Here is a 72,089-nt window from a genome sequence, read left to right on the forward strand (position 1 = left end):
AGGGACCTAGACATAAGCCAGTAGAGAAAAGGACTATGGGTTTATAAGAGGCATGATTTTATCCCCATGAAAGATGAAGAAGACCTTCTGCAGAACTTCCCAGTATTGAGCAATCATAAATGGCAACACTGACCTGCATGGGCATAGGGAATCCTGGATGTACAATACAGGAGAAGAAACCTGGAGTGTTTAGATGGTGTGACAAATGGTATGTATACACGTATGTGTGTATAGCTAATGGCCATGTGATTCATAGCCAAGGGATAGTATAACTTGTCAGGACCAGGAAGAACAAATGGCAGAGCGTAGAGAAAAACAACGAAGGAATGTGCTACTGCAGACTAGATTCTGAGCACAAGAAAACAGTGGTTTGAAATGGGGAAGTGAGCATGATCTTGAGAATATCTCTTTGGCAACGACGTAAAGAACAAAGATTAAAGCTAATGTACAGGAACCCATGTGGCTGCACAGAGAACAATTCTGAGATTGCTAGTGGAGGTGAGAGTAGTAGGAGATGAGGTCAGAGAAGTAAGGAAAAGTCCTGATAGGTCCTACAAATGACTTCGGTTTTATATTAAGAGTGATAAAAAGCTGTTGAGGAATTTTAAACAGAGGAATGCAATGATGTGACTTTTAATAAGATCCCTTTGGCTGCTCTACTGAAATTAAGCTGATGAGGACAAGGCTGGGAGCAGAGACTAGTTAGGAGATGCTGCAGCAGTCCAGCCAAGAAGTGATGGTAGTTTGAACCAGGCTATCGCTGGTGGAGGTGGTGAACAGGGATCCAATCTGGGATGTATTTTGAAAGTAGAGCTACTGTGATTTGCTGATGGGTTGGATCTAGGGATGAGAGAAAGAGAGTCATCAACAGTGACTCCAAAGTGGTTGACCAGAGCAAGTAGAAAGACAGAGTTACCATATACTGAGAGTTTGAGATGCTTATTACACATCTAAGAAATGGTATCAGTAGGCAGTGGGATTTTAATTCTGAAGTTTAGTGTCCAGGTGGGGCTGAAAGTTTACTTTTAAGAGCCACCATCACTGAGAAGGTACTTAAAACCATGAGTCTAGAGAGACTATGTAGATACAATCTACAGGTGGGACACTTCCAAGTTTAAAGTTAGAGAGATTGAAAAGAGCCTGACAAGGAGTGATTAGAGAGTTACAACAATAGCCAGGTAACACTTATTTAAGCATGATTGTTTCCTATTGGGAAATTTCAATACAAAACAAGCTTAAAGAATGGTTAAAAGAATACAGCCAGTAAAAGTTGGATACAGAGTGTTTTCAAAATGCTTTATAGCACGTCTGCAGTGGAAATACTGTTCTCCTTACAGTGGAACATCCCAGAAATGCAGTGGGAGTGGAGAAGAACCCAGAAACGGGAAGAAGACAAGTGCTGAGGCAGTTAAATCAGTTAGTGATTTTCACTTGTTACATAGCAGCAAGAAGCCAATAGAGGGGAAGGAATCCAATCAAAGTAAGAATAAATATGTACAATGCAAGTGTTTCTTATGTAAATAACTTTGGGTCAAAAATCTCTCTATGGATCTTATTAAAGCTATGAACACTTCACCCTAAAGCAGCAAAGATAGACACACATTCACAAACAATTTCATTTACAAATTACAGACCAACTGCAGAACTTTTAAACTAAGGACCCAAGTTGAGAACACCTAGACTATGAGTGGCTTATCAACTCCTCCGCTTCAAGTAAGGAGATTCATCAGAGAATTAGGGGAGGTTCTTGTCTTGGGTTCTAAGCAATTTGGACCTAGCTGTCTGGTTGTAGCATGGGATTCTTACTGGTAGAGCTTAGTACCCATCTGCTAATAAACAGACAAACAATGACAGTCCGGGATGCCTGTGCCAAGTGAACATTTCACTAAAAACAATTAAATCAAATTTTCGTTGCGAGTTGTTAACGTAGCTTAAGGCAGTGTCACTTACATGGCCTCAAATAATGTCTCCAGTGTTGCAGAAACTATTTCCTCTCTGCACTAGATGAAGAAGGGTTGGGTTTATTTTTTCCCCTTCTCTTCCCTGAGCAAATCCCCATAACAAATAAAGTTACACTTCAAGACCGGATTACTCAGACTATTGGCTTTGCATGCCAATGTTTAAGTAAAAATGATACTTCTGAGAATTCAAATAATGTTTAAGTATTTCCAGGCTATAGTTTTGCTTTCATTTGTCTTGGCACCAGTTCCCCAGGAATGTGTCAGGTTTTAAAAAAGATGACTCTTCAGTCATAGTTGGATGTCTTCATCCAGTGTCGCACGTGCTAAACATGCTTCCATGGGCTCCTTGACTATTGTCGTTTGATGAAAAGTTTACTATCCCAATGGCAGTGCAGTCTTCTAATGAGAAATTGTAATCTCTTGTAGAAATGTCATCATTTTGTTTAAGAGAGAAATTTAAAAAGAGAATAAACAAGAAAAGGGGGAAGGAAGGTAGAGAGGGAGAAAGAGAAAGAATTTGAAAATCCAATAAAGTAAATAAAGTGCTACAAAATTTATAATAATGGAAATAATTATTAATCAACTAACCCTCTCAAAAGACTTTAGTCCTGACCTTGTCTTCATCTTAAGTAAGTTCATTTTACAAGTGTTAGAAAACGATATTTTGTAAATGACAGTAAATAACATTATCTTAAACATTACACTAAGTTTATATTTAAGATTTCTGCACTTTTTCCTCTCTTCTCTCTCTAATTCTATGTCTTTTAAAACATATTATCAGATGACAAGAACAGTTCACATTTCTTGTGGATATTTGTACTTTGTGATGATTTTCCACCCAAAGAAATATATTATAGTCCACATATCTATAATCTAAGAAAATATAACTTTTATGAAGAGGCAGTACTAATGGATAATCTACGTTTACCTGGAGCTCCATTATTTCTTTATTATAAAGGCAATTATTTCAGTCATTGTGGTAAAAAAACTGCAGGGAGATAGTTTAGAGTAGTTACAGGTATATTTAATTTCATTCATTCATTTCATGATTTGGTAAATAATAGTGTTAAGATTCTAAGTGACAGCAGGTATGGCTTCAATGATGCATGGTTGCTGTTCTCTTACCTGGCAAAATTTCCAACTAGAAAACTTGTGTGTAAATGACCTTGGGTTTTACACAATGGATGAAAAAACATGAAGAGAACTCTGATTTCAGATATGATTATTTTACAGCCTTTTTTGAAATATGACTGATGTTCTTCATAAAAGTTTCATAATCATCTTCCATAATGCTCTAAAGTATTTCACTAGGAGTTATGAAGTTCTTTTTATGTATAACAAAATTCACTAAGATAAATCTATTTTTCTTATTTTGTCCTCAGTTGACATCAAGGACAACTATTTACTGTTGTTTTGAAATATATGTTTATAAATTTTAGGGATATGTTATTTTATTGTTATGTATACAGGAGATGACTAAGTATTTAACGTTCCTGGAAAAAAGCAATATTATAGATACAGAAAGCAGATTAGTGACTGCCCAGGTAGGAGTAGGAGCAGAGAATTACTGCAAAAGCCCTGTCAAACTTCCTAAGATTATACAACTGCTCTAAAACTGGAGTGTGTGGATGGTTAAACAACTGTATAAATTTACTAAAAAATTTAGTAAACAGAGTCATACCTGTCACTTTTCTGCTGGAGGATTTAATCTCTGTTGTGAGATTTAGTAAAATTCCTCTTTCCTTTTTCCATAGAAACCAGTAATTTAGGAGATTGTGGCTACTCCAGAACAGTGAATTTCAGAGTAAGGAGACATGGAAGGGAATCCCCAGCTGCCTGGTGATGGTATGTAGGATAGTAGATAGATACATACATAATAGATAGATAGATAGATAGATATACACATATATGAGATAAAGTTGACAAGATTTATTGGTAAGTTGGATACACCATATGAGAGAAGGCAGAAATCAGGGGTGAAGATACTTGTCATAGCAAATGGAAGATTGGAGTTGCCATGTACTGAGATGGAGAAGACTGGTAAAAGAACAAGTTCAGAGTGGAATACCGGGAGTTAGGTTTCGGACCTTGTTAACGCTGAGATGCCCAGTGGATGTCCAAGCACTCATGTCCGTTGGCAGCTAATTACCTAAGTTCAGAGTTAAAGGGCGAAGCCAGACATGAATATATGAATTTACAGTCTAAAATTTCTATTTCTCTGGAATTCAACTTTTAAAAATAATAAATGTGATTATGTTCCATTTAAAAAGTAGAAAGATTGTGAATGTAGTAAATACTTTCACAGAATATAAAACTATCACATACATGTATATGTACAAACTATGTACATAATAAAATACATGAATTAAACTCTTCATGTGGATCTTATTCTGTCTCAAATAATGAATGAAAGGAAAAGCTGGTCAAGTTAATTAATATGTAGTTAAAGAACAAAAATGCCCAACAACAGTTTTAGGAACAACAAGATACTAAGATGAAGCAAAAAGTTATCTTGTGGAAACTCTGGAAGAGGGTGCTCACAAGGTTACCATGCCTTTGGCAATGACCATAGTTACATAAGGAAAGAAAAAACATATAAAGGAAGAAAGAGATAAGAAAATTGGATCGGTAATTATGCAAAGGTCCTAAGTGAGGGTCAGGTGGTTTCCAGAAGGTCAAAAAGCAAAGTGTGTAATCAAAATGGCTAAAATAATAGTTAACCCTAAATGTATTGTCACTTTTCAAACTGACATCAAAGAAAATTTAAAAGGCTGATAATGGTTGTAAGAAGATAATTAGAAGGATAGCCATAGACCATATTAAAGGTAGCTAGATAGCAATGCTAATGAAAAATGTATACAACCTAGGAATACAAATGCCACAAAGTAAGAAATATGCTACAACAAATGCAAAAAAATATTAAGAAAATCTAAAATGTCATAATGAAAATAATTTGAGTTTTTTTTGTGCTACAAGTCAATATGAATATCACAATTTGAAATCTTTGGGAGTACATTTCTTAAATTGGCATCTTTTATTTTTTCAAGAAAAATTTCTTTACTTCCTAACATACGACCGTTCTTTTGGTATTGGTTGACTTTTATGATTGTTTGATATGTCCCAGGTCCTGCTGCCACTACACACAACATTGGGAAATATTTTTTGATTTATGAAATACTAGCCTAAACTTGGACCTGAAAACTGTATTTTACTATCTGAAGTTCTAAAACGATGAACTGAAAGAACTATCATCATGTTTATTAAACCACGGTACTACTTATTCGCCAAACCAATAATGTAAAAGCAAATAGGCTTGGGGCACTTTAGTAATTAAATCCCTTGGGAAAAAGTCCAGAGCGGTATACCCTGCAATCTGCTTCATGGTGAATCCAGTTAGCCTTCTGAGTACTTTTTTAATCTACAGGAAGTGCAAGTTTTGGGAAATAGGTACAACTCTCTGATAGTTTAGATATGGGCCTAGCTAAAAGTGGAGTAATTGACTAGTCCTTTTCCGTATTTATAAAACGTATCACAGAAAAATGGATTTGAAAGGTTTTATATTCTAGGGACAATTATTAATACTCTAAGGTTGCTGGAAATCTTAAAATGCAATTCTCTGTGCATTTAAGGTAATAAACATGTTTCTCTGGGGAGTTTTTCCATAACTTTCTTACATTTATGCAGTCCTTTATATTGAAATTTTCACATCCAACTATATGAATCAGCTGATACAATTTTACTTTTTTCTATTACTATATTTCTATTAATATGAGCTAGGAGTTAAATTTTATCCCATGCTAGAATAAACTGCACATTGATTTCATGTCATCATGAAATAATTATATATGTTTTCTAAATGTTATTATAATAAATTAAAATTCAGAGAAAGGATAGTTGGACAAGAGTCTTCCTTGAAAACCACTACTTTCACATTTTGGATGATGGTTTTGATTCCTAAAATAAACTTTTGGAAAACATTTACATGTACTCACAAATCCCCTTAATTTAAAAAATTGACTAGATTATGATAAATCTGTTGTGGCTTTTTCTGTTGATAGAGCAGACACATAAGAAATTATTTTTCAAAAATAAATATTTTTAGAATAAAATGCATGGAAAGTATTCTTTCTGGGTAATACTGAAATATTTTGTCAGGCATCAGTTTCCACAGGAGACTCACATATCATAAAAATGTTAAAAGATACTGATCAGAATTAGGTTAGAAAAAATGTAGGTTAGAAAGAAAATATTAGTCTTCTTATTACTTTAAAGGCTCAATGTAAACAAGAATGAATAAAGTTAGGGTTAAAATATTTTTTCCCCATAATTCTTGAATTACAATTAGAATCGGGCAATTGAGAAAGCACAGACATGAAGAAACAAAGACAAGAATAATAATATTGTCTTTCCTAACTACCTATTGTCATCTCTTCTCATTCCTGCCCAAAGATTCAAGCCCCTTCTATTTAAAGTAATACTTTCTGTATATTCCAGTACCATCATTTCTACTTCAGGGCATCAGGAAGACGAGAGAATGTATCTACCTGTATTCTGTGAGGAGAAATTGTTCCTTGGTTTTAGATACTGTGAAGTTAAATTAGGAGAGAGTTCCTTAAGTCTGCCCGGTAAAGATGTCGAGATTCCTTCAGCTACATGGGATTAAAAGGAGAAACTTCTGAAGGGGAAAAAGCAAGTGCAGGAAATGGTGTTTCATACTGAGGACGTGCTGTGCGGCGAACTTTTTCTTCACTCTGTAACATTCACAAATGACTCTTCACTGCCCTCTTGGAGGAAATAAAGCTGGTTCCCATGGAAACGGACTGTCTCTGATTTCACAGGCTACAGCACACAAATAACTCCACTTTCTGGAAGCAAGGGTGATGGCTCGCGAGAGCTCAAGGACAAGCAGGAGGCTGCTGGCGCACACCTGGGCTGGGAAAAATTACTGACCTCGAATACTGAATAAGCAGTGCTTGAGAAGACTCTCTCTGAATCAGAAAAATAATGGGAGTGCCTATCAAACCACTTTACGTACCCAATTGAGTTGTCATACACAAGGATGAAAAAATGTAATTTACAGAACCTTGTAAGAGCTACAACTCCTCAAGCAACATCTTATTGATGGAGGCAGGACTGCACTATGCAGGGTTTGGGAGCACTCTGGGACCCAAACCCTGGACCTGCTACTCAGTCACTGTGCCACCTTCTGCGAGTTGCTAACCCCTTTTAGGCTTTTGTTTTGTAATTTCTCTAATGGAGTGAGGGGGATATACTCTTTGTAAATTTGTTAAGAGGCTTAAATGAATTAGTTCAGTTCAGATGATTTAGAAAACTGTCTGCCATATATTAAAGACTCAACACACAACTACTTATTATTAAGAGTGTGTCCCAAATCTATTCACATATTACTTATTATTGAGAATGTGCCCCCAAACTCTTTAAGTTATAAAGTAGTACATGTTATTAGGCTCAACATGGAAAGTAGAAGAAAAAGAATTGCCCAGTAGCTAATAATATTAAAGACTCTTTATATATTTGAAATACTTTCTTCCTATCTTTTCATATGCATATGTTTTTATATGTACATAAATATACATTTGTGATATAATTTGGTATCCTGCATTTTTTCAATATAAAAAGTACTTCCCTATGTTGTAAATATTTAAAATTCCATCATGTTTAATACCATTTATTAAATGAAAAGTCCCCTCCTCGGTAATGTCATCCTATTTAAACATTAAATTTTATGTATGTCTGTGTGTATGTGGATGTGTCTATGTGGCTTCCTATTTGGTTCCACTGATCTACCTCTGTAATCTTGCAAGAAAATCTTACTATTTTAGTAACTATAGCTTTGGGGAATTTACTAACATTTTATATTGTTATACTTTATCACTTTGATATTTATAAACATGAATTAGCTATTCTCTTTTACTTCCTCTTCTAGATGATTTATAAACAAGTTTTTATAAGTTCTACAAACAAAACAAAAATTCAAGCAAAAAAGATAATACCACTATTGGAATTTTATTCCAGATTTGTATTAACATGTATTCATTTGTGAAGAAAAATATATATATTATGTTGAGTGTTACCATCCAGAAACAACATACATAAACAATTATTTATCAAAATCTGTTTTCATGCCTCCCCATAAATATTTTGGTAGTCTTTTCTCTTTATTTATATCCCTCTTATTTTTCATAAATTAAAATAATTTAATAAAGGTAGCATGGGGAGGGATTCATATCTGTTTATCTTAGAACTGGTTATTTATTCGTATCTGTTTATCTTAGAACTGCTGATGTTTTTGAATGTTCATCTCATTCTCAGTTTGTTCTCTGAACTTGACAGTTAATTTTGAGAATAGTTGTTAGTTTTAAAATAATATTTTAACAGACTATTTTTTAGAGTGGTGTTAGGTTTACAGCACCATTGAGTGGAAGGTACAAGGTTCCCTAAATACTCCCTCCTCCCTTGACACACAGACTCCCCTAAAATATTTTTCAAGAATATCTCAGTCACTTTTCTCAGCTCTGTTCAACAGTGAGGAGTCTTTTTTCTTAGCTCCTTCTGTGGCAGGACTAGGCTTGTTTGCCCTCCAATCCATGACTCACCTTTCCTGTGCTCTGCAGTGTATCACAGGTGGGCCGATCCCCCTCAGGGCATGTTCCCATCTGTCAACTGGCTTCCAACTGGGAATGTCTAGTGGGAAATGGAGGGTGGGGCTTGGAGGTGTTGGTGTCGGGGCAAAGAACACCGGCTATTCCTTCTGCTTCTGCTCACAGCGTGGCAGTGTCTGTGCCACACCTGTGACTCCAGCTCTTGCCTGGGAGACCCTGGACCTCCCGGCACCACCAACACTACATTCCTCTCTGTCCTTCCAGCTTAGAGGTGATGGTCTCGACTGCTTTGATAAGCTCTGGGTTGCCTCACTATTTCTGTTTGCTTTTCAGCTTTCCCATCACCCTGTCTCCAATTCCCCAGCCTGAAATCCCTCTGTTTTAAATTCTCTAGTGGATTCTGTTTCCTGATTAGTCCTTGACTGATGTGCCACCCTTACTCCCATCTTAAGTGGTTGCACACAAAAATGTTTCCAAACCAACCGCCACTTAAAAATAGGGGATTTATTATAATGCACCATGTGCAACAGTGAAGACAGTTGTGGGGACCTTGGTAGAAGGGGTCACCAATGTGACTTTCTATGGTACCACACCCTCTTTCTTCATGAGTGCTGCCATAAGGAGATGACACAGAAATGGATAGGGCCTGATCTCAGAAAATTTAATAAAAGAGAATATGAGCTGGAAGGCATCATTCTCTGGGGCATTTCCCTAATGTTGCTTGAACTGAAGACCTGATCTACTCCCTTCGTTATAAAAGTCAGTTTGTTAAAATTATGTATATAATTGAGATATGAGATATTCAGAACGAGAGTCTGAATACATCTCATTTGCTTTTCCCTTCTTCTAAAAGAACTTCAGAGCCGGCTCAAGAGTTAATAAACAGAATGACTAATTTTCAACACGTGTGTACCACCTTTCAGATGGTTAAAAGTAAAATTTGAGTTTTACAACAGTGTAACTATTCCTTATTGACTTAAACACATTAAGGCTTGGGAACATCTAAAACACCTCAGTTATTGACATCTTGGTTTTCTGTTTTCATTTTTTTTTTTTTTTTAAAAACACAGTCTTTGTGTTTTCCTATGCAAAAGTTCCAATTTTTGCATTGAAAAATTGCACTGGAAATTCAGTAACAGATATGCTGGTCCCACACTACTCAGTTTCTGTGATGACTTTCTTTGTCCTTTCTTCATGTCCCCTTTTCAGTTATCTCCTTGGTGACCAGTTGAGACCCACTGTTGCCTTTCCTAGGCCTTATTAAATGCAGAAAAGAATATTGAATCCAGGACATTGCAAAACTTGCCTGTCGACAGAGGACATTGTGAGTTTCCTCATCCATAAAACAGAGTTAATTAAACCTGTGCCTTTCCTAATCACAGGGATGCATTTTGAATTAACAGAATCATTCTTTAAAAATACATTGGGCTTCCTAAAGAAAGGACCTTCATAAACATAAGCTATTATCATTATTAGTGGGTTGATTTATTACGGACACCACACCTGCATCACTATAAACAACTCACCTGCTTGTGTTGTATTTTGTATTTTTTTGCACAATCCCCAATCCCAGCTTTCACCCTGTGCTTTGTACTTAGCTTTGGTGCTGCTGGGTTGTGTAACATTCTGAGAGATGCCGCACATTGCCACAGGCAACTTTATAGAAAAACAAGAATGAGTGATTTTGTACTGGATGCATTTCAGCTGTTCAATTCAAAATAAATCATGCCCTGGTGCATTCTTTCTTAACTTGTGACCCAAACTGCTTTCACTTACTATTAATACATTAATGAACTATTTTCTTAAAGAAATTAGCTCCATGGTTAAGAAAATGTTGCCCAAGCCTTTGTATTCTATTTTTCTCCTTCAAAAAGCAGTTGGTACCATTTTCTTTAGATGTTAGGTTTAACAGTACATATCTGAATGGAGCTGAAAAGGAACCACCTTTGTGAATCAGTAAAAGCAGGGCACTTAATAACAATGCTTCCATGAAAATATATAATGTGCATAGGGGTAGGCTTTTTGGCATCACCAAATTTACTAAGAAATTCCTCCTACAAATTAAATTCATTATCAAAAATACTTAGTGAGCCAGTCTTTAAAATTCCCATTAATTTTTTTTGAACAACTTTAATTAAAATCTTCTGAATTCCTAGTGTGTTTCTCTTTCAATTTATGAAGAAAATACTTTAGACTAAACCCACAGGATTACAAGCCTATAACACCATTTATAATCACAGGGCTTGAGATATCTGTCACAGTTTTAAAGTCATCTCATCTTTAATACAATGTTTTAAGCTGACAAAAAATGGAAATGCCTCCAATCAGGAAAATAATATTTCATAGAAACTATGACTTATTCTTCCCTCCAATAGTGCTAATCAGATTTCATTTATTTTTATAGCATACCAGGCATTAGCATTACCCTCTAGACACAGCCCCCTTTCTACTTGTCCTTGGATAAGTTATCTGCTGTATTAGGATAACTTTCCTCCTCAAGATAAATGTCTCCTGATAAAACAATATTATTAACCTGTAGCAACTGCAATGTGAAATAAATGCAGTTGTCAAGTCAACTTTGAAGTGGGGGAAGAACAGTGACAGATTAAAAAACTGTAGTATTGTTCTCTGCTTTTCCTGAGTTCGTTTATCTTCCTAACTATCATGTATGATTGAATGGCAGAGCAGGCACCTGCAAGAAGGAGCCAGTGACAGAAGATGGATAAGCATCCTCCCTGGACTGTGGTGCTTCAGGGGTACCAACAACACTGCACTCCAAGTAATCCCGGTCACTTAAACTCACTAACCAAGAGAGGGCTTGATTCAGGAGACTCCTGATTTCTTTCTCAATAAAACAAGGTGAGAGTGTTTTTGCAGTTCTAACTATTCTTGACAAATTAAGTAGCAATATATCTCCAGACCTTCCTGAGCAACCACCAGAGGTAATCTCTTAAAGTCTTTAAGTGAGGGAATACGCCTCTTTTCCCCTTGTCATTACGCATGCTAGGTAGTGTGTATGTTGCCCATCACATCAAAGCATCTCATGAATGCTGAGAGCTAATTATGTGATAATTGCTTAGGCTCTTCGAATTCTCACAACAAACACAAGAGATAGGTATTGCTATCACCTCTGTTTTGTACAAAAGAGGACACTTAGAGTAGAGAGAGATAAAGCAGCTTGCCCAGGGCCACACTGCTGGTAAGCAAGGTTCAACTCTTTACCCAGTAGACTTGGTTCTACTAGTTTGTGGAAGTGTCTGCCTTCACCAGTTTGTGATCCTTGCAAGAGAGGGATTTTGCTGTATTGGTTTTGGCTTTAGTTTTCTTCATCCTTAGCTCTTTGCACAGTGACCAGTACATACAGGTCTAACAGTAAGAGTTACTTGAATGAATGAAAAGATGGGCTGTCAGAATGGCAGCCCATTTTCACTTTTTCTAAAGCTGTTCAGCTCCCAGGCAGCTCTTACGTAAAACAAGCACAGCTGCCTGAGTGTGGGGGAGAAGGACCTAGACCACAATGGAGCCATGCTGTCTCTGGATTAGGTAGCTCCTTTAGTCATTTAGAGCATGCTGAAAAAAATGGCAGCTAGTTAGCACGTCTGCAGTGCCCTACTTATATAAGTATTCTAACTTGCCTTGATTAAGAAGGCAATGACTTCAAAGAAGCAAAAGGGTGGGGCTGTAAAAAACAAAAGCCAAGCGAAAAAGCCAAGTTTGTGCATGCATAAGCAAACTAGCATAGTGATCTGTTAACACATTGCACAACCTGAAAATCTGTCAGTAAATTAAAGTCCTTTGTTATTAATTGGATGCAACATAGATTATGCAAAGTCCCAGTGTTACTGGGACTATTATATTTACTAGTACAGTGCATTTTGTCTATTTTAATATAAACAAATGGCATATCAATAACTTCAGAGTGATCAGAAATGACTCCATGTACTCAATAAATATATTTGTTAAATAAAATTGGTCCAGAAATAGAAAGATCACTCTAAGACTGAAACACATAACCAACTAAAATATTTGTATGACCTAGGATAAAGATTGTCAGATTGATGTAAAAGATTTTTAAAAACCATTCTGACCTTACCTACCAGTGCTCATAAACTAGACGCTTTAATGTTCTGACTCATCAAAATTCCACTCTATGATCTACCTAAAGAAAATGGTCCCAGGAAGAAATTAGATTAATGTCACAGGCCTCACTTTTTAGAACTTTATTGTCACATGTATCTCTCTTCTTCATGACTATTTTCTTCTTATGAAGTTAAAAGGCTGGGCTGGACAGATCATTTTAACATTGACAATAATTTTAAATAAATGTGGAGGACTGTCTCAGTTCTAAAATTTTACATATATTTCGCATATTGTGTTGTATTTTATTTATCGTGTGTTGACATCTGACATTATGAAAGATATAGATATATAGATATATATAGATATAATCTCCATGTAAAAGAAAAAGACAAAAAAAGGCTTCAGTAGATGTTTTGAACTCTTACAATGCAGTTATATGTATATTTTTCTTTCCTTTTTTATAGTATCTGTAGTATAAATACTTTCACATGACAGACTGGTAATTCAGTATAAAATTAATGAAATGCTTAAGCTCTGTTCAGCCATAGATGTTTACACCAGTGATCTGGTATTGCATATCATAATTTTGCCTTATTTAATGCAAAATGACTTTCTTGTCTCCTGTTCTTTCACTTAATCCCTTTGCTAAACTTAGTTCATTTACCTATTCCTGGTATCAAGAGAAACATTTACCTGACAAACAAGGGAAGTCTCTCCTAAGTCTGCTATTGAAAAGCCCACTTCCATATGGTATTATTTCTTTGAATATTCAAAGGCTGGTTGGGGGATCCCTTTCCCAAAATAGTTTGTCTGTCTCAGGGACTTTAGGAACACCTACATAAGCAACTTGTTCTCATAGATGCCTAGAAGGACCCTGACTCTGAACATCAACCTACAGGCGGAATCACTTAAGGAATCGAGTTAGCACTGAGGGATCTCATTGCCTTACATACGGAGTAGGTGCACAGGAGCGCCAACACTTTTCTCAGGACAAAATGACTTGAGAGAAGCCATGTCTGTGAATCTGGCCTGTTACTTTCTACTTCGGATGAGGGGCAGCGATTACGCAGGTCCAGCATAACTTGGGGGAAAGGCCACCATTTCCATCAGAGCAGAAGTTGCTCAGTTGAAGACAACAACAGCTGTTGGGGCCAAGGTTTGGACCTAAGAAATTGGCAATAAGAAACAGCTGAAGAAACTCCAGCAAGCATCTCCCTTGGCTGCTGATGGGTGGAGTGACATCATAATTGCTCTCTACTTCTATCTCTTCCTCTCAACATCTCCTTTTGCTTCCTGTGCCTTTTTACACTATCATTAACAGGTGTACTCTGCTGTATCTGTCAACTCCATCCATCCTTACCCTGATCATATTAGCCTCATATGAGTTCCACAGGTGTACATTATTCAGTTCAGACTTCTCTGTTTTAAAATATTATGAATATTGATTGGGCCATTTCCTATCTTGATACGTCTTTCCAAGTGAGAAACCTTGGTGAGAATCTTGTTTTCTTCTGTGTAGTGTTTTCCAAGCTAAGAAGTGGGTGGTGCCCGATATTAATGAAGGCACCTACACTAAAAAATTGTTAAACTTTTCAAACTCTTGAGCAGGTACTAAGTTTTCCTAGTATTTTCATGCCTCCCAAAACGGTGTCTAACCTTACGAACAGACATTTGTGTGGGCTTGTTTTCTATGTTCATCTCATGTTTGCGGGTTGTGTTGTGCACACGTTTTTACAGTGAACTAAGCATAGGAGGAAGAGGTTCTGCTGTTACTTTCTTAATTTGTACCTACTGTTAAGTGATTTTCATAACATAGTATTCAAACTTTTTATGATTTTATACACTTTACCAAATGGTATGATTTTAACCCAATTTTTTTGGTACTGTGGTCTACAGTAAGTGCCTAGTAATTGTTTAGTAATTATCCCTAGGAGGTGCCTCTGAAAATATTTATGAAATACAAGATTTCTAAATTGTCTGACTAGCAGATGCCACAAAATATAAGAGAATATATTTCTAATGTATTTTTTGTGAATATGTGTGTGTTCAGTCTAGAGCCATTTCAGACAAGAAAAGAATGTCATGGCTGACACCCGCTACTGACAATTCACTTCATTCAGTCTCCCTTTGCTTTCTTTGTGTGTGGCAAAATTTGTTTTCATCCATTTATTGCAGAATTCAACATGTACAGCTTTAAGGCAGCTCACATGTTTTTAATGTATTTGGAATTGAATTGAAAATTATTAGAATGTTTTTCACACCTTATGTTCAAAACCTAAGAACTACATTAAGAAATTAAATTGGATTAAACATTGTGATATTACTCCCAAATGATGTGATTTTATATTATGTTGAACTGAGTGATAGTTTTAAGATATATAAAACATATATTGAGATATACAGGGACATATATTTCAATGAAAATCCCAATTTAAGGAGTTATATTTTAGGCCTGATAATTATAATAATAAAAAATAAAAGATATACCAAAAGATGAAAATAAATTGGTTGAAAATTATAGTTTTTGGTTCAGAGCAATTGTGTCATGGAAATAAAGAGGTTATAAGAAACTGAAAATGAACTAGGAGAAGCATCTACTAGAGCTTTTGTTTTGGTTTGGTTTGTTTTAATTTATGACTATTTGGCACAGATTCTTCTTCAGGTGAATTTGTTTTGATTGGCCTCTGAAACACCTTTGAATACTAGTGTAATGTTCTGCTAAATTAACCAAAATAAGAAAGAGCATGTAAGGATATTAGTGCTCAAACAGATTTTGCCCCCTTGAAAGCAAGAAGTCAATATATTTACCTAGAATACACTGGATTTCCCTAGGAATGGTTTAAGTTAATCTTCAGAATTGGATGGTTCAGCTAAAATTAGATTTTTTTATTTCCAAATTAATAGGAGGCCGACTGGGTCCTTACTCTCCTTTTTTGGGCTTACCATTAATATAAGCATTTGCTCATCAATGCAGAGTAGACCACAGATCCACTTATATCTTCATTCATTTTATTCATACACACTCCACTGTACCACCCCCTCAATACATCCTCTATGCTATAGCAGGAGAAAAGTTGGCCTGTTAGTGTCATAGAAGAACATACTGTGGAACAATTATCTCTTTCACATATTGCAGTAAAAGGACACTGAGGCTGACTTTCTTCTAAATAAAGGCATCTTTCTGAGGTGCGCCAAGGAAGTGTGTTCCTCAAGATTCCCCCTTCCTGCTGCCCTTCACAGCTTTGTTATCCTGGCACTGTGGAAGCAGGTACAGTTTTCTTCCAGGAGCTAGTCAACTGTTGGCTCCTTTTAGTCAAACAACAAAAGACAACAGAGACCAGCAAAGAAGCTAAAGTTCCTCTATGTGTGCTGGGGAAATTTGTAGATTGTTTTTCTCTCTTTTCAAATATTTTTATTATATAGTTTTTCGAAAATGATGAGAAGTCTTTCCAACCACAGGTTGTCAGTAGAAGCTAGAAACCCTATCACTTCAGTGAATACTCTTTAGGACTTTCAGTGTGTCCTATTTGATAAGTTGTCTCTCCCACTTTTGCTCTGGGCCAAGGGAAAAGGTCGCTGTCTGGTGGCTTTTAGGTTTTGCTTCTTTCCATGTCAGCTGCGTGTGAATTGGGCTCCTAGGTTTAACTGGGCAGACATTGCTCAGTATTATATGTTGGTTTTCAAACTAATGAAATTCAGGACTCATAACAAGAATCTTGATCACTGAACTAAATAAATGAACTTCTAAAACCAGGGTAGCTCATGTCTGTTATTTTCTCTTGTTATTTTCTCTTTCTCTCTCATTCTATTTTCTATTTGAATAATAGAATGTAGATAGGATGTCATTACTGTGGGATATTTTTCACATTATTTGGGTAAGAATTTAAACGTACACTTGCAAGATAGTATCCAAATCATCCAATCTGTTATACAAAATGCAGAAAGTCTTCCGAGACTAGTTTTTCACACAACTACTATTGGTAGTCTTACGAAGCATGGATTTTTATGAGGATTTCAAAATCTAAATGCTTTTCCTTTAGATCAAATCACCACGAAAACAAAAACAATAACAAAAAAGACTCTATTGCGGTATCTGTCTTTTGTAGTTCTCATTATAACCTTGATTTCCTCTTATAAACTTTATAGGATAACAAAATGGGCAATTGTCAGAAACAAATGAAATAAGCTGTTTTGAACCTCAGATAAGATTTGAATTGTGTCACTAGCCCTGAATCAAACGAGATTTAGTTTTGCTGCCTGTAAAAAGAAGCCCATTCAAGTTAGTCCCTTCCAAATTCCCAGTCGGGTACCCATCGCTTCTCACATTTGTCTACTCAACGTGACGATGTGAACTTACTTCTGACAGTCTTAGCTACATTGTGAAGATATAGTTTAGTATCATTACTTTTAAGTGTATGTGTTTTGCAAGCAGTGAATTGGCAACAGAAGAAATCTGGCCACAATTAAGCTAAAATAGATAAATGGGTTGTTCCGGGGTTTTCTTGGGTGATGAAGGCGAATATCTATTTTAAATGATTAAAGGTTCCTCTCGAGAATAAAAACAAAGTACTGATACAGCAGAACTCCCAAGTACCACTTTCCAAGATACCTTTGTCTGTACTGAAACGCGAAGGGACTCGATTTAACGAGGTATATGGCTTGGCATATCATATGAAAGCAAGGCCAGCACAACAATTTCCCCCAGAAAAAGTGTTCTTTATTAATGCCACCAGGCAGTAGACAAGCTGTCACCAACAGAGTCATTATAATGCCCCAGACAGAGTATCCTGATAACTCTGTTTTATTCTATTGGAGTCACTCTGAGCCGCTTCATGATTGAGTGTCTCCCTCGAGTTTAGAAAAGAACTAAGTTCATGTTACCACTGTAAACTCAATACCTGGACATATCACCTCACCCAACAGTAGAAAATGCAAATGAGAACACTTTGCACTTTATAAAGAATGTTCCAGGAAAGGCTGTCAAAGTGGTTTATAAACTAGGACTGTCTTTTTGGAGGGTAAACAAAGGCACAGAGTGGTTAGTGAATGGTGTCAACAGGCCACTTCAGTGGAAGAAGTGGGCAAAAAAATAAATAAATAATAAAAGCTTTGAAGCGTATTATCTTTACAAAAATATTCTGAGAAAAATCATGAAAAACATGTGAAAACCTGACTTCTAATTCAGCAGAGAAGGTATCGCTTTTCCCAAAATGACAGAGTGATTCACTTACAAAAAGCGTTCAAACCCTAAACATCAAAGTCTTTGGTGGTACATGAGTCCAATATTTAATTTCTGTCAATGTATACTCACGTTGGGAATCTGATTTAATATTAATATTAACCTGTTATTGAGGGATAGTACTCTCAACTGGTGTGTGCCTTCTGTCAGTCAGACCTCCTTTGCTCAGGAGTTCACCCTGTCAGTAAATGGTGGTTATATAAACTGTCACGTCCTCTAATCAGTGGTGTAAAAATGTTCTCCAAGAAATTATTCTTCATTTAGTAAGCCCAGAACTGATGCAACATAAAGCAAAATAGGCTAATGGCAATATCTGAAGATGAATAACAAGATAAAAAAGTTGTTTAGGGATAGTATTCCCATGTTTCTGTTTTCCTAGGGCATAGGGATTAGTCTATTTACATGAGTGTATTAAAAGGTTTTTTTAAAAAAAAAAAAAAAGAAAAGAAAAGAACACTCAGCTTGGTAAATACTTTAGAAGAAGCAGCCTCTTCTGGCTTTTAAGAGCCTGAGAAAGATAGTTAAGAAACCACAATGGAATGGTCAAGAATTCTGTTCTCAAAGGCTAGCAATCTATTTTCTACATTTCATCATTTGTGACCCTTGGTAGGTGACAGACTCTTTTGTTCTTGCCTTTCCCTGTTAAACTGTCATCAACATAATTTCTCATCAACAGGAATTCTTTTCCTTTGGCCCCAAATGTTAATTCTGAGAAATTATTTCTCACTCTCTTTTTGTTGTTGTTCTTATGCTTTTCAAGTTGCATGGGTTTATTGTAAAATAAAATGTCTTTTGGCTTTCTTGGGAAAAGTATCATCTGGAGAATCAGAATCATGAATCAAAAATGTGGGAAACACACAATGTATCTGACCCACAGTCTTTTCACACTTGCCTTTGCTGTGGTTGGACAGGGCAGGTGATGCTGTGCGTCTTAGGAGGAAGAACAAGAAAGAAGCAAATGCTTTAAGTGAATGATAATCTTAACTTCTCAAACTGCAGACGCCAGGTTAACAGTTTTATGAGGAGTGTAGCAGAGAAACTGTTCTTTAGTATTGCTGGAGTTACACAAACCCTACTCTGAAGAGAAAAAGAGAAAGACAGAGAGAGAGAGAGCACGCGCACGCCACTGAGTTGAACAATTTGAAGTAGAGTGTATACCTTACAGTCACTAGAACAGGTTTATCTGACAAAATTCACTCTTAAAATCATTAGGAAGAAAGTATCTTTTACAATAACAATGGATAATAGTTCTTTATTTATACTATAGATTAAATGGAGAAGAACTCAGGTTAGATATTTTTAAATAAAAGAGTTTTAATCTCCTCAGGGTAGAAACTTTGAGGGTAAGCCCAGCATCTATATAATAAATACAGTATTTTTGCATTTTCATAGTAATTTTTCCAAAGACTTAAGAGAAAAAAATTATTGAAAGGATTTTTTTCTTGTACGATATTAAATAAAAAGAATAAAAACAGGGGTTTTCACCTCCAGCTCCTGGGTAATAAATTAATTAGACAGTGTCACGAAATCATGATCACTGCATGCACAGTTTGTGAAATATGTTGACTATGTTGACCATCTAGAAGGACAAGAGAAATGACGAAAAAGTAAAAAAGATCACCTTCCGTGAACGCTGTGGCCAAAGGAGTGTCCAGATTTGATTGACCATTTTCTGCCAAAAAGACTCTTCTTTCAGTTGAAGATACAGATGACATTATTTGAGTAAACTCTTAATGCTGCTTTGCTTTTCTAAAATTTTAACCTATAATTTGTGAAGACCTAATCTGTTATTTTCATCAGAATCAGAGTGGTGTCTTTAACTAAAAACAGTGATGACATATTTGTAGGAACATTTAATAACACTGTTATTTGTAGCATTCACCAAACTCTTTACATCTAATGCCATTTAATTCCCATAATTAACATGGTAAGTAAGAATCATTTTCCATATTTTATAGATGAACAGAAACAAAGGCTTAGGGAGTTAAAGTAATATTTGCAATTTAAAATCTAGGTTTTTCTCATTATGCTAAATTATCATATTATCTATTTTTCATTTATTTTTAATGTTCCTTTTATCCAGAAGTGTTTAGGACTATCTGTTAATTTATGATTATTCAACTGAAACCTGCTTAAAATGAACCCAAACTGTAGCAGAGTAAGGCTGTGACCTAAAGCTGATTAGTGGGTGGGAAGATGAGAGAGGTAAGGGTATGAGAACAAAGTCAGGAATGCACCAATGCCAAGCTACAGGCACAGCCCTGGTATAGAATTTCTTGAGTTGCATTGTGATATTTGAGGGCAATAATTTACTTGAGTCAACTCCAGAATCTCATCTGTGAAAAGTGGATGGTTGAGAGTTGTTGGAATATTTGTAAACTATGAAGACTCAAAACAACATAATTCTACCTCCATTATACCTGCTCGACTGCCATTCAGAGCTCAGCCCCTCCCAAAATTTAAAACACATACTTCCCTTAGGAATTTATATTATTTTTATATTGAATACTTTTTGACAGTAAAATTGTGAAATCGTGTTTCTGTCTACCTAACAATATACTCTATCTTCCATGTATATTTGAAAGACATTTTTGGATTAAAATGGAAAATTATTTCTTTCGCGTACCCATATTTTGGTAGTATGGTAACATATAACAGTGTGCTTTTATACCGAAAGGTGCCGCATTTGGATTTACATGGCTTTAGGCTTCATGTTAATCACCACATCCTCTTTACATCTAAAAATAGCTCATGTCTTTCCAAATGGGTACCAAACCCTCTGAATTCTTAGAATCTGTTTTTCCCCCTACTTACATTTGAAGCCACCCACCCGTTTTTACTCTTTTCATGGCTAAAAATGTAGTATTCTGCAGAAATGTTCATTCATCCTCTAGGTAACAAAGTTCCATTACTCCTATTACAGAATGGCTTTGATGTGCACATGGGTGAGAGAGAGCAAAAGAACCCAAGTCAGAAAGGTTTGAATGTGTGGGGTATGACATTAATTTGCACTTTGAATAATCATCTCAGGATATGTATACAGGATGTCAGCATATCTGCTTCAAAAGTGGGGAAAAAACCCTGAAGTCAATCAACTCATTGGTCTACCCAGTATCAAACAACTGATTCAGATTTTTTAAAAGTTTATTGTTTCTCTGTTTAATATAGAGATAAGTCTCCTTGAGTATAGGAATATAACTTTTCCATAAATCTTAATAGGTACACATTTAAACAATGCTCTAATAATGAAAAGCAGTGACCTTTAAAAAAACATTTTGATATTTATTTTTATTTCTTAGTATATATTTGGCTTTCTCAAAATAAATAGTTTGGGGGTAATTATTCCTATTTCAATAACATTTGGAATGAATGGCAATGCTTGTTTAAAACTTATTTCAGATTGAACAATCTAATAATTTTGGTCACCCAACTCTACCTACTCTTAGAATTGAAAAAATTTACATTGGCACTTTTAAAACATTTAGAAAAGAAATAACACACTTCAATAAAATGTTGCTTTTTTTCCTGTTATTAATGCAAAATAATGTCAGGGGGTTAATTGTGAGTATTTTACAAATATAGTTCATTCTGAGTTTTACTATTTTTTTTTGATTTGGATGAAATAATGCCAATATATATCTATTAAAAAACTGCTTACCCTTGTCCAGGACAACTTTCTACCATTGCATCTTAGACACAGCTCATCTGACACCTATTGAGAGATTTGTCTGTCACGTCTACTGAGTAAGAATGGGAGAAAATATCTGCAATGAGTTGCATTGTGTCCCTCAAAATTCTTATGCTGAACCCCTAACCTCCAGTACCTTGGTATGTGATATTATTTGGAAACAGAGTCATTGAAGATGTAATCAGTTAAGATGAGGTCATACTTCATGGACAAGGTGGGCTCGAATCCATCACGACTGGTGTCCTTATAAAAGGGGGAAATGTGGAAGCAGAGGCAGGGAAAATGCCATGTGAAGATGAGGCAGATATCAAGGCAATGCTTCCACAAGCCAAGGGACAATAAAGATTGTCAGCAAACAGTCAAAAGCTAGTGGACCGGCATGGAATAGATGCTCCCTTATAATCTCAGAAGGAACCAACTCTGCTGACACCTTGATCTTGGACTTCCAGCCCCCAGAACTGTGAGACAATAAATTTCTCTTGTTTAGTCCCCTAGTCTGTGATATGGCAGCCCTAGCAAACTAATACAAAATCTAAATTGAGGAGGCCCATTCCCCTCCCTTTTGGAAAGAAAATCATATTATATGTATCCTACATGATTATTGTCATCCCCTTCTTTATATATCTTAATATATAGAAAAAGCATATAGAGAGCATAGAAGACAGACTAGTGCACTCTATTAAGACTTTGTTCATGCCCTAGAGATTCTGATTTACACAGAAACCAGATCATCAATAATAACAAATTATGTTTTTGTACACCTGCTCTTGGCTCTGTTATGGTCCCAAGAGTGCAATCAATTCAGTCCAAAATCAATCCTGAACTATTTGCATTATCACTCATTCTTCTATATGAGAATGGAGCCTCAGTTTCCTCATCCAAAAAAAGAACAAATTGCATCTAAATTATCCACTTTATTATAGTAGGTCATTTGAAATTAGATCATTAAGTATTTGATTTAGTATAGTAACTAGACATATGACAGATCTTCAATATTTTTACTATCAAAGTTTTATTGTATCACATTGCATGTGTTGTGTATGTTTTTAATAAGTAATTTTTTAAATGTCATATTATATGAACTTACACATAATTAAGCCCTCTGTTCACCTTTTTAAAGGATAAGAGCTTGTGAAATGACTGAGGGAACAAGAAACAGTTCAGAGAAACTTGGAAAAAGTAAAACCGTGTGTGTGTGTGTGTGTGTGTGTGTATGTAGTATATTTGGTTGGTTGGTTTGAGGAAGTCTTTGTTTTACCTTCATTTATTTTTAAATAAGCTTTTTATTTTGAGATCGCCATAGATTAACGTGTAGCTGTCAGAACTAATAGGGAGGGTGTCTTATGTACTGTATACCTCATTTCCCCTAATGCTAACATCTTGCAAAACTATAGTACAATGGCATAATCAGCATATTGACATTGATACAGGCAAGACACAGAACATTTCCATCCCTCATGTTGTCCTTTTACAGCCACACCCACATCCTTCATGCCCCATCCCAACTTAACCCCCTGGCAACCACTCATCTATTCTTCATTTCTATAATATTCTTATTTCAAGTATGTCAAAGGAAGGGAATCATACTGTATGTAACCTTTTGAAATTGACTTTTTCCACTCAGCATAATTCTTTAGAGATTCATCCAGGTTTTTTGATGTAATCAACAATTTGTTCCTTTTTAGTGCCAGAAGGCAGGTGGTAGTACGTTTTGTTTAACCATTTACCCACGGAGGAACTTGGGCATCTGGGTTATTTCTAGGTTTTGACTATTACCAATTGAAGTGCCATGAACATTTATGTCCAAGATTTTTGTGAACCTGAATTTTCCTTTCCCTGGAATAAATGCTCAAGGGTATAGTTGCACAGTCATATGGTAGCTGTATGTTTAAATATTTAAGAAATTGCCAACCGTTAGCTAGTAGTGAGATGCAAATTAAAACCAGAGACAGATATCACTACACCCCTATCACAATGACTAAAATAGTGACAACCCCCAAATATGGTGACGATATGGAGGCCTTGCATCACCCATATATTTGAAAAGTCATCTTTTATCTTTTTTTGCTGAGGTCCTTTGTTCTCCACTTCAGCTCTACCTCTTGACAACCACTCAGAATCTGCTTGGCAAACCTAACCTTAAATAAATGTACATATTAAGAGTTAAGGACAATCACCTGCCGTCACTCCTCATTATTCATGGATTCCATGTTTATGAATTTGCCTAATGGCTAAAATATACTTGCAACTCCAAAAACCAATAGTCACAGTGATTTCATGTTCATTTGCAGACAAGTGAAGAGCAGCAAAAATTTTGTCACTCTAAATGCAGGTTTCCAGATAAGATTAAACAAAGCAACATTCACTTTCTACTTCATCCTTGCTTTATTGTATCTCATATTGTAAACAAGTGTCCTTTTTGGGTGTGATCTATATAGTCATGTTTTCCTCATTTTGTGCTTTTTGTTGATGATTTTCACTATTTAAAATGGCCCCCAAGTATAGTAAGAGAATGTTGTCTAGTATTCCTAAGCGAAAGAAGGATGTGATGTGCTTTATGAAGGAAATACGTGTGTTTGATAAGCTTTGTTCAAGCATTAGTTATATAATGCTATTGGCCATAAATTCATTGTTAATGAATCATGACATATATTAGATACATATTAAATAAGGTGTCCTTTAACAGAAACACACATGAAACAAGGTCGTGTATTGGATGGTTGATGAAAATCTTATGAACAGAGGCTCACAGGAACCTACCCTGTATTTCCCTGGGAGCAGTGGTTCGGTATTTGCTAATTCCGGGTTCACGACAACTTTGTAGAATGTAACTACCATCAATAGTGAGAATGAACTGCATTTTAATGTATGAAAGAACCACAGTTAAATAATAGAAACAAAAAAAACTTCCATGCAAACTAAAACATGCCCTCCTCCCTCAAATACTCTTTTCACTCTCAAGTCACTTCTCTTTTTCCCATCAGGTAGAGTTAAGGTGATCATACCTTCCAGCTTTCCAGTCCTGGTTTATGGTCATTTTCCCATGTAAGTATTATTAGTCCCTCATTTCATTCTCAGAATACCATGATTTGAATGATAAATTACATTGTCACTTTTGTTAAAGTTGAGATGGCCATCTGAAATGTATTTTTTTTAAAGGTCTATAATGACATTGCATTTAGGGGAATTGTAATTTACGTATTTTCACGCATGCTTAAATTAATGAATTCTTTCAGACTAACTTCTTTACTTGTAAGGCACAGGCTAATTTCCTTTCTTCACAAGTCAGTGAGGGATATGAAATGGAGAGCGAAAGTCCCTTAGCCACCGGCCCACCTCAACTCTCTTTCCTTTTATCTTCCAGGGGGAACATGGTTAGGGGTCTTCCTCCTCTATGTGTTGTTCTCCAGAACTTTAGGTGAATCCAGGTGTGGGAGAGAAGTCCCCGGTGCAGGGGATTTCAAACAGCAAAGCTTGAAATGCTTTAGAATCTCCTTGATTCTGGGAGGGCAGTACTTGAAGGGAAGTGCTGACTCAGTAAGACTCAAGGTTTGAGCACCAGAATAATGAATCGTCCTTTATACCCCTCTTGCGGGGAGTCCCTGGGGATATTCCCATGTGAGTCAAGGAGCTACTGGTAAAGATGCCATCAGGGGCTCCCCGAGAGGGACTGGTCCCGGGGATCTCCCGGGCAGCAGATGTAAATTGGGGACAGTAATTCTAGTGACCAGAGTCAGCTTCTGAGTCTATGGTTCCTGAAGAACAGGACTATGATTCCCAACTCTTCCAGCCATGAGACAGAAAAAGAGCATCTGATAGCCTTGCTGTGGCTTCTGGAACCTCAATCCTCAGCCCAAAGTCAGTTGCTCCAAATAGCTGTATGTAATTAAAGTATTTTATGCCACTGAAAAAATGAAAATAAAAAAATTCTCTTGTCCCGTAATTCAAGTCCTAGTCTATGACATTGACAGTACACTTTTCTTTCCATTGATCTTGTGGAGGTAAAAAATGATACTTTCCTAGATATTACTGAAAAGTCTCTTATATTAAAAAAAGACTTGCTAACGGGGGTGAGAGGCAAATATATCTGTAATGAAAATGACAATAATGTAAGGAATTAATGCTTCAAACTTCTGTTACTTTTTAAATATAAGCACAGTTTTTCATGTGTTTACTCTGAAAAAGAATTCTTTCAAAGTAGATATAATGAAATTTGACTTTATTTTTTGCTTCACTGAAATCTTCAAACTAAAACTTTGTTTTGTGATGCTTAAAGTAAGGGAGCTGGCCACAGCGTCTGAAAACATATGAGTTAATACATCAGTTTTTGGCTTTCCATTGCTATAGAGGCCAGAAGTTAGTGAAAAATAATTTCTTGTTTTATGGGAAAGTTCATTAATTTATCTACATACCAGAAAAGACAACATGTTCATAAACTCCTTAAGTGCATATTTTTCCAAAACTCCAGTTAATATCTTCATGAATATTTAGGGAAGACTGATTCTGCATTGAGACATTTTCTGTAATAAACTCTGACATTGCCCCCATATTTCTCATCTTTAAATTTAGAGTTTGGCTCATTAACCCAGGCATTGAAATATCTGTATCTGCACATTTTATAAGGTGTAATCACCCATTTTCACAAATGGACCCAAGTAGAGTTGTGAATTTTTATTTACTTCACATTTAAAAAAATTTTTTTAAATGATGTGCATTATCTCTTCTGAGTTTGATCATTGTTGGTAAACTGGTTAGAGCCAATTTTAAAATTCTTGTTATACAGATGAAGCAAATGAATCTTAAACACTTTAGCTCACTTGACTAGTCATACTATTACTAAGTACTTAGGGGACTCAAGTCATGTTTTTTAAGTAAATGTCCCTTTTTGGTCTATCTCTATATAGCATAGGGTCCTTCCTCCCAAATGGGTGATCTTTTTTCCTTAACCAAATCTCTTCCTCTCCTCTTTCCCAGTGTCTTTTCTCCTTGGTGTTTCACGATGTTAGGATGTCCTGTGTCATTAAGGGTGGGAAAACAAAGTAAGTGATTCATAAATCTTTAGGATCTCAAATGCTATCATTTGTGATATACTCCACATCTTTTAAAGAGAGCAGTTAAATAACAGCACCTGCTCCAAAGGAATGCACTCAGGCTTCTCCTAAATGGCCACCACCACACTGTGCCTGAGGTCTGTTTGGCTGGCTATACAAATTGATCTGTTGGAAATTCTTCAGATTTCGAATGTTTAGCTTATAATGAAGTGAGATCCTAAAACACAATTTAGTTAAAATTCCCTTGAACCTCAGCCTTTCTGATACAGTTGATGAAGTAACATTATCTTGTGTATACACAGAGGAGAAAGGAGAAGCTACCCAAGGTGACTACTGGCTTTATGATTATAGGTTTGATGGTACTCTAAGTGTTGGGAGAATACATATTGATGCTCTTCAAACCATATTTAGTGTGTTGACTTTTATTCTGCATATTTCAGCCCCTCTTTCTATGTTTATACTCACCATTGATTAAATATTATAAAAATTGTTAGATGACACTATCATTATTCAGAGGACAGTGGTTTGCGTGCCCACTCACAGACTCCCTCTCTCTGTTCCTCCCTCCCTCCCTCCCTCCCTTCCTTCCTTTCTTCCTTCCTTCCCTCCCTCCCTCCCTCTGTCCTCAGCCCATATTCTCTGAGCACTCTGCTGGGGGCTAGGAATAAATTTGTGATCAAGATGCAGACTATCCTGAAACTTTTACTCCTGATGAAATAAGGAAAGCAAAGGAAATTGTACAGAGAAGAGATATGAGAAGTGGTGGTCCATTAGGCCGGACAGATGGACATGGGGAATCCTACCAGCCATGTTAGGGATTTTGATTTACTCTGAGGGCATTAGAGTTACTAACTATTCAGGAGTCATTAGAATGTTTTGAGCTGAGGAGTGACAAATCAAATTTGTGTTTTTGGAAAAATTATTTGGACAGCTGTGGGGAAAAGGAACTAGATAAGGGTAAGACCAGAAAAAGAAAATATAGGTAACTATGAAGGTAATTGAGACATAAGCATTTGAACTCAAGTTATTGGAGGAGGGGTAAGGAAATTTAGATGGCTTATAGAAGTATTTAGAGGACAGAAGTCCCAAGATTTCACAATGTAGGTGAGATCCAAAGTCAGAAGCAGAATTTTTCCTCCCCTACCCCATAACTCTGGCAAGTTTTCAAGCGGGCAGCTGGGTAGATGGTTAATGGCATTTACAGGGTTTGGAACCTGGAAAGGAAAAAAGGGACCTTTTTCTCATGGCGAAAGAGTGTAGGATTTGAAGGAGAGAAAGGAGATGAAGATGAAAGTAAATGAGTTCTCTATATGGTTCTGCTGTATTTGAGCTCCCAAGTAGAGAAGTGCAGCAGGCAGTTGGATATTTTTATCTAAATATCAGGAAATAAATAAGGATTTGGTATGTACTTTTGTAATGTTTCTGTGTGGAAGTTGATATATAAAGGAGATGCAGGGCTTATAAAATCTCTTCTAGATCTCTAGCTAATCATTTTTTATCTGTTTGATTAGCCATATGGGTCTCTGAAATAGTTATTAAAACACTTAAACTTTAAAGCACTTTTTAAACAAAGGATTCAGATACAAATGATTTTTAGCTGAGTAACATATCTAGCTAAGTGTAATATAAAAGTTAAAACCACACCCCAAGTACAGGCATTTGATTTTTTTTTTTTACCGTGGGCAAAATATAATGATCTATTTTTAAATAATGCGTGTGTGTGGTGGGGAGAAGGTTTGGGTTTTATAAGCATATTTTAAAGGCTCAAAGGGCTTATAGACATCAAATGGTTCTTCAAAAACAACAACATAGTGATTGAAGTGTAAATGAATCATGAAATATATGGATTAAATATGCCTGGATTTATTACACATAATTAAAAAGTTAAGACTTGCTTTGGGCAAAATATGACTGAGGTTTTCTACTGAACCCCAAATACCCAGAAACACTAAGACATTGTAACACCAAATCTTTCCAAGTTTGTAAGGTCTGAAATGTCTACAGATGACATTATTTATTTTCCCTTAGAAATTCATTAATGCTTCCTTTAAAAGGTCTAAAATACAATCTCTAGGAAGAACTCACTTTTTCCTTGAAAGTTAAAAGTGTGTTTGTTTAGAGATAAAGTATTAAAATAAAAAATTATTTGAAAAGAATTGGATCTTTCTGATAGAACTTGGGTATGAAATTAGCCAAACAGGCTCTAACAATGGACTACATCTGATCACTGAACAGGATAGAAAAGGGCTAACTTACCAAACAGCACAAGTGGCAAACAAAACAGAATTTAGAGATTTTAGTTGACTATGAACTCAATACAAGTCTACAATGTGATAGCACTGCCAGTTAAAAGCTATTTTTATCTTGGACTGAATAAAGAATGAGACTGTCTGAACATCATCCCATGCTAGTCAAAGCCTGTCTTACTATTGTGTTCATCACACACTTAATGACTTTGTTTAGGGAACATTGACCTCAATCATAAATGGGCTCCAAATAACTCCTCATATAAGAAAATATGAGCATGCTCAAGAAAATAGCAAGTGCTACAGGGATATGAAAACTACCTGAAATTAACGTGAAGGGAACAACCTACCTGGAAGGGCCACGTGTGGATTCACAACATTGGGAGGACACTGCTGCCTGCTATGTAGGTTATAGTAATTCCCCCCATCAGAGGTCTTCGAGTCAATTATTTGGGTTGTTATAAATACAATTCATTATCATCTAGAAATAAACAGCTCTCTGTACATTAGTGCATATTAGTCTTGTGCCTTACGTGGTTTCGAAGGCAATCTTGGCATCCTCACATGAACTTGCCCATGCCTTACCATCCACACTTCATTCGTAAGTTGTAATAAATTTAGGGCCCTGGTCTGAGAAGCCAGCAAGACATGTGACCAAATGCATATCAGGATAATATTTGCAAAGTTGTATTATACATGGCTCAAGAATCAACTTGCATCCTTTTGATAATTTTTTTAAATCTCTCCTTTACGTTTGCAATCCCAACTGGTAAGCCACAAAGCTTGTATTTCTCGAATTTTGAAGAATACTTTAACCAATAGATTTGCACTCAGATAGCCCCCAGACATCTGAACTTCTTGGATACCTTTAGAGGAACCTTTTCACAGCTCACTATTCAAGGCTGTCATAGCACTTTGAGTTTATAGCATTTGTAAAAGAGAAGGGGGTGAGTAGCTATTAAGTTACTTGATACAGACATTAATCACAAATTTCTGCCATCCTAAACCCTAAACTGTTTGTCATTCAGTTGAAAATATCTTTTGCTGAGATTTTGCTAAAAAGAGTTGCTTTGTCCTGAACCATTCACATATTTTTGGATATGACTCCATCAATGGTCAAGTGCTTGAAACAAGCCAGTCAACCAGCATGTAGATTATACGTTATGCTTCCAAGGCAGTGGCCAGAGGGTGATAAAAGAAAATGAACATTTATTGAGTGCTTGCTCCACATGTCAGACACTTTCTGTCATTTGATCCGGGTCATAATATTGAGAGATAGGAATTATGATCTCCACTTTACAGGTAAAGAAACTGACCTTGAGAGAAGTTAAGTGGATTGCATAGGGTTTCAGTGGGGACCTCCATGTACATTCCATTTACCACATTATCTTGTAAAAACAGTGTGCTCTGTGTCCTCTATCTCTTACTAGATATTTAATGTATCCCTTCCTTTATTTATAGTAATTTGCTTCAATATCTGTTAAAGAGAAAGTGAATAAAAACATGCCTAGTTCAATTTATGCTTACAGGACTTTATACAATTCTTAGCCTAGACTACGTCTTAAAATGACTTTAAGAATTAGTGAGTAAATGAACACATGAATGATAAAACATCTCACACCTATATTTAAATGCCCTAGCAAGAATACCTGAATTCCACAGGTTACAAGAAAAAAAAATTATAGCTGAGATTTCCTACTGTAAGACCTCTGACAATTACGTAATACCTCTAATGGCAATTATTCCAACTAGACTCTACTGTGAAAACACAAAAACGTGTGTGTATATGTATGCATCAGGAGAGGCTGGAGTTTCTTTTGTTTTGTTTTCCTACCTAACTAATCACCAATATATAGTCCCAATCACAAAGCCGATTAAAATTCCAATTATAGCTTTTTTTGGAATACAAAACTGACTGATATCAAATTAATATTCATATTCAAACGGAACATGGGAGAAATTGAGAACAAAAAAACCTTTTAAGAAGACATCCAAGAAATGCTTTTCTTTCTTTATTTTTTTTTTTGAGACAGAGTCTCGCTTTTTTGCCTGGGCTAGAGTGAGTGCCATGGCGTCAGCCAAGCTCACAGCAACCTCAGACTCCTGGGCTTAAGCGATCCTACCGCCTCAGCCTCCCGAGTAGCTGGGACTACAGGCATGCGCCACCATGTCCGGCTAATTTTTTCTACATATATTTTAGTTGTCCAGATAATTTCTTTCCATTTTTTTTAGTAGAGACGGGGTCTCGCTCTTGCTCAGGCTGGTCTCGAACTCCTGACCTTGAGTGATCCACCCGCTTCGGCCTCCCGGAGTGCTAGGATTACAGGCGTGAGCCACTGCGCCCGGCCTAAGAAATGCTTTTCTTAATGGAACAGGTGCCTAAGGAGCAGATGATGCATAGAGACCACCACAGAACGTTCACATCTGATAAAGCGGTCTCCTCATCTCTCCTTGCCCCCTTTCTCTCTCCTTCCCTTCTCTCTCCCTTTCCTTCTTCTCTAGGGATGTAAAAATAAAAGAGGTACTTTTAATTTTTTATTCCAAATATGCTGCAAAGCATGTCATTTTCAACCACCTAAGCATTTCAAAGGAACTCAAAGAAAGGATAACTACAACTCAAAGAGAAACCCCAGAGCAGTGGAAAGAGGGGAGGAGAAAGGCCTCCAGCAAATTAGAAAGTGAAAAACTGTTCTCAAATCAACTGCTACACAAATTACAGGGCATTATGCTTGGTTCCCACAAACATGTTTTCCTTCACAAAATATTTACCATTTGAAGTCTTTTCTAGCTAAGCCACACGTCTTGCTTTCCTGCTTCTCTATATTTTACTTAATCTTATATCTGATATGTGAGAGGGAACTTCAGGATCTCTAGGTTTTATATAATGGAGACGAGTTTTATATAGTGAGCGATCTGGCACCTTCTTTGTTCCCCACACACTTGGGCTCAAATGAAATCTGTAATTTTATTATCAAATAATTTGTAAAAATGTGTGTAAAGACTTAGTGGGAAAAGTAAAAAGCTATATATTACACAAGGGCATGGATGATTTAGGGACAAAGTGTTTTAGTAGTTTCATTTTGCTTAAAAATAAATACATGGGAAATTTAACAGCAATGATCTGAACTTACTTTAAGCAGCAGGTAAACTGTAGCTACATTGTACAGCAGTTGGGGCCAGTTGGAATGGAATGTTTCAGGCCCACACAGACCCATTTATTCCTGTTGAACAAGCTACCAAGCTAATAAAGCCATTGAAAGTATTGCCTACATATTACTTTTGCTAATCCAGGTGCATGAAAACATAAAATTTGTATTCCACAGAAGTATCTTTACTTGTGGTTACATTGCTTAGCTAATATGATTCTATCTAATCCATGCTTCCGTATACGAATGATTTGTACTTTGCTCTTTCTTTTTCTGTTTATAGCATCTGTCTACCTGACTACCTATGTATTCACCTATCTATCCATTTTATTCTTCAATCCTAAACCCATGTGATATATCTTGAGAAAATAAAATTAATTTGTTACATCAATTAAATTATTATAAAATAGAGATAGAATAGTAAAATCAGATTTCCCTGGAAAGGTAGTTATTACAAGTGAATGGTGTCATGAAATCTATATTACGGTTGAAGGTCCTGGTTATTTACTAAAGTTATATGTTTGGTAGGATAATATTATATCAGTTGTTCAATAAGAGTAATACTGCTACAGAGATCTAATAAAACTTTCCATCATGAGTCCTTATAACTCTATCACTTGGTGATGTAATGATATGTGAGCACTTTCCGCAAAATCCCTATAAGTGCAGAAGATGTTTATGCAGCTGTTGGAAATGCATAGAGAATATAATATACAAGAGAACATTTTTGCATGCTATGCTCTGGGTACCACTAAATTAAACCTATGATTTCTACAAAGTTCTTTTTATATTTGAGTGCCCTATCCAGTATTCAGAAGTTATACAGAACACACAAATATTTTGCATGTCAGCATGGTGAATATGCTGGTCCTTGCCGTTTCCTGGTTGTAAAAAGCCAAGTGGTTGAGGAAGTTAGGTTCACCTGGAGAAATGTGGACCACATCATTTCACATGCGCACACACAAGCACATCCACGGAGACTATGCCCTTATTCTTCCAACACTGGTCAGTGTCTTCTCTCAGCAGCTGGTGATGGAGGTTCAGCTCATCAGCACTGCTGCTGCCACGCCCGAGTGGGAGGATGGCAAAGACCTGGGAGAAGACTTCTGAGCTCAACTCTCACTCTGTTTGGTCTCTAATGCATGGCATTCTTCACAAAATCATTAAATATATATATGTATATATATATATTTTAAAAAAGGGTAAAAAAACCAAAATGGCTCAGAGAAGGCAGCCAGTAATTTAAATTCACAAAGAGAAGCAAACAGTCATTTATAGCAGGTAGCTTTTCCTGAGAGGCAGCGAGTTAAACAGGAAAGAGTAAACTTCTAGAGCCAAATACATGAGGTCAAGTCTCCCTTTTTGTTGAGTACTTTCTCCTGTCCAAATTTCCGCTTTCTTATCTGTACAAAAGAGGTAGTAACCCCAGGGATTTTTAGAAGCTGAAGGAGATGAAAGCACTTACAGATTCTAAAAGGCTAGCTCTTATTTAATTCCTCGGGTTCTAATAGCCAGTTTGAGAGCATTCTTCAAGACAGCAGGCTTCTGAAAAAGTGGACAGAATGGACAGAGAGAATTCACTAGGGGAAATGAGTGGAGAAAGAAACAAACAGGGAAGCTTAGATGTCTTTCTAGATGGTTTCACCTCCTTCATGGTTTTCCTGAAGCACTTCCGTGTTTTGACATGCTACAAGAAATTCCACGTAACCATTAGCAAATGGAAACTTTTATCAAATGCTGCCAGCAGAGTGCAAAGCTATCCAACTCTACCTTCACAGGCAAACAAGCTGAATGGCCGTGACGGGGCAATGGACACCAGCTCCTATGGCGTAACTCAGAAGTAATGAACACTTGATCTTATACTCGTACAAAGATACATTTCCTTACTTTATAATCATACCTGTATCTTGGAGAGCATAGAACAGGCAGTGTGCCGTGTGTGTTGAATTTGGGCTCCAATTCAACCCGAAACCCTACAGAGCCCTGCAGTGTCTAAATTTCCTGAGTCGTGATACTTAGTTTGATCTCTGATGTGTTTGTGACTTTCACTTATGATTTGCTCTTAACACTAAAGGCAATGAAACCAAGGCATCTGCTTGCAGATATACAGGTATGTTCTCTCTAATGCAGCTCCACTTGACAAGGTACTGGTGACAGACTGTGCTTCCCAAACTTTCATGTACAGAGCCGGCAGCTGGGGATCTTGTTCACATGCAGATTCTAGTCCAGACAGTCTGCGGGGTGGTGGGGAACAGTGATTCTGTTTCTAACATTCTTTCATTAGATGCCAGTACTGCTGGGTCAAGAAATTGTGGACAACTTGTTCCCACAAGGATAGAGAAAGTGGTAAAGCTGGAAGGAGAATAAGTAAGGTAGAGAAACAACTTTGAGTTGACAGAAAATGGTGACGAATTGGCATAGAACATAGAAAGGCTACTTGGAGCAAATGAAACAAAGCCACAGCCAAAAAGTCCCACAGAAGTTGATTATAACCACACATCCATTCATGTATGTGGATAACAACACTTGTTTTCCAATTCATCTATCTACAAATATATAATATTTATACATATATAAAATATTAAAATATGTTAGTGCAGATTGTGAATGTATATACCTATAGCAATATGCATGCATGTGTGTATGTGTGTTTGTATATGTAACAAACACTGAGCTCCTTAGTAAGAGCTGGAATATACAAAAGTCCATTGAGAAAGAACATGGTGGACCAGATTATCATGTAATAAGATATGTACATACACTGGGGATCTTATTCAACCTGTACATATGCATGAGAGAATAAACACAAACATAACCAGTTAAAATGAAAATTAATTGGAATCAGCATTACATTCAACAGATGTGCTTTATAAATTCTTGTTCATTACATGTAACTAGTAGAGTCTTCTTGATCAAAGACAGATCAATGTGATTCAGCGACTCACCTTTTATAAGGAGTGTAATGAAGCAATCTGCACTATCGGCATGAGAATTTCTTGCATATGATTTCTTATTTCAACAATTTTAATCAAATATTTCTGAAAAATAAACCACGTGCACCTTTTTTCCTTTTGGATACAGTTAAATTATTGTGGATATCTAAAGCAATAAATACTTCTCTTTGTTGGCTATATGTATGCAAAATTGAATTAATTTAATGAATTATTTGCATTTATTGAATTTCTCAAAGAATCAGAAACAAAATGCAGCTCTTCTTTAAGTGGCAACTAAAACCTGAGATCTTTTTTGCTATTTTAGCCTTTCAGAAATGCTTTCCTAGAACTTAGTTTTATAATAATTATATTCAATTTAATTCAACCCAATCCATTCTAATAAATAATATTCAATATGTTTAGGCACGGTGTTTAGAGTTTAGGCAGGGCCTAAATGATGTATCATAAAAGGATATATTCTAGAAACAAAACATTTTAGTAAGTGGAATATTAAAAGTGAAAAATGAGACTGCCTTCAATGATACATAGTTGTGGTTCAGAATGAGTTTCCTTTTAAACTTGACTGATTTTGAACATAAACACTTATTCTCTAAAAGGGATAGGCAGTCAGTAGAAATTTTTGGCCAATCCTTAGATTTATTGTCAATACCACAGTTTATTTAAAATTGGAGAGCATTCTCCACTAGCAAAAAAACGTAAGAAAAAAAGCCACCAAACCAAAACACTCAATATTATTACTCAGCACTAAAATAGTACATTGAATAATTTTATTTTACTCCCTTTATTCAGAGAAGATAAATTTCTTAAAAGTTAAACACTGCTAACATTAGGCAGAACTGGCAGAACTATTATTAAATAAGCAGATTATATTTAGTGAATGCTTACTGAGCTCACTGAGTTCAATTCCACCAGGACAGAAATTATGTCTTGTTCTCCTCTGTTCCTCATCATATAGAACAGTAACTGACAAATAGTACATACTAAATTGTTAGTGAATCAATACCTGAATGAATCAGTGTGGCAGATTCAATATGCAGGCAAACATTGGAGGAGGTTTTGGAGTCCTAGGAAATTTTTTTTGTGATTGAATGCTAAGTGAAAAGGCAGCAATTATTTCATATATATTATTATCATAAATTAACTGGTGGTAAAAGAAAGGGAAATGTCCCCGAAATATTAATAGTTAGTTGCTTGAGGGGAAAAAAATACAATGTTATTTTCCACTCCCACTCAATTATATCTTTACAGTTTCCAAATTTTCCTCAGTGGTCACAGCTTATTCTCACAATTAAACAATTTTTAACAACACCCTTTCACTTTCCAAAATAACAAGCAATGTGAATGATTATGGATGGTTACTGACTGACAGACAAGGGCATGCATACCTGCTCATTTAAATTAAATTACTCAATCTCAGTTATCAATGAAAATGGTGGATATCACCATTTTTCTCTAACACCCAGAGCAGAGAATGAATCTGCAATTACCTTCAATGAATCTAGGGTGAACTCTAATGCTTAAACTGGGATAAAGTTAACAAAAAGTTAAATGTCTGAATATGTTGCTGTTGTTTTTTTTTTTTTTTTTTGAGACAAAGTCTCGCTTTGTTGCCCGGGCTAGCTTGAGTGCCGTGGTGTCAGCCTAGCTCACAGCAACCTCAAAGTCCTGGGCTCAAGTGATCCTACTGCCTCAGCCTCCCGAGTAGCTGGGACTACAGGCATGCACCACCACGCCCGGCTAATTTTTTCCATATATATTTTTAGTTGGCCAGATAATTTGTTCCTATCTTTAGTAGAGACGGGGTCTCGCTCTTGCTCAGGCTGGTCTCGAACTCCTGACCTCGAGCAATCCACCTGCCTCCCAGAGTGCCAGGATTACAGGCATGAACCACCGGGCCCAGCCAGAATATGTAGTTCTTTAATGCATATTGAAGACCAACCCAGGGCACTTTCTCCTTCTCTCCAATTTCCAGGATTGAGAAGCAGACTAAAATACTTAGCAAGAAGGCTCAGATCATTTGAGCAAGACATCACTCTTCAAGAATAGAAAATAATCTATCAGAGCTACCATAATCTCTAGAAAGCTCTCTAGAAAGATACATGACATAAAGCAAAAGCTCACCTGAGGTTAGGGAAGGACATAAGGAAAATAAAGTGATACATCCATTGGATTTGGGGAAAACTCCATCTTGACAAAACTTAGTGGACTATTTAATAAACCAACCAATTTTGTGAGACTAACTTTTTTTTTATCCTGAAAGCAGTTCATGCTCTAAGATTCTCTGATGCTTAAAAAAGTAGCCTGTGTTCCTTCATACAAGTGACCTTATGCTGACTATACCACTGAAAGAATGGCTGAGAAAAAAAATTAAGTGAGTCAGTGAGAAAAATGAAAATATCAGGTCAACAACAAAAAATGTTGAATTCCAAGACTACTCTCTTTTTGGTGAATCCTTCACTATCGCTTACTCTACTTCTGCAAGTAGTATCAGAATTTTTTTTTTTTTTTTTTTTTTTTATCAAGAGAGCAGCTGCAAAACCTGTCTCTTCAAGTTTTCTGTTGCATAATTTATTTTGAAGGGTGCTATTCTCAATGTTATATCCGAATTTTGGAAAGAAACATTAGGAAGTGGATCTTCAATAATCAGAATTTGAAAAAAAATATTTCCTTCATTTTAAGTAATCTATTTTAAGAGTTTGTTGTGTGGATTGGCATTGCTTGTCAAAATATAGTTCTTTTCACTTGAGGGTTAAAAAGTATTGTTTTGGCCAAAATCAAAATATCTATTCATTTTATTCTTTATATGTTGATGTGCATATGAACATCTACCTAGCTATCAGTTGTTTTTTTATTTTTTAAAGTCTATTCTATGCCCTGGAAGGGAAGTTGACAAAAAGTTGTGGCATTTCACCACTGAGCCCTCAAAGTGAGAGGGGAAAGACACGGTATTGCTGTAGAACAATCTCAACCATATTTCCATTTCCTGCTGTGCAGTAATAAGTCCAAGTCCATCTACCTTGGTTCTCAGCTTTGTTTATGTTGTTTTAAATGACACACAAAGGTTGGCTGTCTGATAACAGTTTTTTTTTAAATTACTGCTTTATTAATACAGAAATGCAACTAGTCTTCGTACTACTCTGGATGTATTTACCCCTTAGAATCAATTTATCTTAGTTTACATTTTTGCCCACGGCAATATCAGGCAATCAATATGTGGAAAATTAATACATGTCTATTGATACGTATAATTATCAGAATGCTGCTAGTGACTATACCAATATTTGGAAGGCCTAAGAGGCCTAAATCCCAGAGCTAAAGGGAGAACCTTATATTTACTTTAGAGTTATAGTTTCAGTCCCAATAATTAGTCTGACAGGTTTTAGCCTAAAAAATAACACCAAAATTCTATGATTATATTTTCTTAAAATAAAATCTTCAAGAGGTTTTAACATCTTACTATTGGAATTACTGTAGCCAAGAATCAAGCATAGAAGCATTCCTTTAAGCTCTGATATTCTATGAATCTTTGAAAGTTTTGTATTTTTGCTAAGTTTAGTATTATTTGAATAAATCTATGACTATGTTTATTCTATTTAAACAAAAAATACTTCTGAAGAATATATTCAATGCAAGTTGCTTCAGAGCTTACACGATAGGGCCATTTTTATTCACAAGTAGCATGATACATTGTAGGAAGGGGGGTATGGTAAGTCCACAAATAGCTATAATTCCAAGTATACCATTAAAATAGCCACAGGAGAGGTAGGATAAAGATGCTCTCAACTGTCAAATGAGTGAGAAATCCTGAGTCATAAGTGAAGTTTTCTCATTAGTTTATAGTGTGTTTACGAATTTCTAGATTGTAATTTCACAGTAGCTATGAAACTATCTTCAGATACACTGAACTCATTAAAACAACCTTAAATTCAAATAACTGAATTATTATACAAAGTATCTGGAGCATGATTTTTTCTGCCTTTTTTTTTTTTAAATTTTTAATAGCACAATAAATGACTGCCCTCCCAGTCTATAAGTAACCAAGATGCTTAAACAAGCAAACATTTTCCCTGGATATACTTTACTGAGAAAAAGAGAAACAATAAGCAGAGAAACTGGTACTGAAGGTGGATTTTTCTAAGACCTGTTTCAGTGTTTGCAAGATCAGGTAGGAATTTTAGCCAAAGTCCTACACCTTTTATTCATATTTTGGTCCATTCTCTCCTTTACTGTTTTCATAAATTATTTGGTTAAAGGGTATTTTTGACCATGTTTTTTGAAATACCATTGATTTTAACGTACTTGAAAAGTTTTCTTAGCTGTATCTGTGTTCAGGAAGAAATTTGCCTTCAAGGATCAATAATAGCATTTATTATTTAATCCCCTTTTAACTATACTTTCATTTTGCTGTACTTTATAGCATATATTTTTATGAAAGAAGTAGATTCTGGCAATTGATCTATGTGCAGCCTACTTACTTGATTAAAAGGAAGTCAGTCATTTTAAGAGAATATACTTCTCTTGGATTCAAACAATGAAGGTGGGGATGTTCTACTTAAAAGTACCAGCCAGTCCATATGACCACTCAGCTTTTAAAACTGCTGGCAAGCAACGTAAGTATTTTTTATGTTTCAAGGATTTGAAAGAAATACAAAAAATATTCTAATACTCTCTGAAAGAAGGGAAAAAGGAAGGAAGGAGAAAGGAAGGAGTAAGAAAATACTAATAAAGGAAATAAACAGTGTGTCTATATTTTTCTTTCAAACATTTGCCATACATTTTTATACTTTAGCCATCATCAGATATGTGATGTTAAAAAATCACTAGATAGTTTGGGGGAGTTAGTTTGTTCACCTCTAAATACAAGAATTTCAGGGGGTCTCTCTAATCTATCTCTATCTTCTAAAGCATAGAAGTCTGATGCTGCCTGATTTTTATACCAAGAAATGCTACATTGACTATTAAGGATGCAACTTTGGAACTGGAGGAATTCATGAGAGAGCCCAAGAGCTACATGATCATTATTCATCAGTAGGTTTTGGGTAATAGTGTTTTATGCTATATGCAGATATTTGGGGGAGGAGTGACACCTACAGAATATGTCAAAATATTTAATGAGGAAATATGTCTCCTGTGTGTTGAGGATGTCACTGTCTTGGCAACAGAATATTTTACACAATTCTACATAATGAAGATCCTGGTAACAAACTTAATGAAACAGTCCCATTGTGTGTCCTGATTTTAACTTAAATTGAAATTGACACTCACAAATAATAATCTAAAAATTCAATAACATACCCATATATTTCCAAATATGTAGGAATCGGGCATTATGTACAGAACATTCATGAGGTTCACTAAATTTAAGACTTTCACAGTCAGTATTCTAAATATATTTGCAGCCACCTATTTAGGCTCTGCCAATAAACTGATAGAATCATTGGCCTTAGCGTTTTTAATCTTCCCAGTTTCCCTTTCTTGGCCTTCATAATCATTTCAATTGGAATTTCAGTAGTATTGAATAAATTAGTAGTCACACAGGAATAATTCCAACCTTGGTAGCAAGAATATCAGCTTAAATATGTGATTTTCTAGAACATTATCTCTCTGGAATTTTTGACAGTGGTGCCTGCACAGGAAAATGCACTAGTTTCCTACAATGTGAACACTCTTAAAAATTTACTGTAGATTTACACCATTTAATTACATTTTCGGAGTCACAAAGGCAGGCTTGTGAGTAGATTATTGGAATCTTTTTCAATGTTACATCTTTTAAACGTTTACCTTTCCAGTTTCTACTTTCCTAAGCTTCCCTCAGACTTTTGCTGTTAATATTCTAATGCATGTTGGTTGATCTTTTCAGTTACACCTTGTTCTATTAATCTTTTCACACTAAAGCAGGACTTCTGGAGGCTTTGCCCTAAAATGGTGGTTTTTACCCCAAAGGCTGTTCATTGGCTAGTTGACTCATTTAGGGTCAAGCACATAGACGAATCTCATCTCATTCTACCTAACATACACATGAAGCACCAAGAAGTGATCTAACAGGCTTCATAAACTTGACACATTCTGTCAAAAAAGTCACCGTAATACTTATTCAATTCAAAATTACTAAACCTGCCCTATCTTACCCTGTCTTCCTGTTTTCATCTCTTAAAAGGACATGCAAATCTGATTTCTCCAAAGATAAAATAATTTATACTATATAAATATATCTAGCTATACATATACAGTTATAGCTACAATATAAATAAAACTAAATTCAAAACTAACTTATTTATAATTGCATTACGGTAATTTCCCTTTTAGGTGACAACTTTTGTTTTCATATTATATTATAATACATGGGCTACAGATTTTGAATATAAAGTTTTTAGATGTTTGCACTCATACTCTTTGGTTTTTCTAACATTGCTGTTTTAAAGTTCTTTTTTCTCAGATTTACATTTTTGATTTCTTCCTTTAGGCTAAAAAGCATTATTTTAAAATTTCAGATATTTTCATCTATTTATAGGTGTAAAATAAGTGTGGAAATAAACATAAATAGAATGCCTTTTTCTCTTCCTTTGCGCAACTCAAAAGGGATGAACTTATTTACCTCCAAATATCTACATAGAGCTTAACTTTGAACAAACTTGAAACATATACGAGGTTTTCAGAAACTTCTAAGTGATTAAGAACCTGGAAGAATAATGAAAGTCAGCTTTAAACCTTAAATACACTGGTTCTTACCACAAACATTTAAATTTACTAGCTGTTGATGCAAACATCTGCAACAGCCATTTTCCTTTTAATTGAAATGTAGCTTTGTAAATACACACATTTGTCCTGTGTATCATTTTTTTTTTAATCACAGGAAGTTTGGCTATCATTTGTAAAACAGATTTCTTACATGATATGTTTGACCACTCACCAAGGTATTTAAATGATCTTTTTTAGAAAGGAGAACATAAAAGTTTTAAATAATTGTGTTGAAAGAATAAGAAATACTCCTTTAAAATTGAGGAGATATTCCATGCCATCCTGGCGTATTATCATTCAATAGAAGTAATAGTGTCCTGCAGATAGTGAAATAAATGTGAATAATGTCCTGTAGGAACTTGATGGATTTTGTGTGATCCTTCTGAGGGTGAATCACCCCTACTCCCAGTTCAGTCCTATATACTTTCAGCACACTGATTCTTTCAGCAAAATATTGAAGGTTTTTATTTAGTGAGAGACAATTTAATTTACATTTAGGAAGTATTTCTGAAGAGTTTAATTTTCTCTTTATCACCTTTAGTTAGATATTAATCTCTAACCCTTGAATTGCTGGTTTGCTTAAGGAAGAATGTTCTTATGACTCAAGGTTACAGATTTGGGCTCAATACTTTCACACAAGTGAAACTATTTCTACCCTCAGCCCTAAAGACTGTCTTAACATGTTTTTGTTTGAACTGTTTCCTCTCAACCATAGCTGTTTTTCCATCCTTTTCTGTTATCAGCTGAAGAAAAATCTATTTTTGAGGTTTGTTCCCATAACAAAAATGAGGTGAATTAACTTTGGCCAAGAAGTTAAGCATTTTGAAGAGGAACATGTAAAAGTCAACACTATTAAACTAAACCACTCTCTGGGGACATATTCTCCTTTTGATACACTCACAGGGTTCATTAGTTCTTCTGAATTTCTATGGGAGATCTGTGGGCAGAATCAAACCAGGAAATGGTTGCTTCCTAACTTTGAAAATATCAGGGGACCACAGTCGACACTTTCCACGATGTCATTTTGCTGACCCTTTGGTCTTTACTTTTATGTTCCCTAAATGAATCAGCCCACTGTGGTTTTAATTTGAAAAAATCTTGTTATGGGAGTCCAATAATCTGGAAAGGATCAAACCAAAATTTATATACAACCGGCTATTTCACAAACACAATGGATATTTTTCTGCGTAATTCATTCACTAAAGTTTTTTTTTTTTTTTTAATTACCCTTAAGGAGAGTGGAGACATACAGTTTTTACAAAACTGTTTTCAATGAAAATCCTAAGATGTTCATTTATTAACTTCATCAGAAGTGTTAATCGATTCACTGTAGGTACAATCGCCCTGGATTGTCTAACATTGTCTGAAGTCCCCTAATCATTTAAAAAATAGTTTCACTTCTTTTTGAAGCTCCTGTTTTTGTTCTCTGGGTACTGCGATGGGAGTCAAACAGAGCTGGTATTTTCTTAGAATAAGCAGCTTTTAAAACTTGAAGTTGTTTTGTAATTATAGTGTCTTACCTATTAAAGGCTAAATGGATGAATCTAGAAACTGAATTTGTTACTCTTAGAATTGTGCAGACTATTTTAAAGGCTTGATAATACATTGGACAAATTGGTTACTTCTAGGGAGTTCCTTCAGATAAAAATGGGTTAAATATAGCAAGAAATATTCACAGAGGAATTTGGTAAAACTTGATACCCTTTAACAGATAGTAAGAACTGAGTGAACCCAGGACACCAGGCCAAAATTAAAGCTAACTCATTAAGAAATAGAGGAGAGACGAAAATGGAGGAATGGCAGAGAATAAAGTATCTTTCCTACATGTTTAGGGTTGAATGTAAATATGTGATGTTTGATTAAATGAATTTAATTGATTCTGGGAGACAGCCTCTGAGTCTATGTCTTCCTCTATTCCTGTGATAAGTAAGCTATTGTTAAATGATCTTATGTTAATGTCATTGACCTATAGAAACTTAGCAAAGACAGTCATTTTGGGGGCCTAACATGTTTAAGGAAATTTTTCATCATTTAAGCAAGTGATTTTAAAAGACCTAAAATGGCTTTCATGTTTGTTTCTTTTACAAGTCTTATAAACTATTTTTCCTCTTTTCTCTTGCTATCTTTTTTCTCTCTCTTCTTTAAATTTCTACTCGAGGTCAGTGGAAATTTACTTCTGGTGCACAAATTCAGATTGTTATTTAGTAAAGATATTATAGGAATGGGGCTAATTTTTAACCTAACCAGGGAGGTAAAAAAAAAAAAAAATCTCTATTTTTATAAAAATGAAGATTGAATCAATTTAAGGTGCTTATGACTGGATCATTAATTGTTTATTTAATTTATCTTTTTATCAAATACACTCTACAAAGTGCAATGGAAGATGCTGGGAACAGGATATGGAGAAAATTAAAATTGTGGGTGAGTAGATACACAGTGTGATATAATTCGGTGACATTTACATTCATGAAGCCCACTGGCACAGGGCATGCTATTTTTGTTTAAGAATAGTAAGAATCATAGAGGTGGGAACACTCAGAGAGCACAAGCTCTAGAATTCCATTTTATACTCCAGGAAAATAGTTACATCGTGAAACATCGTATCTCCAAGCTAATGCAGTTCATTGATAATATGCTGGTATGCAAAGCTCAGCTCTGTTAAGTATAAATTATGTCAAGTATTTTTTAAATGAGAGAATATAGAGGAGTCTGACTCTCACTCATACTTCCCATCTAATTTTTTAAAAATATCTTCATTTGCCTCATCAAATACTTCCATTTCAAAAACATTTTTGAACAATGAAAATAATGAGGCATCACTTCATAGCGGTTATTCCCTGATTTAGCCAATCAAGTGCTTAGTGTCACACACAGTGGCCACATAAATTGGCTAAACTGCAGATTTGGACCTTTTAAGGCCAGAGCTTGAGAGAAGAGAAACAGCCTCATCAGCCTCCGAGTGGACAGGAGGGTGCCACCTGTCACGGGGCAGTGCTGGAACCCAGCCTGAGGGAATCCCAGCTCCGGGATTTGTGCAGAAGGGAGGGGGAACTGTGGTAGCAGCCTCCTGGGGACACGGGGACAGAGGATTCAGAAGTCCATTAAAGCGAGTGTTAAAGGAAGAGGTGAGAGTGTGGAATCTATTCTCAGAAGAGCTAGGGTTAATCTCAGACATTCACAGACTCTTCGTCATATGGCAAATAACGGATCTGAGACTCTGTTTTCTCATTCATACTGTGGGGTTTATGGTCTCACGGCTATCAAGAGAATAGACATGCAAAAATACAAAGTACAAAAATATAAAAATTAGTATTACTGGGTAACATCTGGAGTTCTAGCAACTAAATTCAATTATACTTCATCCGTAAGGTCCCAAGTTATGCTGGATTATTATAAATAATACACCAGCAAAATATTCTCCTGTTCGTTTCCTTGCCGTGATTTTATTCTTTGAAAACAATGAATCAGCCAAAATGGACTTTTTCGTTGGGGAAATAAAAGTACTTTGCATGTACTTTTGTTCTTCTTATTCTGTTTCTATTTTTTTTTTTTTCTGTTTCTGGGAATCTAAACAAAACCAAAAAGATAATTTCAACAGAAATCAACTTGATTTTTTTCCTTTATCAGTAGCAGATTCTAACTTACCCACCATTTTACTATTTCTTTGAGTAAAAACAATTTAAGTCTCTGCATTTGCAATTATATATCTTCTAATCTTTCTAAATATTATGAGTAAAAACCAGGAAATGCCTCATTGGTACCCCTTGTTTCTCAGACAACCCAATGATTTATGGTCTTGGGACCAAAAACTCATTTTTCTCATATGAATGATATTTCCTCATCTACAATAGTACCACCAAATATATGTCTCGAGACTGTACTAACTGCACATCCTCAGAATGAACCACATGAATTTTAACAGTGTGTGGCTTGTTGATTTATGATTTCCCCTAATGTATGTATTTCTATACATGTATTAGAAGAATTCCACAAAAGAAAGTGGAAAAAGAAATTCAAAGACCATTTTAGTTTTTGAAAAATATGAATTTGGAGTGGATAGCAGGCTGAAAATGAGAATTTCCCAAGTTTTAATCCCGCTGGGGAAAGCATTTCCTAGAGTTTAGAAGGACTGCATATGGTACTCACACTGCACTGCCAGGGAGCTGGAGAAGTGATGTCCTGAGTTCTCGTGAAGAACAAGAGAGGTTGTTTCATTAAGTGCAAAGGCATCTTTCTGAATTTGAAAACCATGGGCAGAAACAGAAGCCCAGGGAGAACTGTTCCAGTGAAGTCTGAAGACACTCTCTGTGAGAAAGCATTTTATTTTTACTCACAGCTAAAACATTAAAATATCTTAGCTGATCGGTGGAGTGAGATTAAAGGTTTCTTTTTTGAATCATCAGAATGAAATATGTAAGGAGAGAGTATGCAGAGTCTGTTTGTTCAGAAGAGCTTGCTAAGGTGCTCAGCTCCCAGTATTAAAAAAATGATGTTATATGCCATCTTGCTATAAAACACTTCTTTACAAATCCTAGTCATTTGACAGGAGGAAAGTACCGACATGTATAACCACCACAACTGATTTGTTCTGATTCTTCTCACAGCCACTGGGGCAACATTTGCAACATGCCACTCTAGCACTGTGATTACCTTCTCAATTCTGTCATTAACAGAGAACTTGGCCTCGACAATGCCAATTCGACATAGTTTAGGTGTTGCCCGTTTGCCCTTGACTGACTAGGTGATGGAAAAGTATAAATTTCGGGGTGGGGGAGTCCAGGAAATCCCCTTCTCCTCCCTTAATGTGTGAATGAGTGAGGACAATAAATCTCTGTTCTCTTATAAAATTATTATGAGTAGAGGGTGGGTAGAAGCCCCACTTTGGGTTTCAATAGTTCATTCTCCTTCACCAAGGATGAGGGAGGCTTGGCTGTCAATTATAATGTAAAAAATGTATATCTTCAGAGAGTAGAAAGAGGTCTACATAAGATAAGATTTGCTTCAAGTGACAGAGTAGAAAATAATTTCCTATATACCAGAATACTCTCCTAAATTAGGCACCATATAGATCTTCAGCGTTCTTTCCATTTACAGAATTACTTCTCCCTTTCTCTCTTTTTTTTCCCTTTGTCACCCTCATTTTTCCTGATTGGAAATAAAAGGTTTTGTGTGTGTGTGTGTGTGTGTGTGTGTGTGTGTGTGTAGAGAAGCACATATGTATGAGATTTATGCAATGATTTCTCAAGGGAAAAAAATATTTTAAAAGTAAAGTGTGGTGCTTTCAAATATAGTCATTCTTCTCACTATAGCAATGTAAGATAAGCAGGGTAGATCTATTATTTTCAAATTAAAGGCGATTAAACTACGATATATGGAAAGATGACATGGCATGTTAAGTTTATAGAGCTAGAAATTGCAGAACCACGTAGAACCTGTATCTAACTACAGTGCGGCAATAGCACACTCTGTGCTAATAAAGACATCCTGTATGATTTAGTACCCCTTGGATCTCACTTTAGATACAGAATGAGGCTGTAGAAATAGAAAGTTAACGTCAGACCTCTTAATAACTAGGATTTGTATATTGTGGCTCAGGTTTGCTACCTTGATTCCAAGGAATCAGGAATTGGAGAGAGGCTAAGGAGACTATTTAAATTTTAAAAAGTTCTCTCCATGCCTCATATAGATGCAAATTGCTTGCTCATTACATTCTACCAGCCTTTTAAAACAAGTTTGCTAAAGCAAAAGCATTTTCTGGCTGTAAGACAGCTTACCTGCCAAGCTTGACATTTCTATAACCAAATCAATATTTCAATAGCCTCCAACTATAAATCTGATGTTGATTTGAATTCTACGGAGTAATGAATGATCCAATTAGAAAACAAACAAAAAAGTAAAAAAAAAATATAATTAGAGTGTTTATTCTTCCTTGATGATAAGGAGTCCTTGACAAGACAGAATGCTGTTTTCAGCAAGCTTCCTTCTATAGGTATAATCGATCTTGGAAGTTAAAGGTTTGTTTGCATTTTTAACACTGGGAGTTAAATACATCCCTTTGATTGAGCTGTTAAGTGGCAGCTTACCCATCCCATAGTTTATTATTCTTTTGTGTCTGAAATGTGCAGGAATTTTCTACTAGGTAAGATATATTTACAAGTGAACACAGACATGGTAACAAAGTGCTCAGCACTGTCCCTGTCATGTGAGTAGGACCCATGAAATGTCTGTTGAGTGAATAATAAATGTTATTGTATTTCTTTGCTTTTTACGAGTTTCTTCTTTTGGGAGTCTAGAATTTGATAAACCATTAGACCCATTCGAATGCTGTATATTACTGAAAATTTATTCATCCATCTCCATCCATCCACTCACTCATTCATTATTCACTCCATCAGTGTTTACTGTGTACTTAATATGATCAAAACTTTGTATGAGACAGAAACAAACCATGATTCCAGCAGGTTTAATCTATTAAGGACAATTATATAAACAGATCTCTCTCCCTCTTTCTCTCTCTCTCTATATATAAATATAATACACATATGCACGCACAAATATGGACATAAATACATATGTCTAAACACACACACATATTTATGCGTATGTTTAAAATGCTAAGAAGAAGGTGATAAATGCTCAGGACAGGTACACAATGCATTGTGTACATTAATTCCTTCCTTGCTGGATAAACCAGCAGTTTCTATGAAAGAGCTAGGCCTAGGAGCTTCAGAAAAATTTTGTCATGGTGAGAAAATAATGCTACGATTCACAAGTATGGGGAACAGCTGAAGACAGGACTGGATCCCGAACGGGGGAGCTACAATGATGTGCCCTAGCTTTTCTGGGCTTTCGGGGGAATGAAGTGATATTACTCAGAGAGGTCATGAATGCTAGGATGAAGATTTTTATTCTACAGGCAGTGGATACAGTATCACTGGAAGTTTTGAGCAGGGCCTTAGAATTTAAATTCTGATAATTTGCTCAAGGAGCAACATGCTGTGACCAACTGGAGCTAAGGTGTAGCTGAAACAAGGAAAAGTTTGAAGACTCTAGGAAAAATCAAAGTAAAAGTGTTGAAAGGTCTGGACTGTGGAATCTGCAGTGAATGTACAAAATGGGTAGATGTAGGAAATAAATAGGGATATAGAATTTAAATGACTCTCACTCAACAAATACGCTTGATTTTCAACCTAATTCTCAGGTATATACACACCATAGTAGTATTCTCATGGGCTAAAAAGCTGTATCTTTTGTTTGTCTTTAACATAGCAAGAAAGATAATTGGGTTAAAAAAAAAGGCGGTAACATCAAAGATACATCTGAAGTTTCAAATCTGAGTGAGGAAGGTGATTTAGAACTGCCTTGTGATCGAGAGCAAAGGCTTTGGAGTCAGAACCACATGAGGGTTGAATTTCCAGCTCCATTTCTCATTTCTTTGACATGTGGAAGCAGTTTCTTAACCTTCCTTAAGTCTTTTTTCCATTTCTGTAAAGCAAGAACCATAATGCATTTTTTCCTGTTCCTCGTAAGAACTAAATGCAACGATGTGTATAAAGTGCTTATAATAAATAGTAGCTGGTTAATAAGTAATTGCTGCTATGATTTGGTTTTAAAAAGCAAAATTGGTGGCAGAATTTGGAGAGCAGATCCTGAGTTCAGATTGGTACATATCCAGTAAACATTTAGAAATGTGGAAGCAAAGAACAGTGAGAATTCTGAACTAGAATTGCTGTGTCTAGAGATGTTAGTTGAATCCAGGAACAGGGATGATAAAACCCTCCAAGTGAGTAGGTGCAAAGATGACAGTCACGGACAGATCCTTGGGGAATACATGAATTTAAGAGGTAGAAAGAAGAGCTAAGAAAAGAATGAAGGAACTGTTAAATATAAGAAACATATCTTTTGGGCTTTCTTCTAAATCAGAATCATTTTGTCATTTTAGGAAAAAAATACAAATTTGAATTTCAAGAACTTCATTATCTATCTGATTTAACTTCATGATGGGAATTGGCTTTCATGACACTTACTGGAGGTACAAGTTCCAGCAAGCAGGCTGGGTTTAAACCAGTCTCTCAATATATATCCAGAGCATGTATTTTAAGAACTCAATCTGCTGAAATTGTAGGGTTGCAATTAATTTCAGTTTTTTATATGCTAAAATTGTTTTCTTTTTTTTTTTTCCCCGAACAAGAACTCCAGAATCAACGGTATTTGGGGTAATAAAGGTAGCAGGTAGGTACTTTAGGAGTTTATTAAAGATAGGAACTACATTAAATAACCACACCCAATTTCCTCTTTCTCAAAAACAGTCACTTATGAAAGACAGCAAAACAGGAGGTGTAAAGAAAATTAATAAAATGACTGAACAATAACTCCTGGTACACACAAAACAAGTTAAGTTTTTCCCCTGTGGGGTGGCACTACAGCATTTTTTTTGCCAGAGCTTCTGGGTTAAATCATTTTAAGAAAATAATAACATAGCTTTTAAATGAGTGCTATGATACCAGAAATGTAATATACGGCTAGGAGACGGGATTTCATCGTAAGTTACTTCCAAAATTTCTGAGCCTCTTGTTACTTTTAAAGAGATTTGAAGACACATGGTAATAGAAACAGTTGGATTATATTTAAGTTTCTGCAGCATCCTTTTATTTTAAATATTTCTATTGTTCCTATGCAAAGTGAGATGTAATGGGAACTAAAATAAAGTAGCTTGCCCAAAGGAATTCTCAAAGGAAAAACGAGGCAAGTCAAAATTGTTTCTTAAGGAACCATGATCCTGACATATTTTGAATTGTTGAAGTAACTTGATCTCTCTTCACAGTCAAGTAGAAGTTAATTAACTTAAAGAGATCCTTCTAGAAAAGGATTTTAATAGACTACCACTGAACCAATAACGCTCACTAATTCAAGTGTTGATTATTTTTACAGATATTAAAGAGAACTGATTTTATTTCTGTTTCCATCAATCTTATATGAAAAAACGATAAAACTATTGGTTAAAATATTGTTCCTTTCTCAATGCCCACACATTTCTGCTTAATAAATGAGTAACAAAAGCATTTACTTTACATAACATTATCCCAAAGACTTGGTTCTGAAAACTGTGGAGGCAGCAAAAAAATGAATAGATGTTGAACTGAATGAGGTCAGGACTGCAAGGTAATTTGGTCATTTTAGTGACATTTGAAATCATGTGGATTTGGGTTCAAATTATAATCCTGTCCCTTCTTCATAGCTACTCAGCCCTTGGGTTCTAGGTTGATCTATAGGAAGTTATAAGGATTAAATGATGTCAGTGGGATCTAATACAGTGTATACGTTGAATCTCTTTCTTCCTTTGTTCGGGATTTTGCTTTGTGGAGCTATGGCAAAAAACAACCGTACCTGGATTTTTTTTTTTTTCTACAAAATTGTCCTGTGTAAACTAAAGAGTATATTATTGACTCAGAGTCATCATAATAGGACCATGAAGTAGATTTTCTATGGTTAAAAACACTGGTTTTAAAACTATGGAAAGTAATGGATGAGTCATGGCAACCTTTTGACAAAAGCACAGATTATACAGAAATGTATGATTCATCTGTGTTTTCCTTAAACTCTTACTTAGGTGAGAGAGGAAGCTGATTGCTTTGCACACCTCCTTCTAGGATTATTAGAGTGTGTGCTTTAAGTATGAAGTTTATATCCAAAATAGAGAACAATAACTGATACAAAATCCTCTACTTTTAATTGAGATGGAAATCTATTACACATTTGTTGTTTTATATAATTTCTATAAGAAGAATGGATTTTATGATCTATAAAGAAGTTCAATAAAGAATAAAAGTTATCTATAACAATAAAAGCTACAGCCCACTAAATATAAGGAGTATGTATATACAGAAAATTTAGGGAAAAAAATGATACCCTTCTCATTCCTAAATCCTTTATCTTTAATACACATAAGAGTAAATGATTCCACTTAGGGTGAACATTTGTGGATTTTTCTTAAAAACTATAAAAATGGTGAAAATTTTTGTTGTATTTGGTTTTTCCCTCCATTTTATGAAATGTTACAATAAATAAACTGGCACATGCATCACCTCTCACTTATGTGAATATATTTATACAATATATGCCTAGAAGTATGATTGCCGAGTCACGGGATAGAAAATTTTAAATATTAGAAGATATAGCAAATCTCACTTAAAAGTTGCACTAATTCACACTGCCACCAAAGGTTTATGCGTGTAAACATTTCACCACATCCTTACCAGCGATAGATAATATCAACCACTTTAATATTTGCCAATGTGATAGGTAAAAATGGCATTTGTTTCTTTAATTTGCATTTCTTTAATCATGAGTTAGATTTAACCTTTTCTTATACGATTATTAACAATTTGTGTAAATTTTTCTCTGAAGTTAGCTCATTAGCTCAAGAAATTTGGCATTGTTCAAGATCTAATTTAATTCTTACACTGAAGCTATGATATAATATGGGTGCCATTACTATGCACGTTTTACACAAAAATAAACCTAGGACATACAGATATTTAGTATCATGCCCTGTATTATTAGATTGATAAATAGCACAGGTGACGTCTGAACACGAGCTGGCTTAACACCAAGATTACTGCCTAACCCTCAGGGCTATATTGCATCCATTCCTGCCTATAAAGAGAATTATGTGGCTTTTACATTTTTAATTATGCTGTACTGCTTCAATCCTTCAGACATTTTGTCAAAAAGTATAAGCACCTATTATGTGCCTGGCACTGTGACAGTTTATGTATCTATAGCAACAAACAATAATTCATAATTTAGAAATAAGTACATTAATGGATAATAAGCTTACTACTCAATAAGCTTACTATGTAAAGACATTAAAAATAATTTTATAAGGAAGTACTTAATTACAAGTGTGACAAATACCGCAAAGGAGAATTATGGGATGCTTTGTGTGTGAATAATAGTGGGTGACTGATACCATATTTAGGAGGTTTTGCATAAACAAAATCAAGATGCGTAATTTGTAGACAATGCTGAGAGAGATAAAAGACAGATAAGAAATACTATGATGAAATGTCTTAAGGGTTTTATTTATCCTAATAGAAATGACTTTATTTTTAACTTGGTTTTGAAAAACATCTCCTAAAACTCGTGCAAACTTATTCAACATTCAATTTTTCTCCCTAAAGGCTCATTTCTCTACAAGCAATAAAGAGTAGTAGAAAGACTGAAATTTGCATAAGAGTGAGAGGTGAATATGTTTGTTTTGAGAGACTAAGGAAGGTGCTAGATAAAAATGCTGTGGTAAGAGAAATCAACCTCAGACGGAAAAAGAAAGACCCCTTTATTCACTCCTTCTTATAATTAACAACCAACATTTGGAGATTATATTTGAAGAAATGAACTGGCATAATAGTGTAGTGCCTTAACTGACTGAGTTAATCAAACCAGAAAACAGAACACTAATTAGCTTTATAATTCTGAACAGTTCAGTATAAATCAAGTACAGTTCCTGAACCACAAGAAAGAGGAAATGAGGCAGGGAGCTGTGGCTCATGCCTGTAATCCTAGCAGTTTGAGAGGCCAAAGCAGAACTATTGTTTGAGACCAGGAGTTTGACACCAGGCTGAACAAGAGTAAGACCCCAACTCTACATAAAAAAGAAAAATTAGCCAGGTCTTTTGGCTCATGCCTGTAGTCCCAGCTACTCAGGAGGCTGAGACAAGAGGATCGCTTGAGCCCAGGAGTTTGAGGTTGCTGTGAGCTATGATGACGCCACTGCACTCTAGCCAGGGCAGAGTAAGACCTTGACTCCAAAATTAATTAATCAATCAATCAATTAAATTTTTTAAAAGACAGAGGAAATGATTTTACTATCATAGAATACCCCATCGAAACATATTTGTGCTAAATTAGTTGAACCACATGAACTTGTCAATCTTTCACCATTTTAACTTACCAAAAATGCAATTTTATATGGTTTATATATGTATATAATGCACATACAACAAACGCCAGTGTTTGTTCCTGTGTTTACTTACAGATATGTGAATGAACATGTCTACAGGTGATATGGATACTTTCTCATATACCTATCTCTGTCATTCACTCATGGATAGAAAGTAAGAGAGAGATCTAAGAAAAAAAAAGATGCAGGAAAGACATAAAAATACAAATACTGTAGAAAGTCTTACAATTGGACATTAAATGCTCAAGTCACAAAATTCATACATTTCTGTCCTACATAGCATCCTTCTCCTGCAAATACTTAAGATACAGGAAACACAAGGAAGCAGCAGGCAAATAATTGTTGCCTGAAATACAGTATCTAGTAGTTTTGCTGAGACATTTTACATTATTAATTTTTTGTTCTTTGCTTAAAAATAGTGCATTAACTGTCAGAAATATGAAAAAAGCAAAAAAAAATAGAAATACAGCATTGTTACTGAGTAGCACTGTTTTAATATATATTTGGATCTATATTATAAAATTCATTTATCTATATGTTACAGGTGCAAGATATATAACATATATATGCATGTATGTTTAGCTCTTTATTTTAGTTTTAAAATTGCTACATAGTCTGTATTGTCATTAACTTAGTCTTTTCTTTCATGGTACCAGAGATTGCTTAGCATACTCCTGGTAATGGAAACAAATGAATAATTTAATTATATTATTGATTTATAACTCTTTTAATTGGAGAAGGGTAGAAAGTTTCTGAAGCCCATCATCCAAATAATGTTCCCAAAGAAAATTATTATTTCTATAAGGTTAAATATAGTAGAATCCTTAAAACATTTGAAGCTCTGACTGGGTGGGGCAAAGGCAATATATGTAAAAAAGTGTCCCCTCTCCATAAAATTTGGAAGACATTTGGTCTAATGAAGGTACTACTTAAAAAAAAAAACTACACTATTTCTCAGAACATTTAATATGTTGCATTTTCTCAGATCACATAATATACATATGTTGATAGTTATGGGGGAGGGACTGGTAAGAGGACTCATCAAACAAACAAAAAAGTCCCTCATTTGTAGCCCTTGCCAAATCTAATTATACCAAGACTAATTTCAAGCTACTATTGGTTTAACAACTGGCTCACAGGATTTCTGAATATTCACCAGTTGGCTTTCTGGGATGAGCTACCACCCCACTATGACTTTCATAGAAGATGATATATAGTAAGCTGTGGTGAGTTCTCTCTCCCTCTCTCACTCTTCCCCCTCATTTTCTCCCTCCTTCTTTCCTGGCTCACTCACTCCCTCTTTCTATTTCTTTTGACAAATTCAGAAAACACACTTTAGAAAAATATTTGCTAAGGCAAGTTCTGGCCTTCTAAATGGAATGCTAATTAACACCAAAAAACCTAGATGTTTGGTCTTAAAATTTTACTTCAAGGACACTAAGAAAAAGTTAGACCTGATGAAAAAACAAACCATAGTTTAATCAACTAAAGATCCAAAACACCATTTTAAAATCCCAAATTATCATGACAAAAGGATCTAATGAAAATATTTTCTTTAGTAATACAAACTTCTGTAATTACCACATATATTGAATAGAGATGAAATTAATGAATTCCTCTGGGTTCCTTGACAGTAATCTCTAAGAGATAATAAATTATTGCCTACTTTTATAAATTATGCAGTAAAACCTCCAAGGAGACATTCATTTATTGTTGTTTTACCCAGTGTGACTAATGGAATCATTCCAAAGCTACATTCAAGAGACAGGAGAAATCAAGTGTATTTCCTATTATTGTAGATTACTTTATTTCAATAGATAAATAAGAGAAATGCTATTCCCGTATTAATGTAAACCAATTTTTATTGTTCATCTTTGTGCCAATTTACAGGGTGGCATCAAAATCATCACTCAAACTAAATGGGGCACGATGGAAACAGAACTGTTCTCAGAGCCAGGACTCTCCTGTGTCTGTGCAATCTCTCTTCTACTTAAAATATCCAGCATTTCTTTCTTCTCTGACCTCTACATTCATTTCAGTGAAAATACTCTTATAAAAATTTTAAAGTATGGTAATTTCATTTGAACAAATTTAAGTGTTGTGTTTAACTGTTATTCACTTAGAAAAGCAAAGTGGTGTCTAATTCGGATGAAAGAATCTTTCTCAAAGTAGTTTATATTCACAGCAAAAGCAGCCAGATAATGGTTTAAAATTTGTTGTTTGTTTCTTTTAAACATCCCATCTGTTCATGTTCTTTACATTCTCTTAAAACTGATTGTTTTAATAGAGCTCTTCAAATTTTTTTTTATTTCAGCATATTACAGGGGTGCAAATGTTGAGGTTACATATATTGCCTTTGCCCCATCTGAGTCAGAGCTTCAAGTGTGCCCATCCCCCAGACAGTGCACACCACACCCATTAGGTGTGAATATACCCATTCCCTCCTCCCCCTCCCACCTGCCTGATATCCAGTGAATGTTACTTTCACATGTGCACAGAAGTGTTGGTCGATCAGTACCAATTTGATGGTGAGTACATGTGGTGCTTGTTTTTCCATTCTTGTGATACTTCACTTGGTAGAATGGGCTCCAGCTCTATCCAGGATAATACAAGAGGTGCTAGATCACCACTGTTTTTTGTGGCTGAGTATTACTCCATGGTATACATATACCACATTTTATTAATCCATTCATGTATTGATTGGCACTTGGATTGTTTCCACGTCTTTGCAATTGTGAATTGTGCTGCTATAAACATTCTGGTGCAGATGTCTTTATTACAAAATGTCTTTTTTTCCTTTAGGTAGGTGCCCAGTAGTAGGATTGTAAAAAAAAAAGTAGTTCTACTTTTAATTCTTTGAGGTAGCACCATATTACTTTCGAAAGAGGTTGCACTAGTTTGCAGTCCCACCAGCAGTATGTGAGTGTTCCTATCTCTCTGCCTCTGTGCCAACATTTGTTGTTTTCTTTATCTTTGCAAATAACGATAGCCACTCTTTTGACGAGTGCACTTAAGCAATTGCTAATCTTTATTTAATTAGACTAAACAATCTGTTTCATTGGTGGTCATGTGGTCACACTATTGGTCTTGTCATACACAGGTAAGAAGAGACAAAGAGCACAATTTGTGTGGAGGCCTGGATGAGCTCTTGGAACCATGTGAGATCAGCCACTGGGCACTAGCACACAGAAAGTCTCATTGTCACAGAGTTGTCCTAAGGTTACCTTCTCTCCCTTCCCTACAGCTTTTTTTTCTGAATGTTATGAGTGGGAGATCCCACTATCAGAGCCCTTTCTATGGTGCATCCAATCAGCTATGGCTGTCCTAGCAGGAAAATGCAAGTTCACAGGACTATGTATGCCCTTCTACTTCTCTGCGGCTAAATTTGCCCTTGCTTAAAACCTATCTTGTATTTCTATTGTCTGCTAGGACTTCCAGAAAAAGCACCACAGACTAGGGGGCTTAAACAAGAGAAACTCATTTTCTCACAATTCTGGAGGCTGAAAGTCCAGGATAAAAGTGTCAGCGGGGTTGGTTTCTTCTAAGGCATCTCTCTTCGGCTTATAGATGACCATCTTCAGTTCACGTGGTGTTCTTCCTCTATGTGTATCTGTGTCCAAATTGTTTCTTCTTATAAAGACACCAGTCATTTTGGATTAGGGCCCACCCAAAATGACCTCATTTAAACTTACTACTTCTCTAAAGCCCTATCTCTAAATACAGTTACATTCTGAGGTACTGGGGATTAGGATCTCAACATATGAATTTGGGAGTTGGGGCACCGTTCAGACCATCCCACGTGCCATGTGGTCCCAGTAGTCTGAGTGTCCACATCCCCTGTTCCCAACAGCCAACAACTGTTTATAGAATATCATGATCCATCTGTGATCTTTCTGTTTTTTTCTTATACAATATTATATCACTATTATGTCATAATTTAGCTTTACATGTATTTGTTCCTTGTCTCCAAAACTGGTTTGCAATCTATGTTTGGAACTAGCAGGTGTACAGTAATTATTAATATAAAATGATATCTGAAAAGAACAAACCCTAGAAAATTATTTTTCCCCATCTCTGTCAATTGAGATTTAAGAAGCATATTGTCTCTTGGAAGCAAATAATTCTATATTGATGAAAAAATGGATAGTAAATTGAAATCATACTCTCAATGCTAAAGCAGACTTTGAAGCAGGTGGTACATTCATCTCCCACCCTAACCAGCATGCTTAAAGTTATAGCCTGCACCAAAGAGCAGCATACAAGAAGCAAATTGAAAATTCATCATTTCCAGTATGGTAAGACTCATTTATTCATTCAAATAAGGATTTATTGCTTTGCTGTGATGTGCCAGATATAGGGCTTGGTGCTGGTAATACCTTAGTGAACAAGACATAGATATGCAATAGAAGAGTAACTGAGTTTAGATTTTTACATCTCAACCACTTCAGTGAAGATTAGCATATGAATGAACTATACAACTTATTTTCAGTCACAATTTTGGTCTAGTCTTTGACATTCTTCCTCTATCATATGAAATAGCTTTTCTTTCATAAGCAGAAGGGAAGCAGACTGAAATAGAGAGCTCTGCGACTCCTCGGCCAATTTCTTCATAAAATTACATTTGGAAATTTCTATTTAATTGGTCCCTCCAAGGGCTGTGAGCTGAAAAATTTATGGGCCCTGATATGGTGACAGAGTGAAAAGTGGTCCAAGTGATTTTTGAAAGGTGTCTACCAAAATAAATGAGTTTTCACCAGTGATATCTTTATAAGGTCTCCTGGCACGTGAGGATTCAGGAATTTGGGGAATTTATTTCCCATTATACATAGGACACTCCATTCTAGGACAGCCATACAACAGACTGAGCCAATTACATGTTTCTACATCTTCCAACTGGAAATAGAAGTTCAGCCCTTTCCAGTGGCAAATTCTATGGAAGGGAATGCTTGGGAGCTGTTCGATCATATGGAAGGAAGTCCCTCTGAAATCAGCAGTGACGGAGCATGAAGTCCACACAGAGACTCCTGGTGACACTTTGTGTGCAAAACTGCACACTCTAGCCTCCCGTCACCACCTCCACAGTGAATGCCCTGTTCCAAGCCACCATCACCTCTTGGCTGCCTACCAATTGATCTCCTTGCTTCTGCCTTTCCCACTAGAAAGTTTCTTCTCAAGAAAACATCTAGAATGATCTATCTTCAAAGCTTCAGGGAGACCCTATTACCACGCAGCTCAAAACTCTGCAATGCTCCCCATGTCGTGCATAGTAAAAGCTGAAGTCTTTACCAGGGACTGACTGCAAGCCCCTACCCTACTACCACCCTTACCTGTCTGGCTTCTTTTTTCACTACTCCCTTCCTGACCTTCACAATGCCAATGGTGTTTTCCTTGCTCTGCAGATATACTCTCTGTGAGCTATTTTTCACCACAGAGTGCTCTTCTCCCAGACATGCATACAGCTCTCCCTTGCCTACTTCAAGTCTTTGCTCAAATGTTGCCACTTCAGCTGTCTCTGACCTAGCTACCCTATATCAAATTCAATGACTTTCTGGCACTTTTTGTCCCTTCCATTCTTTATTTTCCTCCATACCAGGTTTCATTACATTCTTTTGTACCTAGGTACATTCTCAGTATACTCCTATATTTTGTGGTCTATCTCTAGAATATAAGTTCCTACCCCTTCCAGTGTTTGGCAGAAAGGTAGCAACGTTAAATAAATAGTTATCCTCAGTGTGAATGAAAGTCACGGAGAGATCAGGTCAGGCAAAGCTCTGGACTGTGTTAGGATAACGTTTGAAGAGCTACCAATTAAGCTTTGTAGTAATGCTACGTGGAAAGTATACCTTGCCACCTCACTGCTGGAATTTTGGTACAAATCGGTGAAAAGCCAAAGAGGTATGTGCATTGAATCAAGAAGTCCTTAACTTCAAAATTGCAATTTTGGGTAGAATGAAAGTCATGGATGGGGTATTTTGGACGGAAAAGCAGACTTTAAAAATATATGAAATATATATGTTCATTAAATTAATTAAGTTTAAAACATGTTTTATAAATTTCTAAAGTAGGCATTAAATTTTGTACCACCTTCCACTGATGCACAGTTCTTGTTTTAAATACATTGGAGTCCTCTGGGGGCATCAAAAGATAGAGTGTCAGATCTCCCTGGCTATGTTCAATATGCAGCCCTGCTTTCTGTAGGCACAAGGATTTCTGCAAACATGGTTGGGACTGCTATCCAGTAAATTTTGCAACCACAATTGCAGAGATTTCCTAATTTCTTTGTGTGCCTTCATGCATCATTTGGTACTTTGAGGACTGGAAACTTCCTCAACAGTTCCTATAGTTCTGCATACCTTTGCTGTGAATCATGTACAACAAAAGTCAACACCGACACAAGTTGCACATTTTACTTGCTCTGGAATGACACTGTTCTTTTTCTAGGATCATGAGGTTCTGAACCTGTGCTAGGTGTTCTCTTCTATGTCCCAAACTACACTTGTGAAAAGAACACACATATTCTACTGTGCCTGTTAACTAAGACAGATCAACACAATGTGACCTGAGAAAGGTTCCCTCGTTTCCTGGAATTCATTAAATTCTACGTTACTACCTGAATAACATTATCAGTCTCATTCTGAGTGTCGGTGCCCCACATATGACTAATTGAGTTCATAGGATGGCATCAGTCATGTGTGTTCTTATTTCACAGGGGTACTGAGACCATCCCTCCTTTGTAAAGCCAATAAATAACCTATAAATTCAACCACTCTTAAAGGCTCTAGAACTGAGGAAAAAAATGAAAATAAAAAACAGTGTGTTTTCTCAAGCAACATTCATTCACTTTAGGAATTCCTTTGTTGTGGCTTTAAACGATCAGTTGTGTGCTCAGTATTCTTCTGTCATTACCTCTACCTTAAGGGTTACATTTCATGTAGTAGTATCTTAAACTGGCTCTTCAGCAAAGTTTATCTTTAAAAAAAAAGCAGAAGAGAATAATAACATGAAGGCAAATATAGTTTTATATCTTAGTTAACTGTTAAAAAAATACCATACAACTTTGATATGTTAATTAATGCAGGATCATAACTCTAGGGCCAGAATCCACACAAAGAATGGTTTGAAAACTCAGAGAAACTAACAACTAGAACAGAATCAAGCTTTGCATTTTGTCAGCTAACCTCCCCAGCCTCCTTAGGTTCAGACCACGGAATATGTAACAAATTTAGGAACCATTCAGTCATAATGCAACAATTATTAGATGCTCACTACAACTCAGGTGCTGGTACTAAGCAAGATTCTGTTAGTGTTCGTTTGCTGGTATTCAAATAAAATAATCTGTGTAAAGCGCTTTGGCTGGCACTGCTAGATCTAATGTGAGCCTGTTTAGCCTTAGCTGTCATCATTGCTATTGCAAAGCCATAAAAGTAAGTCCTGGTCCCTGTGCCCAGGGCTTAATAGAGAAGAGAGTCAACCAAGTGAAAATCAGACTGTGTGTTTAAATAGAAACCTGGAAGAGGCTTGAAATGTATTTAGTCTACCAACAGTCTTCTTGATGTTTTTATTTGGGTTCCATGGGAATGGCTTTCTGTGTGGGAGCTTTGATGCTTTAACTGCAGGAAAATATATGTGTTTTCTTTGGCAAATTTTAACGATAGCCATAGAAATTGCATCCAGACAGATAGGGAAAAATGCTGGAGTAGCACACTGTAATTAATTTTATGTAAACCTAATAAGGTTTTTAAAAAATTAACACAATTTTCTATGTATAATAGTAGCAATAAACAAGTAACAGTATTGCTTCTACTTTCCAGAAATTTGTGAAATTCTAGTGAATGTTGAGGATTGTTTTTAACTGAATATGAGTGTGAATGTGAATGCATACTAAATAAAGGTAATATGGATTCAAAGTGATATCTCACAGGGACAAATTGAGAGCAGATTATTGACAGGAAGGAAACTGTGGGTGCCCTAGTCATGGTATTTGAAAGTATTCCCTACCTTGGACTGGTTCCAAGCACTGTCAATTTAAGGAGTGTAAGAACTGAAATATGAGATTAGACCCATAGTTTATTATGGAATACAAGGTCCTAATTATTTTATCAATGAGATACCAAGCCTTCCACACTGACAATGAATATTTTTCTAACTATAATACAATCCAAGCATTTTTCTTAGTTTTTTCTTTTCTCTAACTTTTTCTAAATCTCTACATAATCTACTTACTGTAGCTTTTAGGGATATCACCATATTTACATTTATTTAGGTAAAAATATAGCTCTTATTTTTAGTGGTCCTAAGTTTATTTCACTCTAATTTCAAAGGTCAGAGTCATTAGGATTTCTGAATTTAGTTACTAGTTCAAATTCACATTTTCTCTTGTTAAAAAAAAAAAATTATTCTTTCATAAAAAAAAAAAAAAGTAAACAAAAGTTGCTTAGGTTTCCCTGTAACTCTAAGATAAAGCCTTGCTTCCTTAAAATGGTTAGTCTCTCTTATCCCGCCCCTCTTCGTTTGCCCCTGCCTGTCTTTTCCTTATTCTTACCACACTAAACTTCTTCTGCTTCCTCCAACGCAGCATAACCCAGCATGCGCAGGCCTTCGCACCAGCTATTGCATATTTTGGGGGAATTTAATAAGATGTTGCTTTCACCATTCGTCACGTAACTAAGTCTCTATGGTTTTACTTACATTTACAGTCCGTAATGAATCCTATAAGTTTACTAGCCAACTGGATTATCTTATTTGCGCTACAATTTTATCTTTGATGCTTTAATGATTAAGTCCTGATCCCAGAGGAGCAGCATTTGGAAAAGAAATCTCTGTCCTTCTACCTTTATACCTCAATAAATCTCCCTTCAGCTTTCATCATTTCATATGATATAATTATTTTAATTTATCAAGGAATGGAAATCCACCTGATACAAGGTTATATCTGTCAAAATTACATATGTGCTTACCTTTTTATGCAGCTATTCCAGATCTAGGGATTTGTCTAATGTGTCTTTCGAAACACATACTGTATAGTTTGATTTATTGCAAGGCTATTTGTTTCACCATTAAAATCATAAGAGTTTGGCAACAAAATACATGACCGTCAATAGGGTACTAGTTGAATAAATTATGATACACTTATATCTAAAGCTAGAAAAAAGAATACCAAACTATGTTCTGGTATGGAATGTATTCTAACATACCAATAAGTAAAAATAGCAAAAAGGACAAAAGAATACATATATGTGAAAAAACAAGAATATTGCCTAGGATATCTCTATTTGTATTAACATACAAAGTCTCCAGAAGGATATGCAAGAAACTTCCAATATTTGCAATTTTCAGAGAAGGGTAAAGGTACTTTTTTTTGTCGGTAGCCCTTTAGGGGATTAGATTTAAAAAATGCAACTTGTTCTAGCCCATGAAAATGAGGGGAAAAACTTCTACATTGAAAATTTTAAAAAACTGATGAGGGAAATTAAAGAAGACATAGATAGATAGAAAGACATCCCTTTTTCATGGATTAGAGAAAATTAATATTGTTAAAATGTCCATAGTTCCCAAAATAACCTATAGATTTAATGCAATGTTTATCAAAATACCAATGATGTTCTTTACAGAAATTTCACATGGAACCACAAAAGAAAATTCACATGGAATCACAAAAGACCCCAAATAGCCAAGGCAATTTTGAGCAAAAATAAAGTTGGAGACACCACACTTCCCAACTTTAAAATGCATTACAAAACTACAGTAGTCAAAACGGCATGACACTGGCATAAAAAGAGACATATAGATCAACAGAACAGAATAGAATCCAGTAATAAATCCATGCAACTGATCTTAAACAAGGGTGCCAAGAATATGTAAGGGAGAAAGCACGGTCTCTTCAATAAATGCTATTGGGAAAACTGGGTATCCACATACAGAAGAATGGAATTAGATCCTTATCTTCTACCATACACAAAAATCAACTCCAAGTAGATTAAATGTACAAGATGAAACTGTAACACAATTAGCAGAAGGCATGCGGGAAAATCTCCTTCACAATGGTCTGGGAAATTATTTCTTGGATGTGACACCGAAAGCACAACGCAAAAATAGACAAGTGGGGTTGCATCAAACTGAAAAGTGTCTGCACAGCAAAGGAAACAATCAACAGAGTAAAAAGACAACCTATGTTGTGGGAAAAAATATTTGCAAATCATGTGTCTGGTAAGGGGTTAATGTACAAAATATATAAGGAACTCATATGACTCAAAAGTAAATAAATAAATAAATAAATCACTCAATTTAAAAATGGACAAAGGACCTGAATAGACATTTCTCAAAAGAAGACATACAAATGGCCAACAGGTACATGAAAATGTATTCAGCATCACTAATAATCAGGGAAATGCAAACCAAAGGACGATGAGATATCACCTCATACCTGTTAGAATGGCTATTATCAAAAAGGCAAGATAGTAAGTGACGGCAAGGATGCGGAGAACAAGGAACCGTTAGACTCTTTCATGGAAATGCAAATTGATATAGCCTTTATGGAAGCCAGCATAGAGGTTTCCTCAAAAAAATAAAAGTAAAACTACCTTATGAGCCAGCAATCTCCTTTCTAAGTATATATCCAAAGGAAATGAAATCAGTACCCAGAGGAGATATCTGTACTCTCCTGCTCATTGCAGCATTGTTCACAATAGCCAAGATATGGACACAAACTAAATGACTATTAACAGATGAATGAATAGAAAAAATGCGTGTATGCACAATAGAATAGCATTTATCCTTAAAACACAGGAAAATACTACTATTTGAGACAACATGGATGAACCCAGAGGACACTATGCTAAGTGAAATAAGCCAGTCACACAAATACTGTATGATCTCACTTATATGTAGAATCTAAAATAGTCAAATTCATAGAAGTAGAGAGTAGAATAGCTTGCCAGAGGCTGGGGGGGGGGGGGGTAGGGGTATGGGGAGACGTTGGCCAAGGGGTATGAAGTTTTTGTTACACAGATGAATACATTCTGGAAACCTAGTGCACAGCAATGTGAACAATGTTAATAATACTATATTGCATATTTGTAATTTGCTAAAAGGGTGTATATTAAGTGTTTTCATCACAGGAAAAAAAAAGAAAGACACTGGTAACTATGTGAGGTGATGTGTATGTTAATTATCTTGAGTGTGGCAATTATTTCACAATGTATATCGAGAAACATTGCCACATTATATACATACAATTTTTATTTGTCAATTATACTTCAATAAAAATAGGAAAAAAATGTGACAAGCCCTGAAAATAAATAATACACATTGAAACAGAGTCAGAATTAGGAGCGGAAAGAGTACGTGGGAAGGAAATTGTATGACTAACAATGGAAATATTTTTATTTAAGAATTACTTTCTATTATGTATAGCATTTCTAAGAAAGTGCTATAGAGAAATTAAAAGAAAAATGACCTGTATGGTTATTTTCTTGGTTTTGTTTATCAAATACTTCAGCTCCCTCCCCTTTTATTTGTTTGTTTTTTTGCTTACTTAACTGTTTTTTTAAAGCATGATCATTCTTTTAGAATTACGAAGCAATACATTATAAAATACCATTTTTTAAATAATTCATGTATGCAAATTATAAAGAAGTATACTGAAACGCTACTCAACAGAACAGAATAAAGAAAAAGAATAAAGAATTAAAGAATAAAGAATAAAGAAAATTTTATGAGTAGGTGAACTGACAATTTCTGAGAATATATTCTGTGAGATTGTTGCTGGACTTTTTAGCTAAAGCGAGCCATTGCCTGGTAGAGAGCACCTCCCTATTTATGTTCTTGCATTCTTACAGTTTACCACTCACAGAGCAGCAAAACTACACCCTTAAACATAAACATCAGATTCCTATCCAGCTTAAAACTTCGAAATGGCTTACCTACATACTTAGAATAAACAAGTAAAACTTGTACATGTTTTATAAAGTCCTACGCAGGCCAGTATGATCTAGCAACTGCCTACCACATCTGTATGGCTTCCCGTCATTCACTCCATGCCTGGGGCATAAGCCAAGCTTATACTCACCTCAGGGTCTTTGCACTTGCTCTTTCCTTCTTAAAAGCTCTCCCTCTAGATTTCCCTATGGCTTTCTCCCTCACTGCATTTAAGTCTCTAAAGCTAAAATGCCTTTGTATTAGGAAGCTCTCCCTGACCACCCTCTCTGAATAAGCCTCTTTCCAAGCTTCAAGCCCCCAGCACCTCGTTCTCTCTAGCATTCCTGATTAATCTTCCTAGCACCACTTGCTAATGGGAAGGGAAGGGCCAATGTGTTATCCTGAGAATTGAAAGTGGCAAATGCTTACCTTTGCAGATGTGTATGTGTGCATGCTAAGAGCTTGAAGCGAGCTTTATGGATTACAAAGTCACGTAATTAAGATAGTTCACTGATGAGAAAACTAAGGTTAAGAAACAATAAATAAACTGACCAAAGTAAAACATTTATCAATTGGTGCAGCCTGATTTTATATGCAGCTTTTTATGCCCCCAGAGCTTTTAATGCTCTTCCCTCCGTTCCAAAAATGAGTTGATGCATTTTAGAGTTTTCCCTATTAGCTACCGCAAATGGAAACTAGATAAACCAACTGTAATAAACAGATGCTTAACCGTGAGTAAATTTTAACATATATATGCACTCATGAAACCATTACCACAGTCAAGATAGTGAACATATCATTATGCTCAAAAGTTTCCTCGTGTCCTTTGGAATATGCCCTGCCACTCCTCAATACCCCTCTCCTTCCCATTCTATTGATTATTTTAGATTGTTTGTATTTTATGGGGTTTTATATAAATGGAATAATAAGTATGTATTCTGTTTATGGCTTCATTCATTCAGCACAATTACACTGAAATTCATTCATGTTGTAATGGGTATCAGTAGTTTCTTTCTTTTTATTTTGAATATCTTTCTTTTTTATTTCAAAATATTAAGGAGGTACAAATGTTTTTGTTCCATGGATACCTTGTATAAGGCTTAAGTCAGGGCTTTTAGTATGTCTATTGCCAGAATAGAGTTCATTGTTTTGAATGAATACTCTCTCACTGTGTGGATCTGTGTTTATTACATCCTTTCACCTGTTGGTGAACATTTGGGTTGTTTCCACTTTTTCGCTTTCACCCACAAATTATTTTAAAAAAAAATTGTATGGATATGTTCTCTAGGGTAAATGGCTAAGAGTGAAATGGCTAGATCATTGGTAGGTATACATTAATGGTTGGTTGCACTGTTTTCGAAAGTGTTTGTAGCATTTTATATTCCACTCACAGTGTAGGAAAGTTCCGTTTCTCCTAATTCTTCCCAACATTTGGTAGGGTTAATATTTTTTAATGTCAGCCATTCTAGCTATGTAGCTAAATCTCACTGCTCTAGTTTCCGTTTTCATTTTTCTGGCGACTAAAGATAGTCACCATCTTTTCCCATGTGTATTTGAAATCTCTATATTTTCCTTGGCAAAGTATCTGTTCCAATCTTTAGCCCATATGTTTGACTTTATTGTTTTCTTATTATTAAAATTTGATGTTCTGCATATATTTTACATATTATAAATCTGAGTTTTTAAAATCATATATATACTCCTATTCCATGGCTTGTCTCTTCATTTTCTTATCTTTCAAAAAACAGAGATTTTTAATTTTGATTAGGTCTAACATATCAATTGCATCATGCATTTGATGTCATATTTTTAAAATCTGCTTAATCAAAGGTTCAAAAGATTTTCTTCTATTTTATTCAAGACGCTTTAAATTTCAGGTTTAAATAGGATTCATTATAAGTTAATATTTGTATGTTGTGTAAAATATTCATTCAATTTCTTTCTTCCTTTCTTCTTCTCTCTCTTTCCCTCCTCCCCCCCCTTTTGCATATGGATATTCAATTATTCCATCTACATTCTTTAAAAGACTGTTATTCTTCAACTGAGTTGCCTTTGCACCTTTCTCAAAAGTCAGCTGGGTCAATATTTTGACTCTCCATTGAGTTTCACTGATTTATTTTCCTATCTTAACAATATTCCACTATCTCGATTACTTCAGCTTCATAATAAGTCTTGAAATCAGGTAGTGCTGGCCCTCCAACTCAGTTCTCTCCTAAAATTGTTTTGGCTATCCTAGGTCCTCTGCACTTCTATATGAATTATAAAATCAGCCAGTCAATTTCTACAGCAATTCCTTGCTAGGACTTTGAAACTATAAATCAATTTGTGTAAAACTGCATCTTAATATACCTGTCAAATTCCCGTAATATTCCGAAATAAAAAAAAGAGAGAGAAAATAAATTTCCATGGACACCCTTCATCAGGTTGAAGAAGTGCTCTACTCTTTCTGGTTTGCTGAGAAATTTGATCAGAAATAGATGTTGGATCCTGTCAAGTGTTTTTTCAGTGTGTATATAGATAATTATATAGTTTCTTTTTTTTATTTCAGCTTATTATGGGGGTACAAAAGTTCAGATTACGTAAGTTGCCCATGTACCGCCTATCCCCCCACATAGTTTCGTTTTTAGTTTCTGAATATGGTAAATTATTTGATTTTCAAATGTTCATCCAACCTTGTATTCTTGGGATAAATCAGACTTAGTCATGACAGAGTATTCTTTTTATAATATATTGTTGATTCAATTTGCTAAAACTTTGTTTAGAACTTTTGCATAGTTCATGAGTGACACTGGCTATAGATTTCTTGTAATGTCTACTTTTGTGCCACGGTAACACTGGCCACACTGAATGAGTTTGGAAGCATTCCCTCCCTTCAATATTTTTAAGACATGTAGAATGTGTCCTGTTTCTTACTTAAATGTTTGATATATTCATTCTTATTATTGAATCCTCTCTCATTGTGGGGATAAGCAACATTTTTTTTTAAATCCATCACCTGTTGATGGATAGTGAAGCCATAAACCTGGAGGATTTTTGGTTTTTGGAATTATTTTCCTCCTGTAGAAATTTTTAAACAACATATTTGATTACTTGAATAGTTACAGGACATTCAGTTTCTGTATTTCCTCTGGAAAAAGGTTTGTTAGCCTGTGTCTTTTAAACCACTTGTCAATTTCATCTAAGTTTTCAAATTTATTAGCATAGAGTTCTTCATATTCCCTTATTATTTTTTATTACCTATAACATATGTACTGATGTCATTTTTCTCATTAATAATATTGGCAATTTGTGTCTACTCTTTTTTGATCAAGTTAGCTAGAGATTTATTAATTTTATTCATTTTTCTCAAAGGACCAGATTTTAATTGATTTTCTCTATTGTTTATGTTTTTCATTTCACTGAATTTTACTACATTAGTTTATTTCTGTGGCTTACTTTAAATTTTTTCCCAGTATTTATGCAATTTACTATATACATGTTATAAACCACACAATACAATGTCATTATTTTTGTCTAAGCAGTCAATGACTTTTTAAAGAGATTTAGGTAATATGGAAATATTTTATACATTTTATTATATATTTACCACGTATAATTATCTTCATTTTTATTTTTTATTTTTTATTTTTTGGTTTGTATGTCTGCAGATTCTTTCATCTGATATTATTTTCCTTCTGCCTGAAGAACTTCCTTGAAATTTTCTTTTAGTGCAGATATGCAGGTAATTAATTCTTTCAGCTTTTTTAAGTCTGAAAGATTTATTTAGGCTTTGTTTTTGAAAAAATATTATCACTGTGCATTAAGAGAATTGTAGGCTAACAGACTTTTACTTTTTAAAAACTACTTTACTGAGATATGATTGAATTACCTAAAGTTGTACATACTTAATGTGTACAACTTGATGAGTTTGGAGATAAGTAAACACTTGTGGAACCATTGCCACAATCTAGGTTATAAATCTAACACCTTCAAAAGTTTCCTCCCACTTTTATTATTTATTCTAATTTATTTGTGATAAGGCCACTTAAGATCTACCCTCCTAACAAAATGTTAAGTATATAATACAGTCTTGTTAATGATAGGCACTATGTTATGCAGATCTCTAGGACTTATCCATCTTATACAACTGAAACTTTGTACCCTTTGACAAATACTTCCCTGGTTCCCATTTCCCCAGCCCCTGGCAACCATCATTCCACTCTCTGCTTCTAGGAGTTTGACTATTTTTAATTTATCATGTAAGTCAAGTCATATAGTATTTATCCTTCTGTGTCTAGTGTCCTTCACTTAGCATAATGTTCTCTAGGTTCATCCTTGCCATTACAAATGACAAAACATTTTTAAGGCTGAATATAATTCCATTGTGTGTATATATTCCCCATTTTCAATATCCATTCATCTTTCAGTGTGCCTTTTGATTGCAACCATGTCTTGGCTATTGTGAATAATGGTGCAATAAAGATTGGAATGCAATTACCTGTTTAAGATCATGACAGCACTTTCTTTGACTATATACCCAGAAGTGGGATTGCAGGATCATATGGTAGACCTACCTTTAAATTTTTGAGGAACCTCTATACTGTTTTTCATAGCGGCAGCACCAATTTACATGACAGTGTACAAGAGTTCTCTTTTCTCCACATCCTCACCAACATTTGTTATCTTTTTTTTACAGCCATCGGACAGGTGTGAGATGATAACGCATTGCGGTTTTCATTTGCATTTCCCTGATAATTAGTGACACGGAGCAAATTTTCATATACCTGCTGGCCATTTATATGTCTTCTTTTGAGAGGCTGGTAATAACAACCACAGTGAAAGGTAGTGAGAGATAAAGTCTGAAGGTATAACAGAGAGCATTTGAAAGAAACGATTGTAAAACACGATAAATTGTGAGTGCAAATGAAGAACACTTGCCTCATCTCCAGCCCGTGATATAGCTTGAGGATGAGGGTCCAGGTGACTAAGAAGCTCGACATTCTATCGATGACTGAAGAAGGTTTTTGTGAGAGGCATGGAGGGATTATTTCTACAGGCTTGTAAAGAAATAGCAGTTAATTTACACTTAAATTATGGGGCCACTTTGGCACTCTTCTAACCTCCAATCAACAAATGTTTATCTCCAGTTCTGACTCATCTCTTGACCTGCATTTGCATGTTGCAGTAGGATGTGGCTGATGCTCTGCCAGATCTCTCTTACCAGGCCAACACATTCATACCCTAGTGGTTCTGAGTGTTGGCTGTTGGTTGACAGAGAATTTGCATCCAGGCCAACACATTCATACCCTAGTGGTTCTGAGTGTTGGCTGTTGGTTGACAGAGAATTTGCATCCTTCTCGAGGAACTGATCTCAGCTGATGGGGGCCACCTGGCTCTGGAGGTTAAGCATCTCCCAAAGGATAGCTGCAGTAAATTTCTGACTAATATGGCCTCCTTCCCTCATGATAAGCTTGATTGTGGGGCATAAATCATGTTTCCAACCCTCTCATGACTTCCTCCTGAGGCTCGACTCTCACTGAAACTCCACCCTTGCTTACACATTGCCCATTCCCTATCCTTCTTCCCACAGTTCCTTAGAAACTCCTCCTGAAATTGCTTCCTCAATAAAGCATTTTCATAAGAAACCTCATCTCAGCCTCTGCTTTCAGAGAACTCAATCTGAGTTAAGCAGGTGTTTCACTTCACGTGTCCAAAATAAAATTCTTTTTCCTCACTTCTTGGCTCCCCAAACTTTCTCCATCTCCAATCTTTCCTATCTCAGAAAAAAAGGCACTGATATCCACCCAAGTATCCGAGTAAAAATAGAAGCGTATTCCTTGATTTTTGTCTTTTCAATTGATTATATCCCATTTCCATTTATATTACTGATATCCATCCAAGTCGCCACCTAGTCCAAGATACTATCATCTCTCACCCAGACTTCTTTTAGAGGATTCCTAACACGTATGCTTCAACTCTTGCAATGGAAAATCTTGTCTACCCATAATCCATTCTCCACAGGGCAGCATTATCATTTTCTGAGACACACACCATAGTTTCAATACAATCCTACACTTACAAGGTTTAAGTAAGAAATAATGAAATTATTGTTAGAATTGTAAAAATTAGAAAGAATCTTAATTTTTCTCATATTCAACTAATTATAGTCCCTCTCCTCATTGCAAATTATGCCAAATACTTCCGCTGCATAAATTCACTAAGTTAAATATTTGCCTCTGAATAGTAATAATTATTGTAGAATTCAATTAAAATACGGTTCTGTATAATATGCACTAAGTCTTATTTCCCTCAATCTTAAAAAAAAAAGTATTACAGAATATGGCCAAACATTTTAAAGAGTAGATTCATTAATGTTCCCTTATTTATGTATGAATCTTGAATTATTTTTGGTGGCAAACTAGAGTGATACTGTACATTATTATTTGTTATAAGGTTTATTACTCATAATTTTATTTCAGTTAACATATATAATATACTAGAATAAA

This window comes from Eulemur rufifrons, chromosome 25 (genome assembly GCF_041146395.1).
Source record: "Eulemur rufifrons isolate Redbay chromosome 25, OSU_ERuf_1, whole genome shotgun sequence".
In the NCBI taxonomy this organism is placed as follows: domain Eukaryota; kingdom Metazoa; phylum Chordata; class Mammalia; order Primates; family Lemuridae; genus Eulemur; species Eulemur rufifrons.